We start from the raw sequence: 72,089 nt of genomic DNA, 5'->3' as shown, positions 1-72,089 counted from the left end.
AAAAGTATCTTTTCTTCATGCCTCTGCTGTAATCTCTGTATATTTTTTCTGAATGTGCATGACATATAACAGTTATATCCTATCAATATGGCCAATACCACAGTGATAATGAGTAGTGGGTGTACTAGTAAGTTAAATATACCAGTCATAGATGGAGATGATCTGGTAAATACATGCCACCAATGTTTCTCTAAATCATCCTTCAGTTTGGTGGCTAAAGCTTTTAATTCATTATCTTCTATAACCGTTACCATTTTTGCGTGATTGTTAGTATAGTTTACTTGCTTTAAATGATCACTAAACACTTTTGTTTCATTTATAATTTTTACTATTTCCTCTATATTTAAGGTTAACTGAGGCAGACTTAGGTTATTATACTTAAACATTTTGTTTACCTGTTATCTGTGACATTTGGTCCTTATAAAATATCAACACTTTCCCTTGCCATTGTAAATGTGTTATATTCATGAGACACCCTGAAAATGGGTAGGTCAGCCCGTAGGTTAGTTAGTATTATTTTATCATCATATGTGATTAAGCAGACCATTTGAGAGGCTACCTCTATTAGTGTCTCATATTCCTTTGGGTGTAATGCCCATACACAAACACTAGTGTTATGCTGCAATAAGCATGGTTCAGATACTGCAGTTTGTTGTGGGCAAACAGGTCCCCAGTCTGTACTATCACAGAGATCTATGTTATGTGTCCTATTCTTTTTTATCTATGTAATGTCCCTTGAATTCAGGTGTCCATAGATTACCATCCTGTAGGATCATAGGCATAACTATAAACTTACACACTTGCATTTCTGTTTTTATGGTGTATGTTTCCAGAGTTCCTGCACAATAAGTCTTTTCGCACCTCACTGTCTTCCCGTCCAATTTCAACCTTTCCTGCTTGGTTATATTAAACATTACTCTGTAAAACAATATATTACCAGCCATCAATTTTACCTGTGCAGTATCTTTCTGCTGTTTTTGATGTAAGCATTGGAGGGTACATTGAGTCCGCTTTATAAATTTAGTAATGTATTGCTCTGTCCTCAAAGTACAGAGGGCTGATTTGTTGATAAACTGTAAAAACTCTTTATTCCATTGTATATTCTTTGTTAAGGGGTTAAAAACTGTAGGCATCCAATCAGCCTGCTTATGTACCAGTTTACTCATGTCAGCTCTCTTTTTACTCAGTTTTGTATCAATTAACTCCATATCTATTGTGTTCATTATACCTATTCCTGTGCCTGTGGCCCCCAGTAAGGTGTCATACCATTATCTCTCACATTTCACTTCATTTCATTTCATTACACTTACATACAGCAAAAAAACATTTGCTAGATCTATAACTGTAAACCACATAGATGTAACAGGAATTTGATTTAGCAAGGTATGTGGGTTTGGGACAATGGGCGTGTTCACAACTAGTCATTTATTTATTTCTATGAAATCGTGAACTAGCCTGAATTTGGGGAGCTCCTCCCTCTTCCTGTTCTCTTTTCTTTACTGGGAATAAAGGTGTGTTAAAAGGTGATCAACATTTCTTTACTATACCTTTGCTTTGGTAGTTTTGTAATTGTTTTGTGATTGCTTTAATCTGTAACAAAGTAAAAAGATATTGTTTAACACGTATTGGGAGTTTGGTGGGGTTTAGTATAAGTTGTGCCGGGGAAACTTTTGACAGTCCCACATCAGTTTTTCCCTTTGACCATATTTTCTCAGGTACATCCTTCAGCCACTGTGGTAGTGGTACCTCATCTTGAGATGTTTTCACTTGGTTGTGTCAAGAACACCTGTACTGCTGCTTCTATCTGATTAGATATGTTGTCTGGAAGTTGACTGGTGTATTCCATCCCCTCTGGGGTATATTTAATTCATGCTCTCATTAACTGTAATATGTCTGCACCCAATAGATTTACAGGACAAGTGTTTGAAGTGAGAAACTCTATAGGGACAGGAGTACAGTCTTTGTTTACTTGTATCTTCACTTTTTTACTTTTCCTAAGGTGTATGGGCTGTCATGTCAACCCTGATGCTGTTACATAGTCAGAAGTCACTAACTCTTGTGGTACTTGATCTTGTCTTAATACCGTTTGGCTTGCCCCCGTGTCAATTAGTCAGTCCAATTGTTGACCATTGGGCAGTGTAATTTGCACAGTAGTTCCAGGTAGCTTACCTTCTTCAGAGGTGTTTACAAGAACTGAACAAGGTGTTGACAACAGGGAGCCATATCTTCATTGGTTACTGCTTATGGTACCCTGGGGACTGCCGGTTTCTCTTTGCTGCTACCATTTCTTGTATTTCCTGCAGTCCTTCTTCATGTGACCTGGTAATTTACACCAAAAACATCTGCCAGTCATGTCCTCACCTTGATTCCTTTGTCTAGCACTTACTGTTTGTGTTACTTGCCATGTTCCTTTTCCTTGTACCAGGTGTACAGTTACCTGAGGAGTCTTTTGAGTATTCTTTTCTCTCTTTTCTGCTTCCTGGTCCTCCATTCCTTCAAATACCTGCAGCAAAGATGACATTTTCATAGACAATGCTTCAGGCCATATAGAAAAGAGTTGTCTTCTTACCTCATTCCTTAGACCATTCAAAAACTTTGTCTTTAACATTCTTTGACCATCTGGGGTTTCTGTAGGATAACCATCATCATTTTGTCTGGTATTTATTTTATCCAAATACATCCTTACTGAATCATTTCTTTGTGTTATGTCTGGTGCTGCTGGTGCTTTTAACTTTTGGTCATGACACCACCATTGTACTCTTGCTAGAAATTCAAGACCACTATTATACATATTTCTTTCTTCTACCAGGGCTGCAGGGTGAGTAATAGCGCTCCTGTCTCCCTCCGCTGCTTTGGCTGTTATCACTCCTACCCCAAATAATGGTGTGCATACTTGTTGCAGATCTATCCAACAGGGATTCCACACTGTCTGTATTCTGGTTAAATAGGCGGAAAATGCTACCTGACTTTCCTAGGGTCTGGTGCTTCCAGTATAATTGTATGCATATCAGACTTTTACCAGGGTGAATAGGTTTCTTGTGGGTTAGGTAAGTGTCTCCTATTATTAGCACCTTTCGTCATTATCAGCATTAATATTTGGGTTAGGCATCCTTTGTATTCAGACTGGATACATATTAGTGTCAGCATGCAATACTTGCTTTTCCTGTGTTATTCTCCTTCTCACCCTAGACTCTGCCATTTCTCTCGGTGGACTGGTATTATGGTCTCCCAATCGGCTTAGCATCCTTGGTACCTTAGAAACATTTTCCTTTTTCCTGCAAAAATTATCTGTACAAGGGGGTGCATCAGATTCTACCCAATTATAACAAAATTTACATTCCTCATATTCTTCTGTGACACATTTTCTGCATACCGGACACTATCTCTCTAGCAAATCATTTCATTAATTAGCAGACTGAGGGTGGATTTGACTTGGGGTTTGTAACGTGATTGGTGAAGTACTACCTGTGTCCACTGGGGTCACTGAATGAGTTGCTAATTGTGGATGTGTATCCTGTGCTAGATGTGCTGTGTGATCTAGCTGTTGAGGTGGAGGTGGTATACCTGGTCTATTGTTGGGTTGCTGTGGTGGAGCTGTAGGAACAACATAAGCTGGTGGCATGTCTAATAGACCTGTACCTATGTGTATCATCCTCTACCTCTAATGATACTGTATACCACTTGTTAACCACATCTGCATGTCCTTTCCTGCTTATCCATATTTTATTGGTGTTTTGAAACCTTTTCCACTTTTCTGGATCTAGTGCGCCCTCTAGCGGGAAACCTGCTTTGTCAGATATTTGTTTTATACTTTTTAGGGACTTCTTTCCTTCTCTGTATTCTAGTACCTCAGTGTGTTTTATAGACCCAACAACCTTGCTAGCTTGTGCAGCCATTATTCAAAGTTGATCAATCTCTGAATATGCTGTACTGTTGGGTTGCTTTACCGCATGCACTCTTATAGCAGTTATCTGTATTTTACAGAAAATTCTACCTCAATACCACCGTTCAAAAATTTCTTAATTCCTTCTATTCCAGCTGTAGAGTATTTGCAAACTATACAGAAAAATATAGCCAAAAAACAAACAACTAGAACAATCATGCAAATTTCTGTTGTAGCTGCAACCATTTTTGCTTTCTTATTTCATAATCAGCAGGATGTCCTTTTACAATTTCATTACGTAACTCTGGTGGTAATTTCTTTATACTGTATAGGCCAGGGGTAGGTAACCTGCGGCTCTCCAGGTGTTGTGAAACTACAAGTCCCAGCATGTTTTGGCAGTAGATAAGCAGCAGATAGGTGGCAAGGCATGCTGGGACTTGTAGTTTCACAACACGTGGAGAGCCGCAGGTTGCCTACCCCTGGTATAGACAGATAAATTTCCCCTCAAGGGGATATGTGATTAACTGGCCAATATAGCAACACTTGAGACTACAAATAACCTATATTTTGCTGCAATATATCCTAATTTAAATGCACATTTACCGTACAATAATATTGCTTCGCATCCACAACACATCCAAAAACAGTTATATCAATTACAGCTTCAAGTGTAGGAACAGTTTCACCATTGTGCTTTCTAAGTATAACAGCACATAAACAGTTTGGACAATACCTAAATGAATTATTAAAATGCAATTGCGAGTACTAATGACTTATTTCAAATTCAACCATATGCGTAAAGCTTTTATGCTATCAAACAGATATCTGGGTTCAAAGAATCTCTCTTACCATATACAGATGACCAGCTTTCAGACACACAACAAGAATACTGGACAGAGAGTAAATCAGTGGAAAAACCACAGCTGAAATTTACTCACTGTACGGATTTAAACTGTCCCGTAATTTTAGCCGATGCTGTAAGCGTTGCTTGTCATCTGTACAGGTTGTCAAAGATCCCAGACGAGCACCCACGTAATGTTAGGGTAATTTACCTCTCCTTTATCAAGTCCCTTCAGATAACTGTGAGATAATGCTGGTTAACCAGGAGATCAGTAATCAAGACACAGACATGCCAATATCATGATGTATACTGAGCTGAGTTTGTTTATTCTTAGGTTACATTTATACATGAAAAAGCGTTTCATCTGGTTATAAGACAAAGGCACATGATTTATATTTTCCTGAGTAAATATAAATTATCTGACAAAGCTAAGTAGTTCTCTTCGTGTGACTTTTTTATGGCTTCTTCGTATATGTTTCACAGACTCCAGTACATCCAATTCCACCATCTGTCTTCTCATGGTGTAGGCCTTCAACCGAGGTCCTTGTGATATTTTAGGCTGGAGCTGTTTTTTCTGCTGATTTATGCTGAATGTGTTCTAAAGGCTATAACAACATTTTCCTTCACATATCATTATTACCACTTAGTACTGAGGAACCTAAAGGTCCCTCCACAATATCATTAAGCAAATAAGTGCAGCATTTATTCCCAGTAATAGTTTCTAGGGTCATGTAATAATCTCCTATCACTGTAACTAGATAATCATTGACAAGTCTGTGCTGGATTAGTTCTACCTCTATAGCTTATAACTATTTGCCAATATATGAGAAATTTTCATTATATATCTCTGTTATGTCATCAAGTTATCCAAAAATTATAGTTATTATAAATACCACTTGTAGGACTTGTACCATATTTAGCATCACCTCTCCATTTGGGCATCATACCTTTATGTATTCGCTGGTTAGATACTTCACATCTTACCAGATTGTGGCCATTTGCTTTCTCATACCGAGCGAAATGTCAAGAGTGTGTTAAATAAAAAAAATAATTAGTAACAAGTGTACCCAGAAAACATGTTCCAATAGAAGCCTTTTGTAAGTCTTCTGTCCACATCTGTAATATTCCCCATCTCGTAATATATATGCCCGTCCACGCTTCCTCCCTTGGTGCTCGCATCTCCGCCTTCGGTCTTTAGTATCACCTTTATGCTGATGACATTCAACTCTAAATCTGCTCTCCTGATCTTTCCTCCACCCTCCTCGCTCGGGTATCCGACTGCCTCTCCGCCATCTCCTCCTGGATGTCTAAACACTTTCTCAAAATCAATATCTCTAAAACTGAACTCATTGTCTTTCCTCCGCCCAGACTCCCATCCCACCATGACCCCTCTATTGTCGTCAATAATACCACCATCTCCTCTGTCACCCAACTTCATTTCCTGGGTGTCACCCTCAACTTCTCTCTCTCTTTTGCCCCCACATTCATTCCCTTGCTCAAGCCTGTCGCTTCCAACTACACAACATCGCCCGCATCCGTCCTTTTCTCTCTCAGGATGCCGCCAAAACTATCATCCATGCACTCATCATCTCCCGTCTCGATTATTGTAACCTCCTCCTAACTGGCCTCCCCCACTCCCGTCTCTCACCCCTCTTATCTATACTCAATGTTGCCGCAAGACTCATCTTCCTCTCACGCCACTCCTCCTCTGCCTCCCCTCTCTGCCTTGCTTTACACTGGCTCCCCTTCCCCTACAGAATCCTTTTCAAACTCCTCACCACCACTTACAAGGCTCTCTCCAACTCTACTGCTCCTTATATCGCTAACCTCCTCTCCATTCACACTCCTGCCCGCTCCCTTCGCTCGGCCAACGACCGCCGCCTCTCCTCCACTCTTATCACCTCTTCCCACTTCAGAATCCAAGACTTTTCCCTTGCAGCCCCCCTTTTTTGGAACGACCTCCCTCGTTCCATCCGTCTCTCTCCTACTCTGTGCTCCTTCAAACATGCACTTAAAACTCACCTCTTCCTCAAAGCCTAGCAACCATCAACTTAACCCCCATCTCCTTCCTTTAGCTCGTCCTCCCTTCTCTCCTCTTGCCTCAACTGGCTACTCTTGTGCCTGGTCTGTTTACCCTCCCTTAGGATGTAAGCTCGTATGAGCAGGGCCCCCTCCCCTCCTGTCTCCATACCTGTTCTTCCGCTCCATCTTTACTGCATATGACTGGCCGGAGTTTCTGAAGTATTGGTACTTTTTGTTCATTGTTCTGTATGGTTTCACCCTGTATAGTCTACTGTTAGTACTGTGTGCGGCGCTGCGGATACCTTGTGGCGCCTAACAAATAAATTATAATAATTATCCTTCCTTCCTTACTGAGCAGTAACAAACATTCTATCTGGATCTCTGATCCTACTTCTGAGTTGATGTTATCCTATCAGGCGTACGTTTCACCTATTGACTTAAATCAATGGATAATATGAATACTAAGTAAATACTGACCATAAGAACCTCTGCAACTTCTCGGACCCACAAATGGGTTGAATATATTTTAATTTACTAAGAGCACTTACGTTCTCAATCTTTTTCACTAATCTCTACATCTTCATCATCATCTAATTCCTCAGCGCTGTACAGAGAACTCACTCACATCAGTCCCTGTCCTTGGAGCTTACAGTCTAAATCCAACATACACACACACACACACACACGTACACACACCGAGAGAGACTACGGGCATTTTAATAGCAGCCATTTAACCTACCAGTAGGTTTTTGGAGTATGAGAGGAAAACGGAGCACCCAGAGGAAACCCACGCAGACATGGGAAGAACATACAAACTCCACACTGATTTCTCACCATGGCCTTATCTAACTCATGACCACACTGCTGTGCTCACCACTAAGCCACCATGCTGCCCATAATTTTTCATTTCTCCTAAATAGGTTCAAGTATGTAAAAGTAACTTTTTTAATGAAGTTTCATAAAGATTTTATTTTATTTAAATCAGTGGACTGGAGTGCCTCTTGTAATATCATTCTGTGGGTAAATGTTTCAAGCTGCAAGTTTCTGGCTGGTTTGAAAAGTGGAGATGTTTCCTATAGCAACCAATCATATTCTAGCAATCAATTTTGTAAAATTTACTTAATAAGTGATTACTAGAATCTGATTGGTTGCTGTAGGCAACGCCGGAAACTCGCAGTTTAATACATTTGCCACCTAGGGGTAAATGTATGAATCTCCGGATTCTTCATCTCCGGCGTGTTCAGCCTCTTCAGCGCTTAAATTTAAAGCGGCGCTGCATTGTAAAGGGAAGTTTCCCTTTACAATGCAGCGCCGCTTTAAATTTAAGCGCTGAAGAGGCTGAACACGCCGGAGATGAAGAATCCGGAGATTCATACATTTACCCCCTGGTCTTTTAGCAGGGCTTTTTATCCAGAAGTCAATGTTTGCAAAACATCATTCACACAGGAGAAAAAACATTTAAATGCTCTGAATGTAGCAAGTGTTTTATCCTCAGGTAAAATCTTGTAGCACATAAAAAGTTTCACACATATCTTAAATATTGCTCTCTGCATCAGTTTAGTATTCTATCTACAACTATGAGACACTCAGACTAAAATTCCCATACATTCCCAGACACATGTACAATTTCTTTTATAATTCAATGTTTCTAGCCATTATTCTTTAATATCTTTTTTTTTCTTCATTTCTGATACACACTAAACCCAAACTCCCAACCTATCCATCTATCTTTCCTCTCTGCCTTTAAAATCAACTTTTGACTCATGCTGTCAATCCTAGGGGACACACTCTCAGCCAAAATGTCGAGATGTTGCTGTTTCTACTAAGTGACAGGAAGGTGATCTCATTATTCCAAATTTCATGATGTGTGCAGAGAAAATGCTGGCATTCTGGTGCACTGGCTGACAACAGGTGTGACAGGACTGGTAGCAGGTGTTACACATCTATGGTCAGTGCAGGAGATGAGTAACGTATCATAGGAGTGTTCTGATGGCAGAATATGATGATTATACAAATATGTACAGAGACATTAATAAACCATGAGTATATTAATAAAAAATAGTATGTGCTGCTGGAGGACAGAGTTCTATTTACTGCACATTTCATTGGCAATAGGGTACCAGCAGTATGGGAACATACACAAAAATAAAAACAATGATCAGTGACTGGGTTATATTTGCTAGTGTATATAAATTAGAGATGGTCACTGACCCCCGTGTTTTGGTTTTGGATTCGGTTTTGGATCTGGATTACCGTCGTGTTTTGGTTTTGGTTTTGCAAAACCGCCATTGCGTGTTTTGGTTTTGGTTTTGTTTGGTTTTGTTTTGCTATTTTTTGGGAAAATCCATGTTTTTGGGCCTAAATTAACCCAATTTAGTGCTCCAACTGTTTTAGAGACAAGTAATCTAATTGTTGAGGTAATAAATCATCCAAAAAAACAGTTTAATTCTTCGTTGGTAGGCCTATTCTACACACAAAACAGATTGTCTTCCTCTCCATCTATGCATATTGGCAATGCAGCCATCGTCTTTGAATATATATTACACCCTACACTTATAGTTAAATATGTAAAGAAATGGAAAAAGCCAGTTTGGTTTCTGTCTCTCAAGGCCCCCCTCCACTTGTATAAAATACCAAAAAATTCAGCCATTATAGACTGTACAATATTAATTGACATGGAGAAAGCCAGTTTGGTTTCTGTCTCTCTAGGCCCCCCTCCACTTGTATAAAATACTAAAAAATTCAGCCATTATAGACTGTACAATATTAATTGACATGGAGAAAGACAGTTTGGGGTCAGTCTGTCTCTCTAGGCCCCCCTCCACTTGTATAAAATACCAAAAAATTCAGCCATTATAGACTGTACAATATTAATTGACATGGAAAAAGCCAGTTTGGTTTCTGTCTCTCTAGGCCCCCCTCCACTTGTATAAAATACCCAAAAATTCAGCCATTATAGACTGTACAATATTATGAAAAATGGACAAAGCCAGTTTAGGGTCACTCTGTCTATGACACCCTACCCTTAAGGATAAATTGCCCTAACAGCAGCCTTTCAAGATGGTATGTGATATGGAAATGCCACAAGTCCCTTTCCTCTTTGGGGGTAGATTGCACCCTACACTTACATAGAAAGTTTTAAAAAGATGTTATCGGCATCATCTTCAGCTTAATCCTCACCCTCATCAGTGTGTACGTCATCATCACAGACTATCAATTCATCGCCGCTTGAATCCGCCATTAGAGAACAGTCAGTGCTTGGATGTCTTGGATGGTGAAGTCCTTCCTCGTGGAAGATGTAGTTCATTTTTATAAACATCATTTTCTCCACATTTTTGGGAAGTAACCTTCTACGGCGATCACTGACTAAGTTCCCTGCTGTGCCGAACACTCGTTCAGAGTACACACTGGAGGGTGGGCAGCTTAGGTATTGCAAAGCAAGTTTGTACATGGGTTTCCAAATGGCCTGCTTTTCTTCCCAGTAAGGAAAGGGACTGTCTGACATTTCCATATCAACTACCTCTTGAAAGTAATCCTCCACCATCCTTTGCATGTTTATACTCATATTGGATGGAGTTATGGGCAAAGTGACACATTTTTTTGAAAAATCCTTCAAACCAGCCCAGATGTTAAATTGTTCTGGTCTGCCCCCTGTGTCTTCCCTGCTTCTTTTTTGGAAATTTAATTTTTTACGAGCAACAGCTTGAGAAAGTGAAGTAGGACACGTCATCAAGCCGAGGCCCAGTTCAGCGGCCAACTTGCTGAGCAATAGCTCCTTGCAAAAGTTCACATCTCGCTCATTTACAAGTAAAGACTCAATGTAGGTTTTAAACCTTGGATCAAGCACAGTGGCCAAAACGTACTGATCCGAGTTCAAGATCTTAATAACTCGAGGATCATTGTGAAGCGAATTAAGTACTTGATCGACAAGGCCAACATACTTTGCTGAATTGCTTGCTTTCAGCTCCTCCTTCATTTTCTCAAGCTGCTTTTCCAATAGTCTAATTAAAGGAATGACTTGGCTCAAACTAGCAGAGTCTGCACTGACCTCACATGTCACAACTTCAAATGGTTTCAGCACCTTGCACAGCACTGAAAGGATTCCCCACTGTGCAAGAGTGAAATACATCCCCCCTCCTTTCCCAATGTCATGACTTGTGCAATATGCTTGGATGGCTTTGCGCTGTTCCTCCATCCTCTGAAGCATGTACAGGGTGGAATTCCACCGAGTTACCACCTCTTGCTTAAGTTGGTGGCAGGGCAAGTTAAACTGCTCTTGGAGCTGCTGTAATCTCCTACATGCTGTGGCTGAATGCCTGAAATGGCCTGAAATTTTACGGGCCACCGAAAGCATCTCCTGCACCTCACGGTTATTTCGTAGGAAGCTCTGCACCACCAAGTTGATGGTGTGAGCAAAACAGGGAATATGTTGGAAATCACCCAGCTGTAATGCTCGCACTATATTGTTGGCGTTATCTGAAATGACATACCCTGGGGAGAGTCCGAGTGGTATAAGCCATGCATCAATCACATCTCTCAGTTTGCGTAACAAATTGTCAGCCGTATGCCTGTTAGTGAAGCCGGTGATACAAAGAGTGGCCTGCCTGTGACAAATGTTACGTAGTGGTGTACATGCTGCTGCTGTTCCTGCTGGTGAAGGTGAATGACCAACCCAGTGGGCTGTCACAGTCATATAGTCTTTGGTTTGGCCACTTCCACTTGTCCACATATCTGTGGTTAAGTGAACAGTGGGCAGAATGGCATTTTTCAGCGCAATCTCTACATTTTTACACACTTTTTGGTATAGTTGTGGAATAGCTTTACGGGAGAAATGGTGTCGCGATGGAATTCTGTAACGCGGACACAAAACCTCAATTAACAGTGAAAAACCAGCTGCGTTTATTGTGGAGATTGGACGCAGATCTAACACTAACATTGCAGCCATGGCGTCTGTGATTCGCTTGGCGACTGGGTGACTGGGTGACTGCTGTCATATTTGCTTCCCCTCGCAAATTATTGTTTCACAGTTAATTGCTGAAATGTAGGACTGCTCATTTTATTAACCTGCCTCTGGGATGACGATTCACCCCCAGCAGCAGCAACAGCAGCAGCAGGACTAACGCTTTCTTCAGAGGAATCAATAATAGTGCCGGAGTCATCCAGCCTTAAGTGGGATGCCGGGCTAACTCCGAGCGCTACTGAGGATATTGATGAGGATGGTGTGGTGGGTGTATTTTGTAGCCGTCGGTATGTCGGTGAGCGGAGGGTCTTAGCTGATGAGGGAGTGCTTGTATTCTTTTGGGAAGAACTTTCAGCTTTTCCCAACACTTTGCCATGAACTCTCGTTAAATGGCGTAACATAGACGAGGTTCCAAGATGGTTAAGGTCCCTCCCTCGACTGACTGTGGCTTCACATACACTACAAATGGCTATACAATTGTTGTCTGGATTTGGGTAGAAATAATTCCACACATAAGAAGTGGATTTTTTTGTTTTATGCCCAGGCATGACAATGGCCTTTTTCTTGTCACGTGCCAGAACTGCTGCCACTGGTGCAGGACTTACACAAACAACCTCATCCTCATCAACATCCTCATTAGCGCCCTCGTCGCCTACACAAATCTCCCCCTCATCCTCTTCTAATTCCAAAGTGGCATCCTCAATTTGGGAATCACCGAGTACACTCGGGCTATTAAGGCACACATCAGCAGAATGCTCACGATTAGACATCCCACTGTTGGATGGACTCTCCACAGGGATTGTTGTCATTTGTGAATCAGAGCAAATATTCTCCTGTAATGCCTCACTGTTATCTTGCAGCTGGGCTTTGACGCGTAACAGTAGTTGTGCACCAATTGTAGGCTGGGTAACTTTTTAAGATCTGCCACTAATAGCCAAAGGTGAAGGCCTCATTCTCTCTTTGCCACTGCGTGTGTAGAATGGCATGCTTGCAATTTTTTTTTTATCGTCACTTAACTTTTGCTCAGTTACACTTCTTTTTCGCTTCAATACAGTAAATTTTTATTTGGTTTTTGTTTTTTGCACTAATTTGAAAACACTCTGTTTGACATCGCCTTGGCCAGATGACGTACTGGGAACACTAACATCAGGACTGGTGACAGAACCTGGTTGCTCATTCAGATCATATGTGGACTGCTTTGAATCCATTCTGAGCGCAAACCACTGGGGAGTGCTAAAAATTATTTAGTAGATACTGCTGACAGAAATGACTTTTGACAGCCAGAAATATTAATGCACAATTAGGGAGGACACCCCAAAAGCACTGAGGAGTGCTAAAAATTATTTAGTAGATACTGCTGACAGAAATGACTTTTGACAGCCAGAAATATTAATGCACAATTAGGGAGGACACCCCAAAAGCACTGAGGAGTGCTAAAAATTATTTAGTAGATACTGCTGACAGATATGACTTTTGACAGCCAGAAATATTAATGCACAATTAGGGAGGACACCCCAAAAGCACTGAGGAGTGCTAAAAATTATTTAGTAGATACTGCTGACAGATATGACTTTTGACAGCCAGAAATATTAATGCACAATTAGGGAGGACACCCCAAAAGCACTGAGGAGTGCTAAAAATTATTTAGTAGATACTGCTGACAGATATGACTTTTGACAGCCAGAAATATTAATGCACAATTAGGGAGGACACCCCAAAAGCACTGAGGTGTGCTAAAAATTATTTAGTAGATACTGCTGACAGAAATGACTTTTGACAGCCAGAAATATTAATGCACAATTAGGGAGGACACCCCAAAAGCACTGAGGAGTGCTAAAAATTATTTGGTAGATACTGCTGACAGATATGACTTTTGACAGCCAGAAATATTAATGCACAATTAGGGAGGACACCCCAAAAGCACTGAGGAGTGCTAAAAATTATTTAGTAGATACTGCTGACAGATATGACTTTTGACAGCCAGAAATATTAATGCACAATTATGAGGGACACCCCAAAAGCGCAGGGGAGTGCCAAATATGAAGAAAAAATAATAAACCTCTATCCTCCTCTCTGCACTAGCGATTTTGGTTAGAGCAATTGCAAGAACAATATTGTATTCTCTGTCCCTGCTCTAATTAGCCTATGACTACACCCTGCTCTCTCCCTCTGTCAAATGGCGATGGATTGCTGTGGAGGCGTGTATTTATAAAGTTGAAGTATCGCGAGAACCGAGCCCCGAGATCCGACGACGTCACAATGACGTTCGGCCTCGATTTGGATTCGGAATGGGCGGGAGAGTACCGAGCTGCTCAGCTCGGTACTCGGATACCCAAAGTTCGGGTGGGTTCGGTTCTCGGAGAACTGGACCCGCCCATCTCTAATATAAATATACTTTGTGCTCCTTATACAATATAACACAACTACTGTTAAAGTAGATTTACACAGGTAGTCAATAGGCTTTTAAACATTATCATAATTTTTTCCTACAGGTGAATTAATAAGCAGTATATCCAGAAAGAACAGGAGACGTTTCAGAAGAGGACATTTTTCTATGAAAATCTGAGTGTTCCAAAAACAAAATCTCACCAACAAGTAATATAGACTGCAGACATTAATTCTTCCACTCTAGATGTTTCACACAAGCAAGTATCAGTTTCTGAATAAGAGAAACCATCTCAGCTAAGTTGTACGCAGGAGGGAAACATAATCTATGCTCTGAATGTATCAAGAGTTTTACCCTCAAGTCAGATCTTCTAAACCATCAGTGGATTTAAATAGAAGATAAACCATTTAACTACTCTGAATGTAGCAAGTGTTTTATACAAATATCAGAACTTGTTGGATATAAGAAGATTCACACAGGGGAGAAATCATTTAAATGCTCTGAATGTAGCAAGTATTTTAGCCATAAGTTACAACTCGTTGGACATCAGAGGATTCACACAGGAGAAAAACCATTTAAATGCTCTGAATGTAGGCAGTGTTTTGCCCAGAAGTCACATCTTGTAAAACATCAACAGATTCACACAGGAGAAAAGCCATTTAAATGCTCTGAATGTAGCAAGTGTTTTGTCCGCAAGTCAATTCTTGAAGGACATCAAAAGATTCACACAGGAGAAAAGCCATTTAAATGCTCTGAATGTAGCAAGTGTTTTACCCTCAAGTCAAGTCTTGTAGCACATCATAAGATTCACACAGGCGAGAAAACATTTAAATGCTCTGAATGTAGCAAGTATTTTAGCCATAAGTCAGAACTCGGACATCTGAGGATTCACACAGGAGAAAAACCATTTAAATGCTCTGAATGTAGCCAGTGTTTTACCCTCAAGTCAAGTCTTGTAGCACATCATAAGATTCACACAGGCGAGAAAACATTTAAATGCTCTGAATGTAGCAAGTATTTTAGCCATAAGTCAGAACTCGTTGGACATCAGAGGATTCACACGGGAGAAAAACCATTTAAATGCTCTGAATGTAGCAAGTGTTTTACCCTCAAGTCACATCTTGTATCACATCAGAAGATGCAAGTTCCAATAATACTTAATACTACACTGGAGGACAAATTAGCAAATTTTCCATAGTATACAGGCTACATTCTACATGAACAGGTTAATATTAAGTCAGTTAGTACCATATTATAACAAGAAATGTGGACTGTCTCAATTTGTATTTATAAGAAAAAAAAAAAAATCAAATAAATAAAAATGGGAAAAATAGATTGTACACAGTCATATCTGTGATCAATCACATACCCTAATTTTTTATACTAAAAAAAACTTATATTAGGAGCTTATTTTTAAAATAGGTCTCGCTGAAAGAATAAAATACAATGTCTTATATATTATAATGTGACCACATATATAGATATTATTAGATAACAGTGCTGAAAAACACGCACATCCTCCTAATGGTGCATGGTAGTCTTCAAAATATATAAAAATATATATATACAAAGCAACTGCTTTAGCTCTACAAGCGGAATGTGAATTCCTATTTGAATTATATAGATGAGAGAAAAACGTACAGTGCTGAGGGCCTGCAGTAAGAATTATACAAATCACAACTCCAAAAACATATATAATAAAGTTAATACATTTATTAATACATTAAAGCTGATAACAGAATATTAAATTTAAAAATCATATATAAAAGCTATTGATGCTGTACAGGACCCAACAAATATTCATTCTTCAGAAGCAAATATATTTGTAAATATCACCATGCTCCATGTGAGACATATATGTATATAATGAGATGATAAATCTGTATACATCCATGCTTTGTAAGGAGATATATAAAGTGATCCACATTAGTTGTATCCATTAGTTGTTTTACAAGACAGAAGAAGAAATAAAATACATTCCAGAGGAGATCGCAATTAAAGAAATAGGAAACCATCCACATATGATAAATGTCACCTGTTTAGCTAGTTAAAGCCATTTTATCTTTCTGTGCCAATAACAAACAGATTTGTGGTATATCTCTACCAGGAATTAGTGACCATAGACAGATGGAACAATGTAACGTACTATACCAGTCAGGGAAGTATCATACACTGAAATCCAAATTCACACAGACTGCAAGTATCCATCCACTCACGTCTGGAGATGTACAGGTACTTATCCACTATGCTTGGTTCACACACTTGGATTTCCAAATAGGTTTCCCAATCCTTCCACTTTAATAACCTGGTTACGATATTATAATGAAGATATCACCCTGTCATCCACTGGATAATAGCTCAGTTATAATTAATATATTTAGGAACAATAGTACCAAACAGGCTCCTTCCCATAAGGGAATAAAGTTACCATCCAGGCAATCAGAAATATGTAGATAGTTCTAACGCGTTTCTTCACCCTATTTGGGGATTTCTTCACAGGCATCCGTCAGATGAGTCAATATACTGCAAACACTGACACCTGTAACCTCGAGTATATCCGTCAACAGGTGTCAGTGTTTTTACCTTTATCAAATCTATCTAAAGCCTGTTATCAAGTACAATAAGATTGGTAACAAAGCAGAATTTTCATTTGTTTACAATATATCAAGACTAGTGTTTCATAATACATGTTATACACTATAATCATATAGTTGTAATTCCATGTAATAGAAACAAATTCAGACTCATCTATTTAGTTAAGTTCAGTTTCTAGATAATTACCTATTTTAAGCATTGGAAATAGGCCTTATGGTATCTGTATATGGTGACATTACAATATATTTGTATTTTATTCTTGCAGTGAGACCTATTATAAATGTATGTTATTAATACATGTTCTTTATGTACCCATTGAGCGCAGTCACTTTTCTTGTTATTTTGTGAGATTTTTTAAGAAGTTTGCAGTCTCCTTGGACATCTGCTTAATCAGGTGTGGTCATTGTAAGCACCAAGAGGGTTATCTATTTATATGTAATAGTTATATCCCATATAACTATGTGCTAACTCCAGTAACAAAAACACAACTTTAATCCAATGTAATATATTGCACATCATGCTGGATACATTGTTTACAAGCAAAGCCTCATGGAAAATGTATATCACACAATGTTATAGTACTAAGCCACAGTCATATATATATTAAATGTATAATACCACATTAAGGGGGGTATTCAATTGTTAGCGAGATGCGTTAAAATTTCGCGCTCGAAAAAAAAAAACGTGCTCAATTCAATTTTTTTTTGCATTCACCCCCTCGCGCTCTATTATTGGTCCTAGCAAGTTTGAAATGAGGAGTGGTTAAGGCACTCATTTTCCTATAAAAAAATAAAAGTAAATTAATGCAATCAAGAATGGCCCCAGCACTGCAAAGGAGATTGGACCCCTACACTGCAATGAAGAAGGGCCCCAGCACTGCACAAGAGAATGGGCCCCCACACTGCATTGAAGAAGGGCCCCAGCACCGCAAGCAACAATGGCCCCCCCTGTACAGCAGAATTAAAGATTTTACAAGGAGGTACATTTTTTGAAATTTACAAACATTTGAACACTGGCCAAGCATGGACATTTGTAAGGTACAAATATTTGTGGTATAGTGGGCAAGCCGGATCTTTCTTCGAAGGTAAAAATATTTGTTGGGACTTTGCGTAAATGAGTGTGTGTAAGTAAAGCATCATAAAATTGAGGATTTCGTCCATGGTGAGTTTTTTTTTTAAATTAAAATCTATGGTGTACATGAGGGTGTTTACTGTATTTCTTGGAGTTTTATTATTTTTAATAAAGATTTGTGGTTGGAATGAGGGTGTTGTGCTTTTATTTAACATTTTGCTTTGTGGAACTACAGATCACAGGCAGCCGTGGGTGTAAGAGCATGTTGGCAGTTGTGGTTCTACTACAAGTGCAAACATGCCCTGGGTGCTATGGGTACGCTGGTGCTTGTAGTTAGACAAGCAGCAGCATGCCCACACTATTTAGGACAACATGGCTGGCTGGGACATGTAGTTCCACAAGTAAAAAAACTTTTTTTTTCATATAAAATCCCCATTTATTACCCTACTACCCACAGCCATGGGGTAGTAGGAAGAGCCCTAGTGCTATCGGCACTGGCCTGGGTGTCCCTAGGGGGGTGGCCCGCTTACATTTTTCAGCGGACCACAATCCCTAGTGAATCCAGGCCAGCGCTGAACAGTCTGTGGGTGTTTAGTCATTATGGCCGTGGGACCCAAACTGCGATTCCCCCCCCCCCCCTGTTATAGTGCCTATCACCCCGGCTGGTTTGCCTAGTGCTGGTTCAATTAAATTAGGGGTACCCTACGTCAAATTTTATACACATCGATAGCCTGCCAGCACTAGGGCGAAGACTAAATAGAGTGGGGAGCAAACGATTTTGCTTTTAAAAAAAAAATTAAAAAACATGATACTTTTTGGCACAAGGGTTCGCAGCCAGCCTATACTTTAACATTGACAAACGCTTGGAGCGCGATAACACCGTTTCGGTATAAAAAAAAAAAAAAAGATTAGAATTGCGTGAGAAGTTTTCGCGCTCGAAAATAAGGTAAAATAGCAAAAAAATTACTTTGCACGCTCGAACTTCCAAACTCGCTAACAATTGAATACCCCCCTAAGTATCTATATTCATTCATTAGTAATGAAAAATAAATACATAATTAGATATATGGCAGAAAAAGGAAACAAGTGAAGGTATAGAGATGAAAGAAAATGTACATGTGTCAATCCTTATGGTATAAAATATCTGTAAACAGATACAAATCTCAAGCTCAGAAAATAGTATAACATTCTATAATGTAGTGTAACATATATAGTACTAATACAAAGTAACTGGCATTGTACTGACATTATTTCAAAACTAGACTCTATATCCGCACAGCTGTCAATCAGTGAAGTACTCCATCATCTGGATAATTATTCACAAAAGAAGTCAGTGAGCTTTAAAGGATCATGTCCCAGTAATACTACTTACTGCTGATAAATACCCTGGAGGAAAAATTTATAAATCTCCAATAACGCGCACACATCATCCAATATCAACCGTTATCTTAAATCTGTTGAATCCCATAAAGCTATTTTCCAACTCCAATAACAATTTTTTTTATACCAATGTGATATATTGCATATTGTGCTGATCAAAGTGTTGGAAAACATTTCCTCAAGAATAATATATATTAAACACTGTTATAGTTCTAATCCATTACCATATATTTGTTCAGTCTTACCCAAGCATAGTAATCCACAGGGGCATATAACAATAATATAGGAGCTGCTACAAATAAAGAGATTGTTAATTGTAATCTTTTTACCTGAATGACGGTGGTTGAAGTGTGTTCCTAATAGCATATTGTTGCAGGTAACACAACCATCAGTCCTAATGCTGCCCAATCTAAGTGGACGGGGAAAGGATGGGTGACTGCTGTATTTTTGTACAGGGTCATTCAGTACCAAAAGGTCCCTCAAGATGCGACCTTTTTTGTACCATATCAAAGGACAATCAGAAAAATACATTTTCAAGCCAAGATCACTGGTCAAAAAGATCCAATTTTTGTTGATAACTTGTCTAAAGTGACTGTGTTACTGAATGTTGTGCCAACCATCAATCTATTATTGTTATGTAGTTTCTTCTTTTTCGGTTGTAATAGCATCTGTCTATCCATTTTAATTGCTTTTAATGATCACCTTTTGAATCTCATGTACATTGTAACCATGCCCAATAAATATATGTCCCAAATCTGTCATCTGTTTGTGACATTCAATATCATTACTGTCAATTTGTCTGACTCTTAAGAATTGTAATAGGGGAAGAAATAGAGGGCGACGGCTGGATGCATGTAATATCGTATTATGGTCTGTTGGTTTGACCTGATTGGTGAAGCCTAAATGGATCTTCTCATTGATACAAACTTTATTCTTAAAAGTGAGATCAAGGTCCAATTGTACATGTGCATCCGTATCAATGAATTGGTGTAAGGCTTCATTGCGATAGTATGACTACTCTAATATCACTATAGCTCCCCCTTTATCTGCTGGCTGAATTATAAAATCCTTATCACTGTACGAGATGTCTCCCAGAAATGGAACAGTTGTGCTTATAGTTCCCTTGTGGAGGCGTCTCGGGATTCTGTGGACACCATTCTAATCAAAGTATGTATAGAGCTATTGGTGTTTATCGGTCAAATGTGCTCGGTGTGTAAAATGTAGGTTTATTAGTGGTTACAGTATTCTTAAAGTTATGATTTAGTGGGCAAATCTGACTGAATAAAGGAAAACACAAAGCTGAGACATTTCTGTGAGATGTTTTATTCAATTGTAGACAGTTTCTTTTAGTAAGGTAGTAAATCACGGTTTAGTGACACCGTCGGTGGTTTTTCAAACCTTGTGCTTTGAGCCGCCCCTCATCAGGTAGCGTCTTTTCCTTTTTCTCTGCCATTTGCACTGGTACAATTTACTCCAAACACAAGATATGGGTCTGAAGAGGAACCAGGTGTATTATCCATCCTGGAAAGGGGGATGTTCCCCCCTCACTACAGCTAGTGTCCTGGACATAGACACCTCTTCTTAGAAAGCACCTTTTGGGTCTATGGGGTCTAGTACATATCCCCCAAGAGCCAAGGCTCTACTCTGTGGTCCTTATAGTCTGGAGAAGCTTTATGGAGTTTGACTTTGAACAAGATAACCTCTTCTCTATATTAATTACCCGATAAACCAATCCTTGGTGGTATCATTGCTGTTATCATGTGAATCATTAATCTTGGTGATTTAGTATCTTACATCTACCAGATCCTTCTTTACCTTCTCAGTAACCAGATGGATCAAATCCACGAAACAGTTATATAAAATCACCCACCATGTTCTACAGAATTCAATGTTTGTACGGCCTATAGTGGGCTGGTTATTGACTCTAATGACTCTGGGTATTTGTTTAGCTTTATGATAGTCTGATACAGTGGCTGCAGAAAGATGTAAATCCACCTCTCTTTTATTTAGTGTTAATAAGTTATCATAAATATCTCTAGAACCTGTAGTACTGCATTATCATGTAAAGCCTCAGAATGAATCATTTTGCTGGCTTCATCCTACATAAAGGACAATATCTCAGCATGTAGCAGGTTTCCACCTCCTAGATCTGTAAAAGCTTCAATACCCAAAACATACCAATGATAAATCAACAAAACAGCCACAAAATACCAATAACAATGAGATTGTGTCTCTATATGTAAATATAAATCAGTCCTTTAATAATATAAATCTGGGTATCAATATAAATCTATATATGCTCTATTATCTGTACTCTGGTATCATGTGTAATAGATTGTATGTTCATTTGGGCAGGGTCATCTTTACCTTCTGTCTGCCTAAACAATAGGTGAATCCTAAACAAAAGATCCATTTGTTGACCTAACAGGATGTCAGCGGGTTGGGTACGTTTTCAAGAATGTGAAAACACCGAAACCGAAGATACCTTAAAAAAAAACCCGAAGACTTTGACACCGACAGGGATATAATGAAGACTTACCTGAAACTCGACATCTGACATTTCCGAACACAGCGCCATGCTGACAGGTACTGAATCCGAAGACACTGCTAGTGGCACTTCACTTACACGTCAATGAACAGAGCCACCTAGAGAAATCAGAATTTAAATTGGAAATGTCCGGACCCCACAAGTACACAGTTCACATTATAGTGTGTATTATACGTGTGTATTATACTCGTGTATTTGTCAAACGTATAGCCAAGAAAAATTCCCAACGGAACTTGTAGCTTCTTAAAATTATATCAGCAGATACTGGGAACAGTACTGGGACTTGGCTGACAGCGGGGAGCAGCGATATAACCGCAGCGGATGGGGTAGAGAATCGGGGGAGCCCCAGAGAATACCGATCGGTCCCCTCACCTGCTCTGTCTACCCTAACAAGAAGCGGGAGACTGCCTTCCACCTCCCAGCTGAAGCACACATATTCTGATCAGGACCTCCTGGCTCATCTTCGCGTGTGTCCCTGGAGCCTATGCAGCCTGTCGGCAACCACCTGGGCGCTGTTTAACACTTTCCTTCCTAAATCTGTCCACGTGGCTGGATAGTAGAGAGGCCCCTCATACAGACCATGTGACCGGGGGGGAACTACAGCCATAGAGACCATGTGACTGGGGGTGTACCTACATCCAAACAGACCATGTGACCGGGGGGTCTACCTACAGCCATACAGACCATGTGACTGGGGGTGTACCTACAGCTATACAGAACATGTGACTGGGGGTGTACCTACACCCATACAGACCATGTAAATGGGGGTGTAACTACAGCCATACAGACCATGTGACCGGGGGTGTACCTACAGCCATACAGACCATATGACTGGGGGGGGGGGGTAACTATAGCCATACAGTGCATATGACCAGGGCAGTAACTACAGCCATACAGTCCATGTGACCAGGGGTGTAACTACAGCCATACATACCATGTGACTGGGGGTAACTACAGCCATACAGACCATGTGACCAGGGGTGTAACTACAGCCATACAGACCATGTGACCAGGGGTGTAACTACAGCCATACAGACCATGTGACCAGGGGGTGTAACTACAGCCATACAGACCATGTGACCGGGGGGGGTAACTACAGCCATACAGACCATGTGACCGGGGGTGTAACTACAGCCATACAGACCATGTGACCAGGGGTGTAACTACAGCCATACAGACCATGTGACCAGGGGTGTAACTACAGCCATACAGTCCATGTGACCAGGGGTGTAACTACAGCCATACATACCATGTGACTGGGGGTAACTACAGCCATACAGACCATGTGACCAGGGGTGTAACTACAGCCATACAGACCATGTGACCAGGGGTGTAACTACAGCCATACAGACCATGTGACCAGGGGGTGTAACTACAGCCATACAGACCATGTGACCGGGGGGGTAACTACAGCCATACAGACCATGTGACCGGGGGTGTAACTACAGCCATACAGACCATGTGACCGGGGGTGTAACTACAGCCATACAGACCATGTGACCGGGGGTGTAACTACAGGCCACCCAGACAGTGGCGGATCCAGGGGGGGGGGCGATCGCCCCCCCTAGCAGGGGCTTGCTGCCGGCGGCTGCACACTATGACACAATCAGAGCAGCCGGGCAGGACTCTCTCCCTAACTCTCTCTGCCGAACGGACCTGCACATAGTGTGCAGCCGTCGGCAGCCTTAGGTGTCAAAAAGGGAGCGGGGCTAAATCGCCCCCCCACCCTAAATCGCCCCCGGTACAATTAAGTTCTGGATCCGCCCCTGCATACAGACCATGTGACTGGGGGTGTAACTACAGCCATACAGACCATGTGACCGAGGGATAACTTCAGCCATACAGACCATGTGACCGGGGGTGTACCTACAGCCATACAGACCATATGACCGGTGGTGTAACTACAGCCATACAGGCCATGTGAGCCATCACTGTTTCTCGATAGCGTTTCGACAGACACCACACAGTCTTTCCGATCTTCTGTGTTTAAATTACCGCAGCCATCAGGTCGAGAATCAATGTGCATAGAGCACATCTCTGTGTACCTACGCTTTGTTCCACTGCTAGGCAATGGGGCATCACCACTGGTGTCTGAACCAATCTCCTCTGCAGTATCAGGGGTATACTCATCCCCACTGCTCTCCGGGATATAGTGGTAGCTACCACTGGACTGTGTATTGCTCCACTGTCCCCATTTTACTTGTAGCTGGAGAACAATGTGCCCATGTCGTATCCCTGTTTGGTGTAAAATGCCAGGAAAGCTGCAATCTCCTCTTCCTGTTCGTAGGTGGACATACATATGTTCCTCAGTCCCCTAGTGGTGGTGCGCACGCATTGTCCTCTAGTGGTGGTGTGCGTGCGCTGTCCTCTAAGGGCGGTGCGCGTGCACCGAGGACATCAGCTCCTAAACCACATGTGGTTCCGATTGCTCCGGCATCAATAAGGTAAAACCTTTCCTTATTTTCTATCCGCTAAACGGACATTATTAATGAGGAACCTGAATTGAATACTTTTGGAGAGACCCGTGGCTTTGTTCACATACGAGCCGCTACGGCGGTCAGAAGAAACATATATTGGGCTGGCTATAAATCTATTGCCCATTTGGACAAGCTAAAGTAAGAAATCTGTGATTTACCATACACAGAGATGAATGACTAAATGATCAAAAGAACTGATTCATATTTAATCTCACAGCGGAGTCTTTAAAATATAAAACTCTCCATACGTATGAAAAGGACATATTCCATTTTTCTTGTGATACAATTTGGTTACATTATCATAACTAAGTTGCAACATTTGGATTCCAACAAGAATAGACTTTTTCCAAATCGATTTATTGAATGTGATATGTGCATGATATTGATTTCCACTTTATGATAATAATAGTGGATATTCTTCAATGACAATTTCCGATTATTCAACCAATGCTATGCATATTTTGATTTCTATGCTGCCTGATTATCTCTCAGTGTCTTTTAATGAAGATCGGATCCAAAAGGTCTTATGGGTCAATATTAACACTGTTATGTGACAATTTCACTATAACTGATATTCATTATATTTTTATTTGATGTCCACATTGTGAGTGGCATTTATCACTCGTTCAGTTTTAAATCTATACCTATTATGGTTACCTTTTTATATTAAACATCTTTATATGTATCGGTGATTCTGCGCAATTCATTTGCTTGTTTTCTATATCTATATAAAGACTTGCCACTGTCTCTTTTTTTTAATTTGCTGCACCTGATACCGAATCTATATTGATATTAGTAGCTGTTTAAACGTCCATTAGCGCCAGAGATATTTGTGTGTGTTTATATGCATATGGTTCAGGTTAAAAGAAATGTGTCATGTCTAATATCATATTAATCCCCTTTACATCAGCAGCTGTTTGGTGAATTCGGCGAAGAGATCGAACATTGCATACTCTAGTTATTGATGTTAGGGAATAAACCTTTAATATGATATTAACTTTCAAAGGCTAATGGACTGATTGTAATTGGAGTTTGGCGGGAAGAACAGAGCTCATCCCCTGGAGAGACCCTCACCTTTGGATTCCTTAGATTGAATCAGCCTATGATGTGTAACCCCCTGGACCCTCCTGATGCCTGGACCAATAGAAGCAAGCTATACCACCTGCATTGTTTCACTGTATCTCTGTTTGCATATAAGCAGTAGCTTTCATGTAGTGTTCAGTCACCCTGACCACAGACCTGAATGACTGTTCACTGGATCCAGAGCGCCTGCGATAAGTAAAGGCTGTACTTATTATTATTTTGCTTGAATTATTCTGCTACTTTTTGAGAATAAATATTTGTGCGTTGGAAACACAAATCGAGATTCGACAATCGTTATTGGATAGCGACAAAACGCTCATAACAATTTGGGGGCTCGTGAGTTTGGAGGTTTCGTTGCCGGACGATACGCAAGACCAATGGATTTCGGTTCCTCAACAAAGGGTGGAGACGCGTCATATATGGTTAAGAACGCAATGTGTTCAAAACCTGAATTTTACACTGTGTTGTGAAACCGAATGTCCGTCTTGCATAATCTGAAGGTGCGCTAACTAGAATCTAGGGACAAAAGAGAAAACTGTTTCTTTTTCTGTCATATTGCGTTTTGATATGTTGTATTGCATAGTGTATGTGTAATTCCTGCTTAGCATATGTGAACTTCAGGTAAGATTTTCCACGTGGTTAAACAATCGTTTTGATAGTTATTATATGTGCATAGTATAATTACTTGTGAAAGCCTCTAAAACATTATTACTATTGTTAGGAACTTTTGATTTTCTGCGCAGAAAAGGTGTATAGTGTGTGATTTTGTAACGTAGATACTCTGTTTTATTGTGGATTGTGCTCAGTTGCTGTTTGATGAGGCAGGTTGCCCAACTGAAGGACGTATACGGGGCAGGTATACCGAATGCGAAGACAAAGGGGGTTTTCGCAAAAGCGCCACCAATAGATCGCTAGTTACTGCTAGTTAGTATCATTAGGCGGTGCGATCTAACCGCACGACAACCGTCAGTGCGAATTGGAGGAGCAGCTAGGAGGAATTATATTGGGATGGCTGGTTGATTGTATCAACTTGGTACTACCAGTTATAATAAACTCAGCAGATTTTGTGGTTGAGTCAGGGTATCGAGGAGCTGATAGCCCTTGGGGCCCACAGTGATATTTCTGCGTTTGGGGTCCTCGCCTGTTGCGAGAAAAAGCGAGTGGACGCGGCTAGTGGAAATACGTCCACCGGGCATTAGAGATCTCTAGCGGTGATTGTAGCAACAGGGTGGAAATTGTTTGCTGGAAGGAACAGAGCATTACGGTGTATCTGTGTTCCGCATAGAAGGTACTGTTCAACATGGGTGCTAAGCATACACTAGAGATGGCCAGTGTACTGCCTAAGGAATGGCCTATTGGTTCAGCACGGTTTCTTATGTGCAAGAAATATGGTGCATATGCAACTGTGTATTGTGACACGTGGGTCGAGATGACCAAAGAGTGTGTTAGGCCTTTCCCAACAATAGGGAGTTTTAACGCAGAGGTACTAAATAACATAAAAGATAAAGTGTGGTTGATTAAGTCAACAAAAGTGAGAAATAGACATAATGACCGTTTAAAATTGTGGCAAATGGAAGGCAACACGTGGCAGAGCAGCGAGTGCACAACGGAAGTAGGCGTGGCGAAAAGCGCGCACACAACAGAAGTAGCCATTGAGAAGCGTGAAGAACTCAGCGCAAGCGCGCCCCCGCCATCCTATCTGGCGGGGGGAGTAAGTACAGCCGTTATTAAAAATGAAAAAAAGGAAATTGCTAAGTTGTATCCTGTTTTAAGTCAGTTTAAAGCAAGTGTTTCTGAAGAAGAGGATGAACCCAAGGTAATTTCAGCCATTGCCCATGCTGTTAATATGTTAGAGGTTCAGCGTAAGTATGGAAAGGGGGCAATGGCTGAGATAGGTGAGAGTAGTGTGACAACTAGGAGAGACAATATTCAAAGTACTGAAGTAGCTAACCCTGAAGATAGTGAACCAGTGGGTACGTATCCAGTACGCACAATATCAGTTTCCAATGGGAAGGCGGATAAGGATGGTATAGTTCCTTTAAGAAATGTTACAATGCATTGTCCCTGGACTAGATCAGAATTACTTTCTATTATGATTGAATTCCCAGATCCTAGAAAAGAGTTGTCTAAATGTCAGAAGATTGTTAAAGACTTAGGAAATGCACACGAACCAACCTATAAGGATTGGCATGTAGTGTTGAGGGCGTGTCTTCCTCCCAATACTAACGTACAACAATTTATTAAAGATTGTTCGTTGGAGGAAGACGACACCTTGACAGATGAGTTTAATCAAGAGAGTATAAAACAGATTGTCAAACATTTAGCCATCTATTTTCCAGTAGCAGCGAATTGGAGTAAGATTTTCACCATAAAACAAAAAGATAGTGAAACAGCATCAGATTACTTCGATAGAGCTCTAACAGCGATAGCACGCTTCACTGGGATATCAAACATAGGTGAGGACCCACATCACAGAGAGGTAGCTGTAGGAGTATTAATGGATGGCCTTAGAGAAAATTTAAAGAGGAGAATACAAACCACATTACCTAATTGGAGAGGCATCACTGTAGATTCTCTTAGGGAGTCTGCTGTGGAGCATGACAAAAACCTTTTTTAGAAAAAAGGAAGAGAAAAGTGATAGGTTAATGACAGTAAGTATACAGGCTCTAGAGAGGATGCATACACGACCACCAGCATACAACCCACATAACAAGAAACATAAAATGATCAGGTGTTTCAACTGTAATGAGGAAGGACATTACATGAGAGATTGTAAGAAGGAAAGACTCAATGCACAGAGGGGTAGGTCACGTAGATATCCTCCAAGGAGGAATTCACATAGACTAGAAGACTCACATCTACCCACGCATATTATAGCAGCAAATGCTGTGCGGGAAAGCGATAGTCAGTGGTAGGGGTCAGGTCATACCTGTAGTCTACAGCCAGTGAGGTTAACAGAGAGTCTGAGAGGAGAACCAACAATGATAGTTGACATAGCTGGTCGGAAACAAACTTTTCTTGTAGATACAGGGGCCGCCAGATCTGTGATAACCTCTCCTTTTAATCTACAGGTGACCAGTAAGACTATTCCAGCTATAGGGGTAACGGGAAGAGTGTTACATTATCCTCTAACTAAACCTGCTGAAGTTACTATCGGGCCCCTGCATACTTAGCATTCGTTTCTCTTAGATGCAGCGGCTCCTACTAACTTGCTAGGGAGAGACTTGTTATGTAAAATGGGATGTGTCATATGCTGTACTCCAGATGGTGTGTTCTTAGATATACCAGAGAAGGTCGCGTATGAGGTACAGGATATATTAGACACCCCTCAAAGGTTAATGTTACACTCTACTGTTATAGAACATCTCAAGTAAAGGGGATGTTGCTGGAAATACCAGGTTCACTATGGACCAGAGATGGACAGGACACTGGACTGATGGCAAACGTAGCCCCTGTCATGGTAAATCTAAAAAGTGGTAGGATAGCTCCAAAAATCCCACAGTATCCATTAAAACCGGAGGTGGAACTAGAAGTATATCCTGTTATTGAGAGGCTGTTGCAACAAGGGATTTTAATTCGTACCTCCAGCACAGCAAATAGTCCCATTTTCCCTGTGAGGAAGAGTGCGGGGAGGGGCTATAGATTAGTCCAGGATTTAAGGGGAATTAAAAAAGCTGTTGAGAGCCAATCCCCCGTAGTGTCGAATCCAGCTGTCATCCTTATGCAGATTCCACCATCTGCTAGTCATTTTACTGTCATTGATTTATGTTCTGCTTTCTTCTCAGTCCCTCTTCACCCTGACTGCCAATACTTTTTTGCATTCTTCTACCGGGGGGTGCAATATACATGGACCAGACTACCCCAGGGGTTCATTGACAGCCCCAGTATTTTCTCCCAAGCCTTACATGACTGCAATCCTTTCAACCCTGCACCGGGTCTGTTCTAATTCAATATGTGGATGATTTGTTGCTGTGCTCTGATTCTTTTATGTCATGTTTATATGATACTAAATTATTGTTGCTCCATCTCTCACAAACAGGACACAAGGTGGCAAAGGACAAGTTACAGCCATGTCCGACTAAGGTCAAATACTTAGGGCACTGTCTCACCCAGGGGCTAAGACATCTGACTACTGACAGAATTGAGGCCATACAACACATGACTCTGCCGCAGAGCCAGAAGCAAATTCGTACCTTCATGGGGATGTGTGGATACTGTAGATCCTGGATCCCAGGTTTTTCTATTCTGGCATTACCATTGCAGGAGGTAGTCTCTTCCTCGAAACCAGAACGTGTCGTACACACAGAAGAGTCAGAGCAAGCGTTCTTTAATCTCAAAGATAGTCTGACTAGAGCACCTGCATTGGGAATAACTGATTATGAAAAGCCATTTGACCTATACTGTACAGAAGCTGATGGTTGTGCAGCAGGTGTTCTCACACAGAAACATGGTGATGCTAGCAGACCGGTAGCATGCTACAGTGCACAATTGGACACTGTGGCAAGATAACTCCGAGCATGTCTCAGAAGTGTAGCAGTGACAGCTCTACTGGTAAGTAAGAGTGAGGATGTAGTATTAGGACATGATTCAACTGTCTATACACCCCATGCTGTATCAGCTCTGTTAAACTCAGCTCAAACCAGACATGTTTCCTCAGCTAGATTCACAAAATGGGAACTAGCTCTGAAGGCACCCTCAAACATCACCATCAAACGATGTAGCACCTTAAATCCAGCTACATACCTTCCATATGTGTCTCGAGAGGCACAAAGGGTGGGAGGTGAGGAGACCCTGGGTGTTGATGAGTTTGGCAAGAGTACTGATACACATGATTGTATGGAACACCTGAACCAGACCTTTACTGCCAGGCCCGACATACGTGACACCCCCTTAGAAAGTGTCGATTTTACGTTTTATACAGACGGGAGTTGTCATAGACAGACAGAGACGGGAGAACTATGTACTGGTTACGCTGTTGTAGACGATCAGGATGTGGTAGAAGCTGAACCCCTTGGCCCACCTCACTCAGCCCAGGTGGCGGAACTAGTAGCATTAAGGAGAGCGTGTGAGTTGGCAAAAGATAAATCAGCTAATATATATACTGACTCTAGGTACGCCTTCGGGGTAGTGCACGATTTTGGAGCCCTTTGGCATCTTAGAAACTTTACGACAGCAGCAGGTACACCAGTGGCACACTCAACACATAAAACGACTTCTGACAGCGATACAGTTACCCAGGACAGTAGCCGTCATAAAATGTAAAGACCAAACCTCTGAAGAAGACCCGGTGTCATTGGGCAACAACAGGGCAGACGAAGCTGCTAAATGGGCGGCAGGGCAACCTATGATTGTATCGACCGAGATTATGATGGTTTTTCAGACATTAGACATGCAGAAATTAATTGAAATGCAAGATTTGCGTTCCCTGCAGGAAAAAGCGGTCTGGAAGGTGAAGGGATGTGGTCCAGAGTCCTCAGGACTCTGGAGGGATGGACAAGGTAAGCCTGTAGCTCCCCGAACGTACTATCCAAGCCTGGCTGAAGCAGCACACGGTCTGACTCACCTGGGTAAAGAAGGTATGTGCAAACTGGTGAGAGCATACTGGTGTGCTCCTGGATTTTCCTCTCAGGCTGGTAAGAAAGCAATGTCATGTCTTACTTGTTTGAGGAAAAATGTTGGAAAAACTATTCCAACTGAGCCATCCCACATCCCTCCTACAGATGGACCTTTTCAGGTAATACAAATTGACTATATCCAATTACTACCTTGCAGGAATCTAAAGTATGTGTTAGTATGTATTGATGTGTTTTCCGGTTGGGTAGAAGCATATCCGGCGATATCACTGAGATGTATAATGACACTTTCAGGTATACTGGAAGGGAGCTACAAGCGTACAAAAAGGAGTTGGTGCAACATAGACTGGTACTAAATTATCTCACCTCTATTACTGGTGGGTACTGTGTGACACTGGCCACCCAGTTCGGTGTCAAATGTTGCACGTACATCACCAATAATACGGATGACCCTAAGGAGGTTATAGACCGGAAGATAAATGAAATTCTGCAACTGAAATGGGAATTTCGAAAGAACCATAATTCTTCGTTATATGAGGTCGGGGAAAAGGTGGCAGTTTGGTTCTCATGGTTGAACCCGGTGAAATGGTTCTCTGGTTTGGGGGAGTGGGTACAGGAAATGGTTGCTAGTGTAGGCAAGCTCCTTCTCCTTATACTGGGTGTCATCTTAGCAATTGGTTTATGTGTCAAATGTGTTCCTACTGTGTTGAAGTGTGGAAAACAGTCTTCTGGGAGAAACACTGAGAACGAGACTGAAAGGGTGGTGAGAGATACCGAGATCATGGTCTGTGAAGAGATGTTGTATAAACCTGAACTTGAGACGGTTATTAGGTGATAGTTTATAACACTATCAAAGGGGTGGAGCTGTCGAAGTCAGCAAATTGGATAAAGTCATTTCAATTTAAAACTTGATCGTCTTTGTCTGAAATTATGCATAGAGCACGCTAACGGCGTGGAAGGGCGTATCCAGCCGCAACACGTGTCAATAACAGTTTATTACACTTTAGTATACATTCGCACCAACACACACATTTGTAAATAGTACACATTAATCGTAGTTGCAACACAGTTATTTATGTCGAAATATAGTAGTGTTTATGTGTAATATTATAAGTTATATGCATATTAGTGATACATATGGTTCAGGTCAAAAGAAATGTGTCATGTCTAATATTATATTAATCTCCTTTACATCAGCAGCTGTTCGGTGCATTCGGTGAAGAGATCGCACATTGCATACTCTAGTTATTGATGTTAGGGAATAAACCTTTAATATGATATTAACTGTCAAATGCTAATGGACTGATTGTAATTGGAGTTTGGCGGGAAGAACAGAGCAGTTTGGCGGGAAGAACAGAGCTCATCCCCTGGAGAGACCCCCACCTTTGGATTCCTTAGATTGAATCAGCCTATGATGTGCAACCCCCTGGACCCTCCTGATGCCTGGACCAATAGAAGCAAGCTATACCAGTTTAACTGTATCTCTGTTTGCATATAAGCAGTAGCTCTCATGTAGTGTTCAGTCACCTTGACCACAGACTTCAGACCTGAATGACTGTTCACTGGATCCAGAGTGCCTGCGATAAATAACGGCTGTACTTATTATTATTTTGCTTGAATTATTCTGCTACTTTTTGAGAATAATTATTTGTGCGTTGGAAACACAAATCGAGATTCGACAATCGTTATTGGATAGCGACAAAACGCTCATAACACTCAGCATCAGAGTAACTGAAATAATCCTTTATAATTATCGCTGCAATAAGTGTTTTTCTATCCAGGCTATAAGTTTATGGAATGATTGTTATTTCCTGGTGTGAAGGGGGGGAGGGGTATATAACATATGTTTATATTATACCTCCCATATATGTATTTAGATGTTTGTGTTTACAACAATGGAACCGCCCGCACACATCTCAGGAGAACAGAACGATCAGTTACCCGTATTGCTGTGTGCCGAGCATCGCTCAGAGTTATAAAATTGCCATAAATAACGGTAAATCGCAACGATAGGTCATATTATCACTGTAATAATAAATGACGGGTTTCTCCACTATAACAGGAAGTATGGTAAATACATCTGCACCATGTGGTAAGCAGGATGCCCACAGGGAGAGACTAATATATATATATATATATATATATATAGTGCTGAACGCACAGCAGGAGATTGGTCACGTGGCGAGGAATACCCGACAGCCGGACCCTAACTGGGGTTGGAGACCTCGCTGTCCGGCTGACTCCTCTGTGTGTCACTCTTTATAATGACAGTAAACACCTATAAATACCTGCTCATTATTATTGTGGTTACCAGGCTTTCATCTTCCAGGCTGCTAATATAAACTATGATCACCGTCCACCCACGTAAAAAGAGGACATGAAGGTGTTTTATTACTCTATAATTCAGGAGTCCGCCCGGGTGCTCTGTATCATAGTATAATACCATGTATATAACACACTATAATTAACGCTGTTTGTCAGGATCACTCGGTGACTGAGAAGTGACTGTGGGGGTCAGTGTGTAATACAGGAGGGGGTCAGTGTGTAATACAGGGTGACAGAGGGATCAGTGTGTAATACAGGGGGTCAGTCTGTAATACAGGGTGATAGGAGTGTCAGTGTCTAATACAGGGTGACAGGGGGGTCAGTGTGTAATACAGGGTGACAGGGGAATCAGTGTGTAATACAGGGTGACAGAGGGGTCAGTGTGTAATACAGGGTGACAGAGGGGTCAGTGTGTAATACAGGGTGACAGGGTAATCAGTGTGTAATACAGGGTAACAGAGGGGTCAGTGTGTAATACAGGGGTGTCAGTGTGTAATACAGGGTGACAGGGGGGGTCAGTGTGTAATACAGGGTGACGGGGGGGGGGTCAGTGTGTAATACAGGGTGGTCAGTGTGTAATACAGGGTGAAAGGGGGGGTCAGTGTGTAATACAGGGTGACATGGGGTCAGTGTGTAATACAGGGGGGGTCAGTGTGTAATACAGGGAGGGTCAGTGTGTAATACAGGGTGACATGGGGTCAGTGTGTAATACAGAGGGGTCAGTGTGTAATACAGGCGTGTCAGTTTGTAATACAGGGTAACAGGGGGGTCAGTGTATAATACAGGGGGTCAGTGTGTAATACAGGGTGACAGGGGGGGGGTCAGTACGTAATACAGGGTGGGGTCAGTGTGTAATACAAGGTGACAGGGGGGTCAGCGTGTAATACAGGGTGACAGGAGGGCCAGTGTGTAATACATGGGGGTCAGTGTGTAATACGGTGGGGGGGGGGGGTCAGCGTGTAATACAGGGTGACAGGGGGGGTCAGTGCGTAATACAGGGGGATCAGTGTGTAATACAGGGTGACAGGGAGGGTCATTGTGTAATACAGGGGTGACAGTGTGTAATACAGGGGGGACAGGGGGGTCAGTGTGCAATACAGGGTGACAGGGGGGGTCAGTGTGCAATACAGGGTGACAGGGGGGGTCAGTGTGCAATACAGGGTGACATGGGGGTCAGTGTGTAATACAGGGTGACATGGGGTCAGTGTGTAATACAGATTGACAGGGGGGTCAGTGTGTAATACAGGGTGACATGAGATCAGTGTGTAATACAGGGGTGTCAGTGTGTAATACAGGGGTGTCAGTGTGTAATACAGGGGTGTCAGTGTGTAATACAGGGGTGTCAGTGTGTAATACAGGGGTGTCAGTGTGTAATACAGGGTGACAGGGGGGTCAGTGTGTAATACAGGGGGGTCAGTATGTAAAACAGGGTGACAGGTGGGTCAGAGTGCAATACAGGGTGACAGGGGGGTCAGTGTGTAATGCAGGGAGACAGGGGGGTCAGTGTGTAATACAGGGGTGGTCAGTGTGTAATACAGGGGGGGTCAGTGTGTAATACTGGGTGACAGGGGGGTCAGTGTGTAATATAGGGGGGGGGGGGTCAGTGTGTAATACAGGGGGATCAGTGTGTAAAACAGGGTGACAGGGGGGTCAGTGTGTAATACAGGGTGACAGGGGGTCAGTGTGTAATACGGGGGGGTCAGTGTGTAATACAGGGTGACAGGGGGGTCAGTGTGTAATACAGGGTGACAGGGGGTCAGTGTGTAATACAGAGGGTCAGTGTGTAATACAGGGTGACAGGGGGGTCAGTGTGTAATACAGGGTGACAGGGGGATCAGTGTGTAATACAGGGTAACATGGGGTCAGTGTGTAATACAGGGGGGTCTTTGTGTAATACAGGGTGAAAGGGGGGTCAGTGTGTAATACAGGGTGACATGGGGTCAGTGTGTTATACAGGGTGACGGGGGGTCAGTGTGTAATACAGGGTGACAGGGGGGTCAGTGTGTAATACAGGGTGATAGGGGGGGTCAGTGTGTAATACAGGGTGATAGGGGGTCAGTGTGTAATACATGGTGACAGGGGGTCAGTGTGTAATACAGGGGGGTCAGTGTGTAATACAGGGTAGTCAGTGTGTAATACAGGGTGACATGGGTTCAGTGTGTAAAACAGGGTGACATGGGGGTCAGTGTGTAATACAGGGTAACATGGGGGTCAGTGTGTAATACAGGGTAACATGGGGGTCAGTGTGTAATACAGGCGTGTCAGTGTGTAATACAGGGTGACGGGGGGGTCAGTGTGTAATACAGGGTGACGGGGGGGTCAGTGTGTAATACAGGGTGACGGGGGGTCAGTGTGTAATACAGGGTGACGGGGGGTCAGTGTGTAATACAGGGTGACGGGGGGTCAGTGTGTAATACAGGGTGACAGAGGGGTCAGTGTGTAATACAGGGTGACAGAGGGGGTCAGTGTGTAATACAGGGTGACATGGGGGTCAGTGTGTATTACAGGGGGGTCAGTGTGTAATACAGGGTGACAGGGGGGTCAGTGTGTAATACATGGGGGGGTCAGTGTGTAATACAGGGGGGTCAGTGTGTAATACAGGGGGGTCAGTGTGTAATACAGGGGGGTCAGTGTGTAATACAGGGGGGATCATTGTGTTATACAGGGGGGGTCAGTGTGTAATACAGGGGGGATCATTGTGTTATACAGGGGGGGTCAGTGTGTAATACAGGGGGAGGGTCAGTGTGTAATACAGGCGAGTCAGTGTGTAATACAGGGGGGGTCAGTGTGTAATACAGGGGGGTCAGTGTGTAATACAGGGGGGGTCAGTGTGTAATACAGGGGGGATCATTGTGTTATACAGGGGGGGTCAGTGTGTAATACAGGGGGTGGGGTCAGTGTGTAATACAGGGTGACAGGGGGGTCAGTGTGTAATACAGGGTGACAGGGGGGTCAGTGTGTAATACATGGGGGTCAGTGTGTAATACAGTGTGACAGGGGGGTCAGTGTGTAATACAGTGGTGTCAGTGTGTAATACAGGGTGACAAGGGGGGTCAGTGTGTAATACATGGGGTTCAGTGTGTAATACAGGGGGGGTCAGTGTGTAATACAGGGGGGGTCAGTGTGTAATACAGGGGGGGGGGGGTCAGTGTGTAATACAGGGTGACAGGGAGGTCAGTGTATAATACATGGGGGTCAGTGTGTAATACAGGGGGGGTCAGTGTGTAATACAGGGTGAAAGGGGGGTCAGTGTGTAATACAGGGTGACAGGTTAGGTCAGTGTGTAATACAGGATGACAGGGGGGTCAGTGTATAATACAGGGGGGTCAGTGTGTAAAACAGGGTGACAGGAGGGTCAGTGTGTAATACAGGGTGACAGGTGGGGTCAGTGTGTAATACAGGGTGACAGGGGGGTCAGTGTGTAATACAGGGGTGGTCAGTGTGTAATGCAGGGTGACAGGGGGGTCAGTGTGTAATACATGGTGACAGGGGGTCAGTGTGTAATACATGGTAGTCAGTGTGTAATACAGGGTGACATGGGGGTCAGTGTGTAATACAGGGTGACATGGGGGTCAGTGTGTAATACAGGGTAACATGGGGGTCAGTGTGTAATACAGGGGGGTCAGAGTGTAATACAGGCGTGTCAGTGTGTAATACAGGGGGGTCAGTGTGTAATACAGGGTGACAGAGGGGTCAGTGTGTAATACAGGGTGACAGAGGGGGTCAGTGTGTAATACAGGGTGACAGAGGGGTCAGTGTGTAATACAGGGTGACATGGGGGTCAGTGTGTAATACAGGGTGACATGGGGGTCAGTGTGTAATACAGGGTAACATGGGGGTCAGTGTGTAATACAGGGTAACATGGGGGTCAGTGTGTAATACAGGGGGGTCAGAGTGTAATACAGGCGTGTCAGTGTGTAATACAGGGGGGTCAGTGTGTAATACAGGGTGACAGAGGGGTCAGTGTGTAATACAGGGTGACAGAGGGGGTCAGTGTGTAATACAGGGTGACATGGGGGTCAGTGTGTATTACAGGGGGGTCAGTGTGTAATACAGGGTGACAGGGGGGGTCAGTGTGTAATACATGGGGGGGGTCAGTGTGTAATACAGGGTGACAGGGGGGTAGTGTGTAATACAGGGGGAGGGTCAGTGTGTAATACAGGCGAGTCAGTGTGTAATACAGAGGGGTCAGTGTGTAATACAGGGGGGTCAGTGTGTTATACAGGGGGGGGTCAGTGTGTATTACAGGGGGGTGGGGTCAGTGTGTAATACAGGGTGACAGGGGGGGTCAGTGTGTAATACATGGGGGTCAGTGTGTAATACAGTGTGCCAGGGGGGTCAGTGTGTAATACAGTGGTGTCAGTGTGTAATACAGGGTGACAAGGGGGGTCAGTGTGTAATACATGGGGTTCAGTGTGTAATACAGGGGGGGTCAGTGTGTAATACAGGGGGGGTCAGTGTGTAATACAGGGTGAAAGGGGTGTCAGTGTGTAATACAGGGTGACAGGTTAGGTCAGTGTGTAATACAGGGTGACAGGGGGGTCAGTGTATAATACAGGGGGGTCAGTGTGTAAAACAGGGTGACAGGGGGGGTCAGTGTGTAAAACAGGGTGACAGGAGGGTCAGTGTGTAATACAGGGTGACAGGTGGGGTCAGTGTGTAATACAGGGTGACAGGGAGGTCAGTGTATAATACATGGGGTCAGTGTGTAATACAGGGGGGGTCAGTGTGTAATACAGGGGGGGTCAGTGTGTAATACAGGGTGAAAGGGGGGTCAGTGTGTAATACAGGGTGACAGGTTAGGTCAGTGTGTAATACAGGGTGACAGGGGGGGTCAGTGTATAATACAGGGGGGTCAGTGTGTAAAACAGGGTGACAGGAGGGTCAGTGTGTAATACAGGGTGACAGGTGGGATCAGTGTGTAATACAGGGTGACAGGGGTGTCAGTGTGTAATACAGGGGTGGTCAGTGTGTAATGCAGGGTGACAGGGGGGTCAGTGTGTAATACAGGGTGACAGGGAGGTCAGTTTGTAATTCAGGGGGATCAGTGTGTAATACAGGGGTGTCAGTGTGTAATACAGGGTAACAGAGGGGTCAGTGTGTAATACAGGGTGACAGGGGGGTCAGAGATACATTATATCCAGGGTTGCCAACTCTGAAATAAAAAACAAGCAATCACTTAGTGAAAAACAAGCCAAAAACAAGTCCAAACCAATCCTAAAAAGCCCAACTTACAGGGGACAGTCCTTTTATATAACACTAATTTCTGCACTGAATCTCCATTTAGAAAACCTTTATAAACACAGAGGACACATTTATACACTGATATGGCAAATGAAAAAGCAAATGCTGTAATTTAGGACACTGGTATGTCTATACCACACAGCCCCATGATATAACAGTATAAGCAGTCTTCTGACATGAGCAGTTTACTGAATGTGAGGGGAGGGTGTTATACAGCAGTGTTACCTGCTATCAGTGCAGCGATCGTGTGTCTGTCACAGCACTTATTTCAGTAGGTTGCTATAGATCCGTCTTCCTGTGATTTATTACATGTCCTCCTCTGACTCCGCCCACCCACAAATCATTGGAGGATGTTGCTGCACAACCCGCCCACAAAAAAAACACCTGAATACATTAATCACAAAATAATAACACCACCCAATGGTCTGCCTGTCATTAGGACTGCAGCTATGGCGGATGAGATCAGCAAAGCACAGACAGCCCGTCCCGGTGGTGAAATCATATTTGGGAAAATTATCCATAAGGAAATCCCGGCTAATATAATATATGAGGACGATCAATGTATCGCATTCCACAAGCACCAACACATTTCCTAGTGGTACCTAAGAAAGCTATTAGCCAATTATCTGAAGTAGAACCTGCTGATGACGCTTTACTAGGACATCTGATGATTGTTGGCAAGAAATGTGCTGCTGATATGGGCCTGGTGAGGGGCTATAGGCTGGTCATAAATGAGGGACCAGATGTTGGCCAGTCTGTGTACCACATTCACCTGCATGTTCTTGGCGGCCGTCAGCTGGGCTGACCCCCAGGCTAATAGCACATACATACATAGCAGTCTCATTCTGTCCTGTCAGATGAAGTGCGTTCTCTAAATATCATCCTCCAATATATTGTCATCTGTTCAGGCAAGAATACAGTGAATATGACAACTGAAGATAAAAAATAAAATGAGTTTGTTTCTTCAATTTGTGTGGAATTTGAATACCCTATTTTATTTACCATTAGGTGGCAGTTCCCAATGCAGAATTCTCTTATTTATTTTATATTTAAATAAAAAGAGCGCTTATAAACAAAAAAAAAAAACAGAAACAAAGGAAAAAAAAAAACAAAAAAATGATTATGCAGCCTGTGGACTCGGAGAACGTCTCCAAGCCCAAAAACAAGCTACCCGCGGCAGTGGGAAAAAAACCGCAACCTCACAAAAAAAGAAGCCCAATTGGCAGCTATGATTATATCTTATATTATTGTATTTATCAGAGAAGAGACTCCGCCCACTTCACATGATCACGTGACTGTCCTATATTCCTCTGTGAAACAGAACTACAACTATCGGCATGCAGTGCTCCTGTGATGTCACTTCCTGTTCATGCAAATGACATGGTGAGTGAGAAGCAGCAAATGTTACCTGCCATGATCCCCCACTACAGTCCCTGTATGTGTTGCCCTGATCCCCCACTACAGTCCCTGTATGTGGTGCCCTGATCCCCCACTACAGTCCCTGTGTGTGGTGCCCTGATCCCCCACTACAGTCGCTGTGTGTGGTGCCCTGATACCCCACTACAGTCGCTGTGTGTGGTGCCCTGATACCCCACTACAGTCGCTGTGTGTGGTGCCCTGATCCCCCACTACAGTCGCTGTGTGTGGTGCCCTGATCCCCCACTACAGTCGCTGTGTGTGGTGCCCTGATCCCCCACTACAGTCGCTGTTTTGTGGTGCCCTGATCCCCCACTACAGTCGCTGTGTGTGGTGCCCTGATCCCCCACTACAGGCGCTGTGTGTGGTGCCCTGATCCCCCACTACAGGCGCTGTGTGTGGTGCCCTGATCCCCCACTACAGGCGCTGTGTGTGGTGCCCTGATCCCCCACTACAGGCGCTGTGTGTGGTTCCCTGATCCCCCCACTACAGGCGCTGTGTGTGGTGCCCTGATCCCCCACTACAGGCGCTGTGTGTGGTGCCCTGATCCCCCACTACAGGCGCTGTGTGTGGTGCCCTGATCCCCCACTACAGTCTCTGTGTGTGGTGCCCTGATCCCCCTCTATAGGCGCTGTGTGTGGTGCCCTGATCCCCCACTATAGGCGCTGTGTGTGGTGCCCTGATCCCCCACTATAGGCGCTGTGTGTGGTGCCCTGATCCCCCACTATAGGCGCTGTGTGTGGTGCCCTGATCCCCCACTATAGGCGCTGTGTGTGGTGCCCTGATCCCCCACTATAGGCGCTGTGTGTGGTGCCCTGATCCCCCACTATAGGCGCTGTGTGTGGTGCCCTGATCCCCCACTATAGGCGCTGTGTGTGGTGCCCTGATCCCCCACTATAGGCGCTGTGTGTGGTGCCCTGATCCCCCACTATAGTCGCTGTGTGTGGTGCCCTGATCCCCCACTATAGTCGCTGTGTGTGGTGCCCTGATCCCCCACTATAGGTGCTGTGTGTGGTGCCCTGATCCCCCACTATAGGCGCTGTGTGTGGTGCCCTGATCCCCCACTATAGGCGCTGTGTGTGGTGCCCTGATCCCCCACTATAGCCGCTGTGTGTGGTGCCCTGATCCCCCACTATAGTCCCTGTATGTTAGTCCTTATCTGTAGGACACGGGAATACAGCAGGTATAGGGGTCTCACAGGACAGCCGGGGGATGGATGAGAGTGTTAGTCCTTATCTGTCGGACTGGGGAATACAGCAGGTATAGGGGTCTCACAGGACAGCCGGGGGATGGATGAGAGTGTTAGTCCTTATCTGTCGGACACGGGAATACAGCAGGTATAGGGGTCTCACAGGACAGCCGGGGGATGGATGAGAGTGTTAGTCTTTATCTGTAGGACACGGGAATACAGCATATGTTCGCAATCTTGCAGCAATTGATCAGTGCCTGTGTTAATTACCTAATGGTATGTTTATTAGACCTGTACGTCACGAGAGGTAGTGATGATGTACTTACCTGTGGAATACACAGAATATAGAAGCATCTGCTCTTTAGTGCAGAATGAAGTAGAGATCCTGCAAGTATTGTTCAGAGATAGTGTATGAACAAATGAAGTATATTACTGTTATTCACTGGCATGGAGTAGGAATGTATAATATGTATTGTGTATAGGTATATGTGTCACAGGTGGTTATCCTGATATTCACACCACTTATGTATTTCACTAGCATGCAGGTAACATGGCTGGTCTATGGAGGGGATACCAGAGATTACTGGCCGTTCATACCTGGAAGGTGCAGATCATCACTGCTGGTGAGCGAGTCCCTATTAATATCATGTGATCTGAGTTTTCAATTATTGCCCGTTAGACGCCCTGCCCAGTCTACTGCCACACCCTGTACACGTGTGATCCTTGTAGAGAATTCCAGGGCATTGTCCAATAAGTGTCATTGATCCCTATGAGTGACCGTCTGAGTGTTTACTGAACACGTGTGGGCACACAATAATGACATGCATCCATGGTCATCCGTGTTACATGGAAATGTTCTTATGATGTGTGACGCTGCTCCTCATGGATAGGGATCGGTGATCCCCAGTACACCGTCGTGTCTCTTGCTTGTAATGGATCGGACGCAGCTCCTCGTGGATAGGGATCGGTGATCCCCAGTATACCGTCGTGTCTCTTCCTTGTAATGGATCGGACGCAGCTCCTTGTGGATAGGGATCGGTGATCCCTAGTATACCGTTGTGTCTCTTCCTTGTAATGGATTGGACACAGCTCCTCGTGGATAGGCTTTGGTGATCCCCCAGTACACCGTCGTGTCTCTTCCTTGTAATGGATCGGACACAGCTCCTCATGGATAGGGATCGGTGATCCCCAGTATACCGTCGTGTCTCTTTCTTGTAATGGATTGGACACAGCTCCTTGTGGATAGGGATCAGTGATCCCCAGTACACCGTCGTATCTCTTCCTTGTAATGGATCGGACACAGCTCCTCATGGATAGGGATCGGTGATCCCCAGTATACCTTCGTGTCTCTTCCTTGTAAAGGATCGGACGCAGCTCTTTGTGGATAGGGATCGGTGATCCCCAGTATACCGTCGTGTCTCTTCCTTGTAATGGATCGGACACAGCTCCTCATGGATAGGGATTGGTGATCCCCAGTATACCATCGTGTCTCTTCCTTGTAATGGATCGGACCCAGCTCTTCATAGATAGGGATCGGTGATCCCCAGTACACCGTCGTCTCTTCCTTGTAATGGATCGGACAAAGCTCCTTGTGGATAGGGATCGGTGATCCCCAGTACACCGTCGTATCTCTTACTTGTAATGGATTGGACACAGCGACTCATGAATAGGGATCAGTGATGCCCAGTACACCGTCGTGTCTCTTCCTTGTAATGGATCGCATGCAGCTACTCATTCATAGGGATCGGTGATCCCCAGTACACCGTCGTGTCTCTTCCTTGTAATGGATCGCATGCAGCTCCTCATGGATAGGGATCGGTGATCCCCAGTACACCGTTGTGTCTCTTCCTTGTAATGGATCGCATGCAGCTCCTCATGGATAGGGATCGGTGATCCCCAGTACACCGTTGTGTCTCTTCCTTGTAATGGATTGGACACAGCTCCTCGTGGATAGGGATTGGTGTTCCCCAGTACACCGTCGTGTCTCTTTCTTGTAATGGATTGGACACAGCTCCTCATGGATAGGGATAGGTGATCCCCAGTACACCGTCGTGTCTCTTCCTTGTAATGGATTGAACACAGCTCCTTGTGGATAGGGATTGGTGATCCCCAGTACACCGTTGTGTCTCTTCCTTGTAATGGATCAGATACATGTTAACCTATGGTAACCTCAAACCTTATCTGATCCTTTATTCTTTATAAGGATATCCTTATGTCTATCTCAGTCATGTTTAAATTGCTCTACTGTATTATCCTCTACCACCTCTGATGGGAGGCTATTCCACTTATCCTTTACCCTTTCTGTGAAGTAGTTTCCTCCTATTTCCTCTGAACCTACTTCTCCCCCCCCCCCCCCCCCCCCCCAGTGTCGGTACATGTCCTTGTGTTCTAATACTTCTCTTCCTTTGAAGAATGTTTCCCTCCTGCACCTTGTTATAACCCTGGATATATATGAAAGTTTCCCCCCGTTCCCTTCTCTGCTCCAAACTATACATATTAAGATCTTTTAGTCTTTCCGGGTAAGTTTTGTGCTGTTGGCCATGCACCATTTTAGTTGCCCTTCTTTGTACAGTCTGTAATGTATTTATATCCTTCTGAAGATATGGCCTCCAGAACTGAACACGATATTCTAGATGAGGCCGTACCAATGACCTATACAGTGGCATTATTACTTCTTTCTTTCTGTTACTGATTCCTCTGCCTATACAACCAAGCATCTGACTTGCCTTCCTCATTGCTTTGTTACATTGCTTACATGCCTGAGTCACCTGAAATAGTGACTCCTAGATCCCTTTCCTCCTCAGTAGTTTCCATTATAGTGCCATTAATACTATAACTAGCCTTTAGGTGTTTGAGACCCAAGTACATGATTTTGCTGTCATTAAACTGTAGTTGCCGCTCTCTTGACCATTCCTGTAGTCTACCTAGATCATCAGTCATTTGTTTTACCCCTTCTGGTGTGTCTACCCTGTTGCATATCTATCTGTCATCTGCAGTAAGGCATACTATCCCTTCAACAACATTTAGAATGTCACCAATAAAGATATTAAAAAGCACTTGTCCAAGTACAGATCCTTGGGGTACTCCACTGGTAACCTTTACCTCCTGTGAATACACTTCATATACTATAACTCTCTGTTTTCTATTCTGCAACAAAGATCTCATCCATTAAACCATCTTAGAATCCAATTCCAAGCTTTACAGTTTATTTAACAATCTGCGATGTGGGATAATGTCAAAAGCCTGACTAAAATCTATATAAGGTCAGTGACAGGATGGACCGCCTATGCCACCTGTTGTTGCTGGGAACCGGCTGGGCTTACTTTGCCACCAGCCCCTTTAGTTATCCCAAATGCGCCCTCTTTCCGCAGTAGGAGGTGCTTACAAATTCTGCCATCACCTTTATGGCGCCCAGAGCCACGTTCCTTCTGGGTAACTGTCACTGCTGGTGTACCTGGGCTGATGCTCCGGACCTCTTCGTATTCATCATCATCATCATTTATTTATATAGCGCCACTAATTCCACAGCGCCGTACAGAGAACTCACTCACATAGTCCCTGCCCCATTGGAGTTTACAGTCTTAATTCCCTAAAACAGACACACAGACTAGGGTAAATTTGTTAGCAGCCAATTAACCTACTAGTATGTTTTTGGAGTGTTATTGATCAGGGTGCTGTAGATGGATCCCCCCTGGTCTATCACACTGGCCAGAGCTGCTGGGTTGCGGCAGAGCGGTGGTACTGGAGAGCTGGGTCCAACCTCAGAAACAGCCGGAGGACAGATTAGATTTAGGGTCTAATCTGCAGGTCACAGGAATACAATAATATTGAAGATGTTTTCAAGCAGGTCTTTGAAGCAAGTGATGTTTATTTGCTCTCACACTGGTTGAAGGTACCAGGTGATCAGGTCAGATGGAACATCAGAATGATACATTTCAGTGTACAAAACAGTGCTCTTTATACTGATTTGGACACAGGCTATTTTTAGAATCAGGATGCACTGTGTTTACACAAACATGGGTTTACATGCATTGCAAAGCTAACAATATTTACACTTCTCTGTGAAATTCTAGAAATGCTGTGATGTCCTGCATCTGGTTTATAGACACAGGAAATCTTGCAAGTCAAAAGGTCTAATTCACATGAATATTTTCTTCAGACAGTCGCAGAATACACATTCCCAAAGAAAGGTACAAACCCCAAACAAGTGATTTCCCCACAACACGATACACAAAGACTTTCTAAGCAAAGGCTCATTGTGTCTAATATATACATCAGAAATAAGGCATTTCATTTAGCAAGGTTAAAACAGAAAAAGCTAATTTTCTACCCTGGTCTCAGAAATAACTATTTCCTATATCAAAATATACACAATATCAAACATAGGTGCATGTGCAATTATATAAATAAGCGCCCTGCACTAATTCCTTTAAATACATTTATACCAGAAGTTATTTATAAGTGATCCAGTCACAAGCTCCATCTGCAGTCCCTCCTTATTGAGCTTCCTCTGCACTGGTTACTGTGTGGACATGAAGCTTGTGTCCATCTTAATAATAACCAGAATAGTTTGATACCACATTGACGTCCCTGAGATAAGCACTGCGGAAGTTATGTCTTTCTGCAGATGACACAAATGTACATTACTCCGTCACAGGACAATATGATGCACCCTGTGTGAGCTCTATGACAGGCATGACTGGGTGCATCACAGCAATATCATTTATAAAGATACTGCGTGGCTGGATCTTATGAATCAATCTTAATGATGTCACTGGGCAGAGATGATTCTAGTCTTGTAATAGACTGTATATATTTACTGGAAGACTGATAGACGACTACGAACAGTTCCTCAGAAGACAAGGACTGACTCAGATTTGCCCCCCACCCAAAGAGAGACACTATCCAGAAGCTCGGTCCCATAGTTGACTCTCATGGCAGAGCCCAGGATATTCCTCCTCTGGATGCTGGACTCCCTGTCGGACTTTGCTCCACTCAACGACTTCTGAAATGTTGCTGGTCAGCTCCTTTGATCTGTCTGTGGGACCTCGCTGTGGAGGGTCCTCTACTTATGGTCCCTCTTCCTGCTACTCCTCACTGGAGATGAGCCCGAGGCACTTCAGATACATAGTGCTGGACAACGAGTCCTATCTGTCACCTACCGCCTCAGCTGGTTCAGGAGTCCATCTAAACATCCATCTCTGGATCTCTCACAGCTCAGCGTTTCACCGTAACCCAGGCCCCAGTGGTTATATCCCTGGCTAGATACCACCTGGCATGTGCATGTTTGGGGTTTATATCATCTTAATACTTCATTTCGCAGTGGTGGTATCCAGCAATAGCAAACAAATGTAAATTGTTCCAGTATACGGGACACACCATGAGACTGCTCCAGAAGAACTCTTCTCAGCTGGTTTGTTTCACCTGACAGGTGGGTCTGCAGAGTGCTCCTCTCAGGGGGTCTCATCACACAGGTGCCAGTAATTATGTCATAACAACCTTTGGTGGGCTGCCTGGAGATGTGTTGTTTAAAGTGAAACTCTTTACATTTGTTCGGATACTACCTTGACCACGGCCCCGTTGGGTCATTCCTTTCTGGCGTTCACCTTGATCACCGGTGAGGATATTCCTGGCTGACCTTCGCCGCGGCTCCGGTGAGGATATTCCGGCTGACCTTCACCGCGGCTCCGGTGAGGATATTCCTGGCTGACAGCCATCTGGCACTTTTCCTAGGTACCTCAGCTTAACCGAAATACAGGGTTTCTGCTTCCAGTGACCCAGGAACATATCCCACATCCCCTGTGCCTTGGAGGCCCAGGCCCAAATCACTTTGGGAACAGTCCTCTTTGGGTGGTTACTATTCTTCTTATACCCAGCTGGTTAAGAGTAAAACAGTCCGTTATAAGGTAGCGTTGTGTCTGATTGCCCATATGCACATAGTACTTCCCCACAAATCCTCCATGAGCCTATAAGGTCGTCTGATTAGTATAATTTTCTTTCTTTACCCATCTGAAGTCCACACCAGTGTTTGCCAGAGGAGCAGCACACTGGCCACTCAGTAGTTGGATGACTGAGGCCTATTACTCAGACGATGGCCACATACACAGTCCATTATCCTCTATTGTCATCTTCCCAGCACAGGAACCGGCAGCTAGTACTGATCAAAACATATATTATCCTTTTATGTAGTGCCAACATATTATGCAGTACTGTAGAGTGAATGGTTAATTCTTCACATCCACCTGTCACAGTGGAGCTTACAGTCTATTTTCTCTACCACATGAACACACACGCCAGGGTTGATTTAGTCTACTGGTATGTTTCTGGCCTGTGGGAGGAACGAACATGAAGAGAGCATACAAACTGCACCTGGTAATAATCTAACCCTTGACCCCAGTGGTGTGAGAGAGCAATGCTAACCATTAGACCACCATGGTGATTTGTAAAATATATCAATTATGCTTGTGTGCCTTGTGCCTTGTGTGGCCAACATAAGTAGCCATTTTCATGGCTCTCCTTTCGCTGTGATAGAAGAGCATGTGTTCAGCTATTACATATCGATCCCTCTAGTGATACAGTGTTGTGATGGATGTCATCTATCGGACACATGGGCTCCCCCTAGTGGCAGGGTCTCATCTCACCACCTCTTGCTCACAGGGACTCTGGTTGGAGTCGGTGATGTCATTTCTCAGCAGCTGGTGGAGAGGAAAGGTCTACGTGGTCACAAGGTCGAGAGGACTGTGAAAATGATGGGCGTAGGATTCCTCTTTGTGGTAAGATATTTATTCCGCAGTGTCTGTATATTACCCTCGTTACCTGTTTGCTCATAGATTAATCTGTGGACTGAATCCATGAATAACAATTCTGGTGATGGGAGGAGATATGAAGACGTGGATCAGAGAGCAGAGTGGTGGTGGTGAGAGAAGATGCCTTTAGTAGAGGGATTGAGAACACAATGGTTGTAGTGAGAGGGAGGGGGGTGGAGAGAGACAGTAGGACCAACTGGGGGGATAAGATGGAGATGGAGGGCAAAGGAAGAGGAGGTGATGGGTAAGATGGTCAGGACGTGGTAAGATAGACAAGCTTGAAAAGGTGAGTCTTGAGTGAGTGATAGGTTAGGGGCGAGTTGAGTAAGTTGGGGTAAGGTGTTCCTAAGTTTGGGGGAAGCACTGCAGAAGTCTTGAAAGTGGAGGAGGATGAGAGGTAAATTGAGGCGGAGGTGAGAGGCAGAGCAGAGTGGCCAGATAGGTATATACCTCGATACAAGGTCAGATATGTAAGGGCTTTGTAAGTGAGGGTGAGGTGCTTATGCCATGTGGATGGCAGAGCTAGTAGAAGATTCTAGGTGTGACAGGATGGACCGCCTATGCCACCCTGTCTGTTGTTGCTGGGAACCGACTGGGCTTACTTTGCCACCGTCCCTTTTTGTTATTCCGAATACGTCCCATCTGCCGCAGTAGGAGGAGCCTGTTGCTACCACTGAACTCCTTTATGGCATCCAGAACCGGGTTCCTTCTGGGTAACTGTCGCTGCTAGTGTACTCAAGAGCTGGTACCCCTGACCACTTCTTACTATGGATCATGGTGCTGTGGATGGATCCCCCTTGGCCTATCACACTCACCAGAGCTGCAGGGTAACGGCAGAGCTGTGGTACTAGGAGCTGGGTCCAACCTCCGAACAGCCGGAGGACGGATTAGATTTAAGGTCTAAACTGTAGGTCACAGGATTACAGCAATATTGAAGAAGTTGTCAAGCAGGATCTTGAAGCAGAGAGTGATGTTTATTTAGCTCAAGTGTCCTGACAAGGACAGTTCCACTGATAAAAGGTATCAGTGGTCAGGTCCGATGGAACATCAGAATGATACATTTCAATGTACAAGGGCTCTCTTTTTATACAGTTTTAGAGACTAGTCTTGGCAGGGGGTAAGTCAGCCCCTCGATCAGAGAAGGCTCCGCACAGACTACAATATTTCATTCAAACATTAACATCAGGATGTTCTCTAATCGTGCATCTAATACCATTTAACTTCCACATCAAACTGATTTCCTCAGATTTCCATCAGATTTCAGGATGTTCTTAGATTTTAAATGCAATTTATACTTAACAAAACTTACACTTCTGTGATATCCTACATCACGTGATGTTTACAATATTCAGACAGGTTCTAACACCCTTAACAAAACCCACTCCCAGTAACGACCTCCTGTGGTGTGTTCAAGTGTTGGTCACTCGCATTGAAGAGACTTAATTAACCTTAATGAGGACATCCTCTAGAAACTACCCACAGACTGCTGCAAATAAATGCTCATCAGAAATCAAACATATACCTCCGACATGAGTGCTTTTCCTCTAGCAAAGTTAAAACAAACGAGTTTCTTCCCTGGTCTCAGAAATAAAGATTTCTCTTACCAAAATATACATAATATAACAAATAAGTGCATTTATAATTATATAAATAAGCGCCCTGCGCTATTTTTTACTGTAAGTAAATTTATACCAGAAGTTACTTAGAAGTGATAAGATTGAGATGTGGATGGGAGAATTGGTAACGTAGTGTAGAGGTTGGGAATAGTGTTGTTGGAGATGGTTTATGTTCATGATGAATGTCCCTATTGTAGAACTGTCTCTTCTCTCTCAGGGGCCTGTTGTCGGAGGTTGGTACAAAGTCCTTGATGGTCTTATTTCTGGAAGCAGTAAGTCTGTAGCCCTAAAGAAGATGCTAGTGGACGAGTTAAGAATGGGTGATTCCTGTGATAAATAAACACAATGTTCTGGTCCTGGCCCCAGTAGCTTGTTGTGGAGATGGAGGAATAAGTCTTGTGCTGCTTGGGTCTGGAGTAGGGATCGGGTGATCAGTGCTGTGCTGCTTGGGTCTGGAGTAGGGATCGGTGTTGTGCTGCTTGGGTCTGGAGTAGGGATCGGTGCTGTGCTGCTTGGGGTCTGGAGTAGGTATCGGTGCTGTGCTGCTTGGGGTCTGGAGTAGGGATCGGTGCTGCACTGCTTGGGGTCTGGAGTAGGGATCGGTGCTGCGCTGCTTGGGGTCCAGAGTAGGGATCGGTGCTGCGCTGCTTGGGGTCTGGAGTAGGGATCGGTGCTGTGCTGCTTGGGGTCTGGAGTAGGGATCGGTGCTGTGCTGCTTGGGGTCTGAAGTAGGGATCGGTGCTGTGCTGCTTGGGGTCTGGAGTAGGGATCGGTGCTGCGCTGCTTGGGGTCTGGAGTAGGGATCGGTGCTGTGCTGCTTGGGGTCTGGAGTAGGGATCGGTGCTGTGCTGCTTGGGGTCTGGAGTAGGGATTCAGGTAATCAGTGCTATACTACCTGGTTCTGGAGTAGGGATCAGTGCTGTGCTGCTTCGGTCTGGAGTAGGGATCCAGGTGATCAGTGCTGTGCTGTCTAGGGCTGGAGTAGGGATCAGATGTACTGTCTGGGTTATAGAGGAGGGATCACATGATCAGCGCTGTACTTTATATGTTATAGGGTGGATTTGACCCTTGTTTCCTCGGCTGCTTCCTGAAAATTGTGGGGTCATTGAATGGACTCTCTAAGGAGGAAATCTGGGACAAACTAAAGCGGGTGAGGCCTTATGTGGTGTACCAATAATGGACATTTGAGGTGGGGAGGGGGTAGACGGGACCTCACATTGTGTGTGTGGGGAAAGAGGGCGCGGGGTGAGGGGACCTCACATTGTGTCTGCGGGTAGAGGACCGGGGGTGACGGGACCTCACATTGTGTGTGTGCGGATAGAGGACCGGGGGTGATGGGACCTCACATTGTGTGTGTGCGGGGAGAGAACGCGGGGTGACAAGGTGTGTGGACAAGGGTTATGTGTCCTCATATGATATGTGGACAGTTGGGAGTGGATATATGATCTTGGTACATATTACAGTCTAATCCACCCTCTAATATATGTCATGAGGGTCTGTGTATGTCTGACCATCTCTCAGATCTCATTTGGAAAAAGTAATTGGTGTACAGACGAGCTGAGTATCTGACGCGATGATGACCTCACATTGACAACAATGTAACAAGAGAACAATCGCTGTAAGATCAGGGTCAGCAGAAGCTATTACTTGTGCAAACATGTGGACGGTGCTATGGTGGGCTCCACTCTGCAATCACGTCATTAAATTACAGGGGAACATGGTATTAGCCCCTGCTATAAATACCTGGTAAACACAAGTTGTGTGCTGTTTATTCAGAGAATCCTATATATACATAATGACGTGTACAGAGCCCCTTTTAGTGACACCTGATATAACGTTATATCGGACCATCTGTTGTCCTTATCTCGCTGCTTCTTCTGTAGTTATAAGGTTAGAAGAAGAACTCTGTGCTTAAATTAATTAATTATGAGAGATTTGCTGGAGATCCCAATGTCAAACTCTTTTGAGTCATCCTGTATCTGTCATAAAACTCTAAATTAGAGTGCAAGCTCTGTTGAGCAGGAAAGTGACAGCTTATTGATTTCAGCTCTCTACATTCTTATTACAGGATTATAAAGACGCTTTAATCACAAGTTACTACGTAAGTTTATAGCATTATGTAGGTTTATTTTATTGTCTGTAAGCCCCAATTCCTGATTACACCTTCTGTATAGCACAGTCTGATATCTATCCTCTCTGTACTGTGCTCCTGACTACACCTCTGTGTCTCCCGTATGGTACGTCCTTCTCCTGTCTCTGTACTGTGCTCCTGACTACACCTCTGTGTCTCCCGTATGGTACGTCCTCCTGTCTCTGTACTGTGCTCATGACTACACCTCTGTGTCTCCCGTATGGTACATCCTTCTCCAGTCTCTGTGATCCTGACTACACCTCTATGTCTCCCGTATGGTACGTCCTCCTCCTGCCTCTGTACTGTGCTCCTGACTACACCTCTGTGTCTCCCGTATGGTACGTCCTTCTCCTGTCTCTGTACTGTGCTCCTGACTACACCTCTGTGTCTGCCGTATGGTACGTCCTCCTCCTATCTCTGTACTGTGCTCCTGACTACACCTCTGTGTCTGCCGTATGGTACGTCCTTCTCCTGTCTCTGTGCTCCTGACTACACCTCTGTGTCTCCCGTATGGTACGTCCTCCTGTCTCTGTACTGTGCTCCTGACTACACCTCTGTGCTCCCGTATGGCACATCCTTCTCCTGTCTCTGTGCTCCTGACTACACCTCTATGTCTCCCGTATGGTACGTCCTCCTCCTGTCTCTGTACTGTGCTCCTGACTACACCTCTGTGTCTCCCGTATGGTACATCCTCCTGTCTCTGTACTGTGCTCCTGACTACACCTCTGTGTCTCCCGTATGGTACATCCTTCTCCTGTCTCTGTGCTCCTGACTACACCTCTATGTCTCCAGTATGGTACGTACTCCTCCTGTCTCTGTACTGTGCTCCTGACTACAACTCTGTGTCTCCCGTATGGTACGTCATTCTCCTGTCTCTGTGCTCCTGACTACACCTCTGTGTCTCCCGTATGGTACGTCCTTCTCCTGTCTCTGTGCTCCTGACTACACCTCTGTGTCTGCCGTATGATACGTTCTTCTCCTGTCTCTGTGCTCCTGACTACACCTCTCTGTCTGCAGTATGATATATAATCCTCCTGTCTCTGTACTTTGCTCCTGACTACTCCTCTGTGTCTGCCATATGGTACGTCCTTATCCTGTCTCTGTACTTGGCTCCTGACTACACCTCTGTGTCTCCCGTATGGTGCGTCCTACTCCTATCTCTGTACTCCTGACTGCACCTCTGTGTCTCCCATATGGTACGTCCTCCCCCTGTCTCTGTACTGTGCTCCTGACTACACCTCTGTGTCTCCCATATGGTACGTCCTACTCCTGTCTCTGTGCTCCTGACTGCACCTCTGTGTCTCCCATATGGTACGTCCTTCTCCTGTCTCTATACTGTGCTCCTGACTACACCTCTGTGTCTCCCATATGGTACGTCCTACTCCTGTCTCTGTGCTCCTGACTGCACCTCTGTGTCTGCCATATGGTACGTCCTACTCCTGTCTCTTTACTTTGCTCCTGACAACACCTCTGTGTCTGCCATATGGTTCGTCCTATTAATGTCTCTGTACTGTGCTTCTGACTACACCCCTGTGTCTCCCATATGGTACGTCCTACTCCTGTCTCTGTGCTCCTGACTGCACCTCTGTGTCTCCCATATGGTACGTCCTTCTCCTGTCTCTGTACTGTGCTCCTGACTACACCTCTGTGCTCCCGTATGGTACATCCTTCTCCTGTCTCTGTGCTCCTGACTACACCTCTATGTCTCCCGTATGGTACGTCCTCCTCCTGTCTCTGTACTGTGCTCCTGACTACACCTCTGTGTCTCCCGTATGGTACATCCTCCTGTCTCTATACTGTGCTCCTGACTACACCTCTGTGTCTCCCATATGGTACGTCCTACTCCTGTCTCTGAGCTCCTGACTGCACCTCTGTGTCTCCCATATGGTACGTCCTTCTCCTGTCTCTGTACTGTGCTCCTGACTACACCTCTGTGTCTCCTCTAGGGTACGTCCTACTACTGTCTCTGTGCTCCTGACTGCACCTCTGTGTCTCCCGTATGGTACGTCCTCCTCCTGTCTCTGTACTGTGCTCCTGACTACACCTCTGTGTCTGCATTATGGTACGTCCTACTCCTGTCTCTTTACTTTGCTCCTGACTACACCTCTGTGTCTGCCATATGGTTCGTCCTTCTAATGTCTCTGTACTGTGCTCCTGACTACACCCCTGTGTCTCCCATATGGTACATCCTTCTTCTGTCTCTGTACTTTGCTCCTGACTACTCCTCTGTGTCTGCCATATGGTACGTCCTTATCCTGTCTCTGTACTGTGCTCCTGACTACACCTCTGTGTCTCCCGTTTGGTGCGTCCTACTCCTATCTCTGTACTCCTGACTGCACCTCTGTGTCTTCCATATGGTACGTCCTCCTCCTGTCTCTGTACTGTGCTCCTGACTACACCTCTGTGTCTCCCATATGGTACGTCCTACTCCTGTCTCTGTGCTCCTGACTGCACCTCTGTGTCTCCCATATGCTACGTCCTTCTCCTGTCTCTGTACTGTGCTCCTGACTGCACCTCTGTGTCTCCCATATGGTACGTCCTCCCCCTGTCTCTGTACTGTGCTCCTGACTACACCTCTGTGTCTCCTCTAGGGTACGTCCTACTACTGTCTCTGTGCTCCTGACTGCACCTCTGTGTCTCCCGTATGGTACGTCCTTCTCCTGTCTCTGTGCTGTGCTCCTGACTACACCTCTGTGTCTCCTGTATGGTATGTTCTTCTCCTGTCTCGGTGCTCCTGACTGCACCTCTGTGTCTGCCATGTGGTTCGTCCTTCTCCTGTCTCTGTGCTCCTGACTACACCTCTGTGTCTCCCGTATGGTACGTCCTTCTACTGTCTCTGTGCTTCTGACTACACCTCTGTGTCTCTCGTATGGTACGTCCTTCTCCTGTTTCTGTACTGTGCTCCTGACTGCACCTCTGTGTCTCCCATATGGTACGTCCTTCTCCTGTGTCTGTACTGTGCTCCTGACTGCACCTCTGTGTCTCCCGTATGGTATGTCCTTCTCCTGTCTCTGTAATGTGCTCCTGACTGCACCTCTGTGTCTCCCGTATGGTACGTCCTTCTCTTGTCTCTGTGCTCCTGACTACACCTCTGTGTCTGCCGTATGATACGTCCTTCTCCTGTCTCTGTACTGTGCTCCTGACTACACCTCTGTGTCTCCCATATGGTACATCCTTCTTCTGTCTCTGTACTTTGCTCCTGACTACTCCTCTGTGTCTGCCATATGGTACGTCCTTATCCTGTCTCTGTACTTGGCTCCTGACTACACCTCTGTGTCTCCCGTATGGTGCGTCCTACTCCTATCTCTGTACTTCTGACTGCACCTCTGTGTCTCCCATATTGTACGTCCTCCCCCTGTCTCTGTACTGTGCTCCTGACTACACCTCTGTGTCTCCCATATGGTACGTCCTACTCCTGTCTCTGTGCTCCTGACTGCACCTCTGTGTCTCCCATATGGTACGTCCTTCTCCTGTCTCTATACTGTGCTCCTGACTACACCTCTGTGTCTCCCATATGGTACGTCCTACTCCTGTCTCTGTGCTCCTGACTGCACCTCTGTGTCTCCCATATGGTACGTCCTTCTTCTGTCTCTGTACTGTGCTCCTGACTACACCTCTGTGTCTCCTCTAGGGTACGTCCTACTACTGTCTCTGTGCTCCTGACTGCACCTCTGTGTCTCCCGTATGGTACGTCCTCCTCCTGTCTCTGTACTGTGCTCCTGACTACACCTCTGTGTCTGCCATATGGTACGTCCTACTCCTGTCTCTTTACTTTGCTCCTGACTACACCTCTGTGTCTGCCATATAGTTCGTCCTTCTAATGTCTCTGTACTGTGCTCCTGACAACACCCCTGTCTCTCCCATATGGTACGTCCTCCTCCTGTCTCTGTACTGTGCTCCTGAAAACACCTCTGTGTCTGCCATATGGTACGTCCTAATCCTGTCTCTTTACTTTGATCCTTACTACACCTCTGTGTCTGCCATATGGTTCGTCCTTCTAATGTCTCTGTACTGTGCTCCTGACTACACCCCTGTGTCTCACATATGGTACATCCTTCTTCTGTCTCTGTACTTTGCTCCTGACTACTCCTCTGTGTCTGCCATATGGTACGTCCTTATCCTGTCTCTGTACTGTGCTCCTGACTACACCTCTGTGTCTCCCGTATGGTGCGTCCTACTCCTGTCTCTGTGCTCCTGACTGCACCTCTGTGTCTCCCATATGGTACGTCCTCCCCCTGTCTCTGTACTGTGCTCCTGACTACACCTCTGTGTCTCCCATATGGTACGTCCTACTCCTGTCTCTGTGCTCCTGACTGCACCTCTGTGTCTCCCATATGGTACGTCCTTCTCCTGTCTCTGTACTGTGCTCCTGACTGCACCTCTGTGTCTCCCATATGGTACGTCCTCCCCATGTCTCTGTACTGTGCTCCTGACTACACCTCTGTGTCTCCTCTAGGGTACGTCCTACTACTGTCTCTGTGCTCCTGACTGCACCTCTGTGTCTCCCGTATGGTACGTCCTTCTCCTGTCTCTGTGCTGTGCTCCTGACTACACCTCTGTGTCTCCTGTATGGTACGTCCTTCTCCTGTTTCTGTACTATGCTCCTGACTACACCTCTGTGTCTCCTGTATGGTATGTTCTTCTCCTGTCTCGGTGCTCCTGACTACACCTCTGTGTCTCCCGTATGGTACGTCCTTCTACTGTCTCTGTGCTCTTGACTACACCTCTGTGTCTCTCATATGGTACGTCCTTCTCCTGTGTCTGTACTGTGCTCCTGACTGCACCTCTGTGTCTCCCGTATGGTATGTCCTTCTCCTGTCTCTGTACTGTGCTCCTGACTGCACCTCTGTGTCTCCCGTATGGAACGTCCTTCTCCTGTCTCTGTACTGTGCTCCTGACTACACCACTGTGTCTCCCATATGGTATGTCCTCCCCCTGTCTCTGTACTGTGCTCCTGACTACACCTCTGTGTCTCCTCTAGGGTACGTCCTACTACTGTCTCTGTGCTCCTGACTGCACCTCTGTGTCTCCCGTATGGTACGTCCTTCTCCTGTCTCTGTGCTGTGCTCCTGACTACACCTCTGTGTCTCCTGTATGGTATGTTCTTCTCCTGTCTCGGTGCTCCTGACTGCACCTCTGTGTCTGCCATGTGGTTCGTCCTTCTCCTGTCTCTGTGCTCCTGACTACACCTCTGTGTCTCCCGTATGGTACGTCCTTCTACTGTCTCTGTGCTTCTGACTACACCTCTGTGTCTCTCGTATGGTACGTCCTTCTCCTGTTTCTGTACTGTGCTCCTGACTGCACCTCTGTGTCTCCCATATGGTACGTCCTTCTCCTGTGTCTGTACTGTGCTCCTGACTGCACCTCTGTGTCTCCCGTATGGTATGTCCTTCTCCTGTCTCTGTAATGTGCTCCTGACTGCACCTCTGTGTCTCCCGTATGGTACGTCCTTCTCTTGTCTCTGTGCTCCTGACTACACCTCTGTGTCTGCCGTATGATATGTCCTTCTCCTGTCTCTGTACTGTGCTCCTGACTACACCTCTGTGTCTCCCATATGGTACATCCTTCTTCTGTCTCTGTACTTTGCTCCTGACTACTCCTCTGTGTCTGCCATATGGTACGTCCTTATCCTGTCTCTGTACTTGGCTCCTGACTACACCTCTGTGTCTCCCGTATGGTGCGTCCTACTCCTATCTCTGTACTCCTGACTGCACCTCTGTGTCTCCCGTATGGTGCGTCCTACTCCTATCTCTGTACTCCTGACTGCACCTCTGTGTCTCCCATATGGTACGTCCTCCCCCTGTCTCTGTACTCCTGACTACACCTCTGTGTCTCCCATATGGTACGTCCTACTCCTGTCTCTGTGCTCCTGACTGCACCTCTGTGTCTCCCATATGGTACGTCCTTCTCCTGTCTCTATACTGTGCTCCTGACTACACCTCTGTGTCTCCCATATGGTACGTCCTACTCCTGTCTCTGTGCTCCTGACTGCACCTCGGTGTCTCCCATATGGTACGTCCTTCTCCTGTCTCTGTACTGTGCTCCTGACTACACCTCTGTGTCTCCTCTAGGGTACGTCCTACTACTGTCTCTGTGCTCCTGACTGCACCTCTGTGTCTCCCGTATGGTACGTCCTCCTCCTGTCTCTGTACTGTGCTCCTGACTACACCTCTGTGTCTGCCATATGGTACGTCCTTATCCTGTCTCTGTACTGTGCTCCTGACTACACCTCTGTGTCTCCCGTATGGTGCGTCCTACTCCTGTCTCTGTGCTCCTGACTGCACCTCTTTGTCTCCCATATGGTACGTCCTCCCCCTGTCTCTGTACTGTGCTCCTGACTACACCTCTGTGTCTCCCATATGGTACGTCCTACTCCTGTCTCTGTGCTCCTGACTGCACCTCTGTGTCTCCCATATGGTACGTCCTTCTCCTGTCTCTGTACTGTGCTCCTGACTGCACCTCTGTGTCTCCCATATGGTACGTCCTCCCCATGTCTCTGTACTGTGCTCCTGACTACACCTCTGTGTCTCCTCTAGGGTACGTCCTACTACTGTCTCTGTGCTCCTGACTGCACCTCTGTGTCTCCCGTATGGTACGTCCTTCTCCTGTCTCTGTGCTGTGCTCCTGACTACACCTCTGTGTCTCCTGTATGGTACGTCCTTCTCCTGTTTCTGTACTATGCTCCTGACTACACCTCTGTGTCTCCTGTATGGTATGTTCTTCTCCTGTCTCGGTGCTCCTGACTACACCTCTGTGTCTCCCGTATGGTACGTCCTTCTACTGTCTCTGTGCTCTTGACTACACCTCTGTGTCTCTCATATGGTACGTCCTTCTCCTGTGTCTGTACTGTGCTCCTGACTGCACCTCTGTGTCTCCCGTATGGTATGTCCTTCTCCTGTCTCTGTACTGTGCTCCTGACTGCACCTCTGTGTCTCCCGTATGGAACGTCCTTCTCCTGTCTCTGTACTGTGCTCCTGACTACACCACTGTGTCTCCCATATGGTATGTCCTCCCCCTGTCTCTGTACTGTGCTCCTGACTACACCTCTGTGTCTCCTCTAGGGTACGTCCTACTACTGTCTCTGTGCTCCTGACTGCACCTCTGTGTCTCCCGTATGGTACGTCCTTCTCCTGTCTCTGTGCTGTGCTCCTGACTACACCTCTGTGTCTCCTGTATGGTATGTTCTTCTCCTGTCTCGGTGCTCCTGACTGCACCTCTGTGTCTGCCATGTGGTTCGTCCTTCTCCTGTCTCTGTGCTCCTGACTACACCTCTGTGTCTCCCGTATGGTACGTCCTTCTACTGTCTCTGTGCTTCTGACTACACCTCTGTGTCTCTCGTATGGTACGTCCTTCTCCTGTTTCTGTACTGTGCTCCTGACTGCACCTCTGTGTCTCCCATATGGTACGTCCTTCTCCTGTGTCTGTACTGTGCTCCTGACTGCACCTCTGTGTCTCCCGTATGGTATGTCCTTCTCCTGTCTCTGTAATGTGCTCCTGACTGCACCTCTGTGTCTCCCGTATGGTACGTCCTTCTCTTGTCTCTGTGCTCCTGACTACACCTCTGTGTCTGCCGTATGATATGTCCTTCTCCTGTCTCTGTACTGTGCTCCTGACTACACCTCTGTGTCTCCCATATGGTACATCCTTCTTCTGTCTCTGTACTTTGCTCCTGACTACTCCTCTGTGTCTGCCATATGGTACGTCCTTATCCTGTCTCTGTACTTGGCTCCTGACTACACCTCTGTGTCTCCCGTATGGTGCGTCCTACTCCTATCTCTGTACTCCTGACTGCACCTCTGTGTCTCCCGTATGGTGCGTCCTACTCCTATCTCTGTACTCCTGACTGCACCTCTGTGTCTCCCATATGGTACGTCCTCCCCCTGTCTCTGTACTCCTGACTACACCTCTGTGTCTCCCATATGGTACGTCCTACTCCTGTCTCTGTGCTCCTGACTGCACCTCTGTGTCTCCCATATGGTACGTCCTTCTCCTGTCTCTATACTGTGCTCCTGACTACACCTCTGTGTCTCCCATATGGTACGTCCTACTCCTGTCTCTGTGCTCCTGACTGCACCTCGGTGTCTCCCATATGGTACGTCCTTCTCCTGTCTCTGTACTGTGCTCCTGACTACACCTCTGTGTCTCCTCTAGGGTACGTCCTACTACTGTCTCTGTGCTCCTGACTGCACCTCTGTGTCTCCCGTATGGTACGTCCTCCTCCTGTCTCTGTACTGTGCTCCTGACTACACCTCTGTGTCTGCCATATGGTACGTCCTACTCCTGTCTCTTTACTTTGCTCCTGACTACACCTCTGTGTCTGCCATATGGTTCGTCCTTCTAATGTCTCTGTACTGTGCTCCTGACAACACCCCTGTTTCTCCCATATGGTACGTCCTCCTCCTGTCTCTGTACTGTGCTCCTGACTACACCTCTGTGTCTGCCATATGGTACGTCCTACTCCTGTCTCTTTACTTTGATCCTTACTACACCTCTGTGTCTGCCATATGGTTCGTCCTTCTAATGTCTCTGTACTCTGCTCCTGACTACACCCCTGTGTCTCCCATATGGTACATCCTTCTTCTGTCTCTGTACTTTGCTCCTGACTACTCCTCTGTGTCTGCCATATGGTACGTCCTTATCCTGTCTCTGTACTGTGCTCCTGACTACACCTCTGTGTCTCCCGTATGGTGCGTCCTACTCCTGTCTCTGTGCTCCTGACTGCACCTCTGTGTCTCCCATATGGTACGTCCTCCCCCTGTCTCTGTACTGTGCTCCTGACTACACCTCTGTGTCTCCCGTATGGTGCGTCCTACTCCTGTCTCTGTGCTCCTGACTGCACCTCTGTGTCTCCCATATGGTACGTCCTCCCCCTGTCTCTGTACTGTGCTCCTGACTACACCTCTGTGTCTCCCATATGGTACGTCCTACTCCTGTCTCTGTGCTCCTGACTGCACCTCTGTGTCTCCCATATGGTACGTCCTTCTCCTGTCTCTGTACTGTGCTCCTGACTGCACCTCTGTGTCTCCCATATGGTACGTCCTCCCCATGTCTCTGTACTGTGCTCCTGACTACACCTCTGTGTCTCCTCTAGGGTACGTCCTACTACTGTCTCTGTGCTCCTGACTGCACCTCTGTGTCTCCCGTATGGTACGTCCTTCTCCTGTCTCTGTGCTGTGCTCCTGACTACACCTCTGTGTCTCCTGTATGGTACGTCCTTCTCCTGTTTCTGTACTATGCTCCTGACTACACCTCTGTGTCTCCTGTATGGTATGTTCTTCTCCTGTCTCGGTTCTCCTGACTGCACCTCTGTGTCTGCCATGTGGTTCGTCCTTCTCCTGTCTCTGTACTTGGCTCCTGACTGCACCTCTGTGTCTCCCGTATGGTAAGTCCTTCTCTTGTCTCTGTGCTCCTGACTACACCTCTGTGTCTGCCGTATGATACGTCCTTCTCCTGTCTCTGTACTGTGCTCCTGACTACACCTCTGTGTCTCCCATATGGTACATCCTTCTTCTGTCTCTGTACTTTGCTCCTGACTACTCCTCTGTGTCTGCCATATAGTACGTCCTTATCCTGTCTCTGTACTTGGCTCCTGACTACACCTCTGTGTCTCCCGTATGGTGCGTCCTACTCCTATCTCTGTACTCCTGACTGCACCTCTGTGTCTCCCATATGGTACGTCCTCCCCCTGTCTCTGTACTGTGCTCCTGACTACACCTCTGTGTCTCCCATATGGTACGTCCTACTCCTGTCTCTGTGCTCCTGACTGCACCTCTGTGTCTGCCGTATGATACGTTCTTCTCCTGTCTCTGTGCTCCTGACTACACCTCTCTCTGTCTGCAGTATGATATGTCCTCCTCCTGTCTCTGTTCTGTGCTCCTGACTACACCTCTGTGTCTTCCATATGGTACGTCCTCCTCCTGTCTCTGTACTGTGCTCCTGACTACACCTCTGTGTCTGCCATATGGTACGTCCTACTCCTGTCTCTTTACTTTGCTCCTGACAACACCTCTGTGTCTGCCATATGGTTCGTCCTTCTAATGTCTCTGTACTGTGCTCCTGACAACACCCCTGTGTCTCCCATATGGTACATCCTTCTTCTGTCTCTGTACTTTGCTCCTGACTACTCCTCTGTGTCTGCCATATGGTACGTCCTTATCCTGTCTCTGTACTGTGCTCCTGACTACACCTCTGTGTCTCCCGTATGGTGCGTCCTACTCCTATCTCTGTACTCCTGACTGCACCTCTGTGTCTCCCATATGGTACGTCCTCCTCCTGTCTCTGTACTGTGCTCCTGACTACACCTCTGTGTCTCCCATATGGTACGTCCTACTCCTGTCTCTGTGCTCCTGACTGCACCTCTGTGTCTCCCATATGGTACGTCCTTCTCCTGTCTCTGTACTGTGCTCCTGACTGCACCTCTGTGTCTCCCATATGGTACGTCCTCCCCCTGTCTCTGTACTGTGCTCCTGACTACACCTCTGTGTCTCCTCTAGGGTACGTCCTACTACTGTCTCTGTGCTCCTGACTGCACCTCTGTGTCTCCCGTATGGTACGTCCTTCTCCTGTCTCTGTGCTGTGCTCCTGACTACACCTCTGTGTCTCCTGTATGGTATGTTCTTCTCCTGTCTCGGTGCTCCTGACTGCACCTCTGTGTCTGCCATGTGGTTCGTCCTTCTCCTGTCTCTGTGCTCCTGACTACACCTCTGTGTCTCCGGTATGGTACGTCCTTCTACTGTCTCTGTGCTTCTGACTACACCTCTGTGTCTCTCGTATGGTACGTCCTCCTCCTGTCTCTGTACTGTGCTCCTGACTACACCTCTGTGTCTGCCGTATGATACGTCCTTCTCCTGTCTCTGTACTGTGCTCCTGACTACACCTCTGTGTCTCCCATATGGTACATCCTTCTTCTGTCTCTGTACTTTGCTCCTGACTACTCCTCTGTGTCTGCCATATAGTACGTCCTTATCCTGTCTCTGTACTTGGCTCCTGACTACACCTCTGTGTCTCCCGTATGGTGCGTCGTACTCCTTTCTCTGTACTCCTGACTGCACCTCTGTGTCTCCAATATGGTACGTCCTCCCCCTGTCTCTGTACTGTGCTCCTGACTACACCTCTGTGTCTCCCATATGGTACGTCCTACTCCTGTCTCTGTGCTCCTGACTGCACCTCTGTGTCTCCCATATGGTACGTCCTTCTCCTGTCTCTATACTGTGCTCCTGACTACACCTCTGTGTCTCCCATATGGTACGTCCTACTCCTGTCTCTGTGCTCCTGACTGCACCTCTGTGTCTCCCATATGGTACGTCCTTCTCCTGTCTCTGTACTGTGCTCCTGACTACACCTCTGTGTCTCCTCTAGGGTACGTCCTACTACTGTCTCTGTGCTCCTGACTGCACTTCTGTGTCTCCCGTATGGTACGTCCTCCTCCTGTCTCTGTACTGTGCTCCTGACTACACCTCTGTGTCTGGCATATGGTACGTCCTACTCCTGTCTCTTTACTTTGCTCCTGACTACACCTCTGTGTCTGCCATATGGTTCGTCCTTCTAATGTCTCTGTACTGTGCTCCTGACAACACCCCTGTGTCTCCCATATGGTACGTCCTCCTCCTGTCTCTGTACTGTGCTCCTGACTACACCTCTGTGTCTGCCATATGGTACGTCCTACTCCTGTCTCTTTACTTTGATCCTGACTACACCTCTGTGTCTGCCATATGGTTCGTCCTTCTAATGTCTCTGTACTGTGCTCCTGACTACACCCCTGTGTTTCCCATATGGTACATCCTTCTTCTGTCTCTGTACTTTGCTCCTGACTACTCCTCTGTGTCTGCCATATGGTACGTCCTTATCCTGTCTCTGTACTGTGCTCCTGACTACACCTCTGTGTCTCCCGTATGGTGCGTCCTACTCCTATCTCTGTACTCCTGACTGCACCTCTGTGTCTCCCATATGGTACGTCCTCCCCCTGTCTCTGTACTGTGCTCCTGACTACACCTCTGTGTCTCCCATATGGTACGTCCTACTCCTGTCTCTGTGCTCCTGACTGCACCTCTGTGTCTCCCATATGGTACGTCCTTCCCCTGTCTCTGTGCTCCTGAATACACCTCTGTGTCTGCCGTATGATACGTCCTTCTCCTGTCTCTGTACTGTGCTCCTGACTACACCACTGTGTCTCCCATATGGTACATCCTTCTTCTGTCTCTGTACTTTGCTCCTGACTACTCCTCTGTGTCTGCCATATGGTACGTCCTCCCCCTGTCTCTGTGCTCCTGACTGCACCTCTGTGTCTCTCGTATGGTACGTCCTTCTCCTGTCTCTGTACTGTGCTCCTGACTGCACCTCTGTGTCTCCCATATGGTACGTCCTTCTCCTGTCTCTGTAATGTGCTCCTGACTGCACCTCTGTGTCTCCCGTATGGTACGTCCTTCTCCTGTCTCTGTACTGTGCTTCTGACCTTACCTCTCTGTCTTCCGTATGGTACGTCCTTCTCTTGTCTCTGTGCTCCTGACTACACCTCTGTGTCTGCCGTATGATACGTCCTTCTCCTGTCTCTGTACTGTGCTCCTGACTACACCTCTGTGTCTCCCATATGGTACGTCCTTCTTCTGTCTCTATACTTTGCTCCTGACTACTCATCTGTGTCTGCCATATGGTACGTCCTTATCCTGTCTCTGTACTGTGCTCCTGACTGCACCTCTGTGTCTCCCGTATGGTACGTCCTTCTCCTGTCTCTGTAATGTGCTCCTGACTGCACCTCTGTGTCTCCCGTATGGTACGTCCTTCTCCTGTCTCTGTACTGTGCTTCTGACCTTACCTCTCTGTCTTCCGTATGGTACGTCCTTCTCTTGTCTCTGTGCTCCTGACTACACCTCTGTGTCTGCCGTATGATACGTCCTTCTCCTGTCTCTGTACTGTGCTCCTGACTACACCTCTGTGTCTCCCATATGGTACGTCCTTCTTCTGTCTCTGTACTGTGCTCCTGACTACACCTCTGTGTCTCCCGTATGGTGCGTCCTACTCCTATCTCTGTACTCCTGATTGCACCTCTGTGTCTCCCATATGGTACGTCCTCCCCCTGTCCCTTTACTGTGCTCCTGACTGCACCTCTGTGTCTCCCGTATGGAACGTCCTTCTCCTGTCTCTGTACTGTGCTCCTGACTACACCACTGTGTCTCCCGTATGGTACGTCCTGCCCCTGTCTCTGTACTTTGCTCCTGACTGCACCTCTGTGTTTCCCGTATGGTACGTCCTCCAGTCTCTGTACTGTTCTCCTGACAACACCTCTGTGTCTCCCGTATGGTATGTCCTTCTCTTGTCTCTGTACTGTGCTCCTGACTACACTTTAGTGTCTGCCGTATGGTACGTACTTCTCCTGTCTCTGTACTGTGCTCCTGACTACACCTCTGTGTCTCCCGTATGGTACGTCCTCCTGTCTCTGTACTGTGCTCATGACTACACCTCTGTGTCTCTCGTATGGTACATCCTTCTCCAGTCTCTGTGATCCTGACTACACCTCTATGTCTCCCGTATGGTACGTCCTCCTCCTGTCTCTGTACTGTGCTCCTGACTACACCTCTGTGCTCCCGTATGGTACATCCTTCTCCTGTCTCTGTGCTCCTGACTACACCTCTATGTCTCCTGTATGGTACGTCCTCCTCCTGTCTCTGTACTGTGCTCCTGACTACACCTCTGTGTCTCCCGTATGGTACATCCTCCTGTCTCTGTACTGTGCTCCTGACTACACCTCTGTGTCTCCCGTATGGTACATCCTTCTCCTGTCTCTGTGCTCCTGACTACACCTCTATGTCTCCAGTATGGTACGTCCTCCTCCTGTCTCTGTACTGTGCTCCTGACTACACCTCTATGTCTCCCGTATGGTACGTCCTTCTCCTGTCTCTGTGCTCCTGACTACACCTCTGTGTCTGCCGTATGATACGTTCTTCTCCTGTCTCTGTGCTCCTGACTACACCTCTCTGTCTGCAGTATGATATGTCCTCCTCCTGTCTCTGTACTGTGCTCCTGACTACACCTCTGTGTCTCCCATATGGTACGTCCTCCTCCTGTCTCTGTACTGTGCTCCTGACTACACCTCTGTGTCTGCCATATGGTACGTCCTACTCCTGTCTCTTTACTTTGCTCCTGACAACACCTCTGTGTCTGCCATATGGTTCGTCCTTCTAATGTCTCTGTACTGTGCTCCTGACAACACCCCTATGTCTCCCATATGGTACATCCTTCTTCTGTCTCTGTACTTTGCTCCTGACTACTCCTCTGTGTCTGCCATATGGTACGTCCTTATCCTGTCTCTGTACTTGGCTCCTGACTACACCTCTGTGTCTCCCATATGGTACGTCCTCCCCCTGTCTCTGTACTGTGCTCCTGACTACACCTCTGTGTCTCCCATATGGTACGTCCTACTCCTGTCTCTGTGCTCCTGACTGCACCTCTGTGTCTCCCGTATGGTACGTCCTTCTACTGTCTCTGTGCTCCTGACTACACCTCTGTGTCTCTCGTATGGTACGTCCTTCTCCTGTCTCTGTACTGTGCTCCTGACTGCACCTCTGTGTCTCCCATATGGTACGTCCTTCTCCTGTGTCTGTACTGTGCTCCTGACTGCACCTCTGTGTCTCCCGTATGGTACGTCCTTCTCCTGTCTCTGTAATGTGCTCCTGACTGCACCTCTGTGTCTCCCGTATGGTACGTCCTTCTCCTGTCTCTGTACTGTGCTTCTGACCTTACCTCTCTGTCTTCCGTATGGTACGTCCTTCTCTTGTCTCTGTGCTCCTGACTACACCTCTGTGTCTGCCGTATGATACGTCCTTCTCCTGTCTCTGTACTGTGCTCCTGACTACACCTCTGTGTCTCCCATATGGTACGTCCTTCTTCTGTCTCTATACTTTGCTCCTGACTACTCCTCTGTGTCTGCCATATGGTACGTCCTTATCCTGTCTCTGTACTGTGCTCCTGACTACACCTCTGTCTCTCCCGTATGGTGCGTCCTACTCCTATCTCTGTACTCCTGACTGCACCTCTGTGTCTCCCATATGGTACGTCCTCCCCCTGTCCCTTTACTGTGCTCCTGATTACACCTCTGTGTCTCCCGTATGGTATGTCCTACTCCTGTCTCTGTGCTCCTGACTGCACCTCTGTGTCTCCCATATGGTACGTCCGCCTCCTGTCTATGAACTGTGCTCCTGACTACACCTCTGTGTCTCCCATATGGTACGTCCTTCTCCTGTCTCTGTACTGTGCTCCTGACTGCACCTCTGTGTCTCCCATATGGTACGTCCTTCTCCTGTCTCTGTGCTCCTGACTGCACCTCTGTGTCTCCCATATGGTACGTCCTTCTCCTGTCTCTGTACTCTACTCCTGACTACACCTCTGTGTCTCCTCTAGGGTACGTCCTACTACTGTCTCTGTGCTCCTGACTGCACCTCTGTGTCTCCCGTATGGTACGTCCTCCTCCTGTCTCTGTACTGTGCTCCTGACTACACCTCTGTGTCTGGCATATGGTACGTCCTACTCCTGTCTCTTTGCTTTGCTCCTGACTACACCTCTGTGTCTGCCATATGGTTCGTCCTTCTAATGTCTCTGTACTGTGCTCCTGACAACACCCCTGTGTCTCCCATATGGTACGTCCTCCTCCTGTCTCTGTACTGTGCTCCTGACTACACCTCTGTGTCTGCCATATGGTACGTCCTACTCCTGTCTCTTTACTTTGATCCTGACTACACCTCTGTGTCTGCCATATGGTTCGTCCTTCTAATGTCTCTGTACTGTGCTCCTGACTACACCCCTGTGTTTCCCATATGGTACATCCTTCTTCTGTCTCTGTACTTTGCTCCTGACTACTCCTCTGTGTCTGCCATATGGTACGTCCTTATCCTGTCTCTGTACTGTGCTCCTGACTACACCTCTGTGTCTCCCGTATGGTGCGTCCTACTCCTATCTCTGTACTCCTGACTGCACCTCTGTGTCTCCCATATGGTACGTCCTCCCCCTGTCTCTGTACTGTGCTCCTGACTACACCTCTGTGTCTCCCATATGGTACGTCCTACTCCTGTCTCTGTGCTCCTGACTGCACCTCTGTGTCTCCCATATGGTACGTCCTTCCCCTGTCTCTGTACTGTGCTCCTGACTGCACCTCTGTGTCTCCCATATGGTACGTCCTCCCCCTGTCTCTGTACTGTGCTCCTGACTACACCTCTGTGTCTCCTCTAGGGTACGTCCTACTACTGTCTCTGTGCTCCTGACTGCACCTCTGTGTCTCCCGTATGGTACGTCCTTCTCCTGTTTCTGTACTATGCTCCTGACTACACCTCTGTGTCTCCTGTATGGTATGTTCTTCTCCTGTCTCGGTGCTCCTGACTGCACCTCTGTGTCTGCCATGTGGTTCGTCCTTCTCCTGTCTCTGTGCTCCTGACTACACCTCTGTGTCTCCCGTATGGTACGTCCTTCTACTGTCTCTGTGCTCCTGACTACACCTCTGTGTCTCTCGTATGGTACGTCCTTCTCCTGTCTCTGTACTGTGCTCCTGACTGCACCTCTGTGTCTCCCGTATGGTACGTCCTTCTCCTGTGTCTGTACTGTGCTCCTGACTGTACCTCTGTGTCTCCCGTATGGTACGTCCTTCTCCTGTCTCTGTAATGTGCTCCTGACTGCACCTCTGTGTCTCCCGTATGGTACGTCCTTCTACTGTCTCTGTACTGTGCTTCTGACCTTACCTCTCTGTCTTCCGTATGGTACGTCCTTCTCTTGTCTCTGTGCTCCTGACTACACCTCTGTGTCTGCCGTATGATACGTCCTTCTCCTGTCTCTGTACTGTGCTCCTGACTACACCTCTGTGTCTCCCGTATGGTGCGTCCTACTCCTATCTCTGTACTCCTGACTGCACCTCTGTGTCTCCCATATGGTACGTCCTCCCCCTGTCCCTTTACTGTGCTCCTGATTACACCTCTGTGTCTCCCGTATGGTATGTCCTACTCCTGTCTATGTACTGTGCTCCTGACTACACCTCTGTGTCTCCCATATGGTACGTCCTTCTCCTGTCTCTGTACTGTGCTCCTGACTGCACCTCTGTGTCTCCCATATGGTATGTCCTCCCCCTGTCTCTGTACTGTGTTCCTGACTACACCTCTGTGTCTCCTGTATGGTACGTCCTACTACTGTCTCTGTGCTCCTGACTGCACCTCTGTGTCTCCCATATGGTACGTCCGCCTCCTGTCTATGTACTGTGCTCCTGACTGCACCTCTGTGTCTCCCATATGGTACGTCCTTCTCCTGTCTCTGTACTGTGCTCCTGACTGCACCTCTGTGTCTCCTGTATGGTACGTCCTACTACTGTCTCTGTGCTCCTGACTGCACCTCTGTGTCTCCCATATGGTATGTCCTCCCCCTGTCTCTGTACTGTGCTCCTGACTACACCTCTGTGTCTCCTGTATGGTACGTCCTACTACTGTCTCTGTGCTCCTGACTGCACCTCTGTGTCTCCCATATGTTACGTCCTTCTCCTGTCTCTGTGCTCCTGACTGCACCTCTGTGTCTGCTGTATGGTACGTCCTTCTCCTGTCTCTGTGCTCCTGACTGCACCTCTGTGTCTGCTGTATGGTACGTCCTTCTCCTGTCTCTGTGCTCCTGACTGCACCTCTGTGTCTCCCGTATGGTACGTCCTTCTCCTGTCTCTGTGCTGTGCTCCTGACTACACCTCTGTGTCTCCTGTATGGTACGTCCTTCTCCTGTTTCTGTACTGTGCTCCTGACTACACCTCTGTGTCTACTGTATGGTATGTTCTTCTCCTGTCTCGGTGCTCCTGACTGCACCTCTGTGTCTCCCGTATGGTACGTCCTTCTCCTGTCTCTGTTCTCCTAGCTACACCTCTGTGTCTCCCGTATGGTACGTCCTTCTCCTGTCTCTGTACTGTGCTCCTGACTACACCTCTGTCTCTCCCGTATGGTACGTCCTTCTCCTGTCTCTGTACTGTAATTTGTCTTCTTACTTTTACATTTTGGCTTCTTATAGATTTGGCCGGCGGTGCAGGTGGCAAATTTTTACTTCATCCCTCTATATCACAGGTATGGGACTTCTACTAGCCCTGAGAACGATAACCGTAATACGTGTTCCAGGACGGATGAGTCTGGGTCCAGAAGACATCTGTAATGTCACATTTCATCTCCTCTGTCTGTAATGTTTTCTTTTTTTTAAGTGTGCAGTGCGAGTAGAATATCCTATAGCCAATCAGATAATTTAAAACAAATTCCAATTTCTTAAAAAGAGACCCCTTCCTTAGTGCAAGGTGGAACCACTGGTGAAACGGAGCTGACAAATGTAATGTAGACCTGCCTCCTTCATTCCACAATTTTATCCCACACAGGTAATAACATTTCACAGTAACTCTTGGTTTTGGGACATGGAAATGCATTTATGACAGAAGACAAAAATGGCAGAATCATCCCAGACGGTTCATGAATACAAGGACACTCATCATTAAATTAAATTTAAGTTAATATTTAAAGACCTTTAAAGAAAGTGGAATTAGTCTTTAAGTATCATAATGTGCAGTTTTCTATATTTCACATTGGAGGGCAGCAACACTCTTTTACTTAATATATTTTTCTTTCACATTTAGTATGTTCATTGCTAAATTAGTAGAAAACAAATTATTCTGTTTTCACAATATATGCTTTAATTTAATTCTGAGATTGACACAGAACATTTAAAAATACATTATTGTCTGCTAGAAATATACTGATATGCACTATTTAATATTCTAAAGACTTTACTGCATGAAATTTGTTAAATAATTAATTTTAAGATTTTGTATAATTACTGTATGCTAAAATATGAATATTGAGTCTTGAAACTTAAATAATATTTTAAATGCCTAAAATCAGAGGCGGAACAGTTAATTGCCGGGCCCCATAGAAAAATTTTGGTAGGGACCTATCGTTGCTGTCCCTGCTTCCAAGGTCCCTCTCTCTGGTTTCAATATAGCAGAGTAGGAGGCTTTTTTGAGTATGTATGGACTGGCAATTGTACTGCCGCATGTTTAGAAGAGACCTTCCCCTGCTCTACTGACAGGGGGCCTCAAGGTAAGCCAGGCCATGGAAGTGGGTTTACCAGCTATTGTCGGGCACCCCTCATCTCTGGGTCCTGTATCCATCCCCCCCATCACTCACTATAATTCCACCCCTGCCTATAATTTCTTTAACTACTTTGTGAGATAATTTTAGCCATTTTTGTCATTTAACTTTGCCCTTAATTTACCACTATCCATTAAACTCCTAGCATTCCTCTCTTTTGGATAATCCATGCTCAAGAGAAATCCATTAATTGGTGGTCAATAAAGCTGAGCAAACCTGTGAAACAACAGTCAGTTTTCCATATTTTTTTGCAACCCTCTTATTAATATTAGCATATCTGGGAGTGGTTATGGTGATACAGAAGGGGGTATTGAGAAACCACAAAGGGAAGATCCTGTCTCATCGGTAACTATACTAATAGGTTCAGCTGACTGTCTTATGAACCTAGCACTTAATTAAAATCTGGCAGCAGCCAGCATCAATTCCAGATTTTACCCTTTCAAGATTGCAGCCTATCAGTGCTGGTCTAAGAGATGCCTATGGCTTCTCTCTCTCTTTTAGCTACGCCATGCCAATTATTTTTTTTTCTAGTTCTACAAGGAATTTGCTTCAGTATGGTTATAAGCAGTCTATATATTGCTATCTCAATTAGTTCATGGATATGAATGAGACTTAAAAACACAGATTCTAGTGTGTTCTTTCAACTAATTAACCCATTATATTTGTTTTTAGCTTTCTGCTTAATTACATCACACATACCTCTTCAGAACATCAAGACCTTTTATCAATAGCATTAACAAAGGAGAAACTATCTTGAAGTTCCTTTAATGAGTAACCATGACATAATTGCCTTGGCCCCACTAAGGATTTCCTAAGTTCCTAGGATGTATTTTTCCTTCAGTCATTGAGTGGGTCAACACTCTTTGTTATCTGCGAGCAGCTTTTCCAATGACCTCATTGGACGAATAAGTGTTCCAAGCACATCTGTCTTTCAAAATATCCTGTAAAATATAGAGACAGTTGTTAGCCTGAAAAATTACCCGATACGGTGGACTGATGTTATCTTTTTCAGTGTAGTTCTCATTATTCTCTGAGTTTTATCACATTTTAACACGTTTTACTTATTTAAAATGTGTACCAGTATATAGTGCAATGTGTTCGGTTTGTATTTGTTTAACATTTTTTTTTTATATTTCATTATCATATGATCAGACTGCTTTATCTGTACAGGCTTACTGGCATCACTTTCCAGACAACTCCTGTTAAAAGTATTTTACTTGTATTTTACATACAGTACATTAGGACATTATTATTGGTAGTTTAGGTTATATATTTTCTAAAAACATTATTAGTTGTTGTATGTGCTTTAAAAGTGTTGAGCACAGAATATTGCTCGTTTGCTTATCAAAATTGAAAAGTTATACAGTAGTTTCTAAATATATTAATTGTTAATGCTTTAGTCTTGAG

At 45.3% G+C, this 72,089-nt stretch overlaps 1 protein-coding gene, 1 long non-coding RNA gene and 1 pseudogene across 2 annotated transcripts; all 3 read left to right on the top strand.

The window, feature by feature from the left end:
- The first annotated feature begins 38,837 nt into the window (after positions 1-38,837).
- LOC142150005 (adenosine 5'-monophosphoramidase HINT1 pseudogene) lies at positions 38,838-39,205 on the top strand (annotated as a pseudogene).
- Positions 39,206-39,703: 498 nt separating this feature from the next.
- LOC142150003 (mitochondrial inner membrane protein Mpv17-like) lies at positions 39,704-50,135 on the top strand. Its single transcript, XM_075205272.1, has 5 exons — positions 39,704-39,771; positions 41,539-41,616; positions 47,651-47,766; positions 49,633-49,884; positions 50,080-50,135. Exons 2-4 carry the CDS (start codon positions 41,544-41,546, stop codon positions 49,753-49,755), a joined length of 312 nt encoding a protein of 103 aa, XP_075061373.1. The 5' UTR covers positions 39,704-39,771; positions 41,539-41,543; the 3' UTR covers positions 49,756-49,884; positions 50,080-50,135.
- A 268-nt stretch (positions 50,136-50,403) lies between these two features.
- LOC142150004 (uncharacterized) lies at positions 50,404-69,736 on the top strand. The gene is made up of 3 exons (XR_012690963.1): positions 50,404-50,565; positions 51,484-51,516; positions 69,562-69,736. It is a non-coding gene; the product is annotated as an uncharacterized LOC142150004 (long non-coding RNA).
- The last annotated feature ends 2,353 nt before the right edge of the window (positions 69,737-72,089 follow it).

The sequence above is a fragment of the Mixophyes fleayi genome, chromosome 4 (assembly GCF_038048845.1).
Source record: "Mixophyes fleayi isolate aMixFle1 chromosome 4, aMixFle1.hap1, whole genome shotgun sequence".
NCBI classification, from domain to species: Eukaryota; Metazoa; Chordata; class Amphibia; order Anura; family Limnodynastidae; genus Mixophyes; species Mixophyes fleayi.
Note: the sequence above shows the minus strand (reverse complement) of the source record. Positions and strands in the feature narration are given on the sequence as shown.

Excerpts from the sequence above, each read along its gene's own strand:
- LOC142150003 (XM_075205272.1), top strand. The coding sequence starts at position 41,544 with ATGGCTGGTCTATGGAGGGGATACCAGAGATTACTGGCCGTTCATACC. Across the intron at positions 41,617-47,650 it reads GGTGCAGATCATCACTGCTG|GGACTCTGGTTGGAGTCGGT; the intron begins GTGAGCGAGTCC and ends TCTTGCTCACAG. Across the intron at positions 47,767-49,632 it reads GCGTAGGATTCCTCTTTGTG|GGGCCTGTTGTCGGAGGTTG; the intron begins GTAAGATATTTA and ends CTTCTCTCTCAG.